General features: G+C 36.3%; 1 protein-coding gene across 1 annotated transcript; it reads right to left on the reverse strand.

Annotated features, from left to right (window-relative positions):
* Nucleotides 1-25,722: 25,722 nt before the first annotated feature.
* LOC142336978 (uncharacterized) lies at nucleotides 25,723-56,450 on the reverse strand. Its single transcript, XM_075385979.1, has 3 exons — nucleotides 56,213-56,450; nucleotides 29,276-29,506; nucleotides 25,723-26,204 (listed from the first exon to the last, which is right to left on the reverse strand). Exons 1-3 carry the CDS (start codon nucleotides 56,354-56,356, stop codon nucleotides 26,103-26,105), a joined length of 477 nt encoding a protein of 158 aa, XP_075242094.1. The 5' UTR covers nucleotides 56,357-56,450; the 3' UTR covers nucleotides 25,723-26,102.
* Between the last annotated feature and the right edge of the window lie 1,536 nt (nucleotides 56,451-57,986).

A 57,986-nucleotide genomic window follows, 5' to 3' on the forward strand; every position in this document is an offset into this window, starting at 1 on the left:
TTCTGGCGGCCTCCTCAGAATAACCCCACAAACTTACGTCAGGCGACCAATAATGCAGCCGTTTTCAACAACTTTCTACCGACCCGAACTCCAAGCACTGCTAACCCCGCCATCAGTCATCAAATCTTGCACTAGAACTCCACCGAAAAAAATTTATAGCAACCACGCAGCAACCTGTATTATCCTCGTTAACACCTTCACTACAACAACGAACATCGCGCCACCTTTTTTTACGCCCGTTAAACATACAGCATACGGGCATATCGCAACAATACCATTGTACTTGGGTGGTCCACCGCATCCCGCATCGCCGGCGCCAGCAGCCGAAAATGCAACTGCTGACGCCGTAACTAGCGAGAGGAATGACCAGCTACCCGAAGGGAAACTCTCAATACAATGGGGATCCCGTACAGTGGCACGAATGGTATGGTCAATTTAAAAGCGCAATTGACTCTCTGTCCCTAACTAATGATGTGAAATTGACATACCTTAAGACCCTCGCAACTGGTAAAGCTAAAACAGCTATAGCTGAATTCGCTTACTGCGGCGCAATGTACGAAGACGCCCCGAGGACCTTAGAACGTAAACTTGACCAACCACAGGCGGTCGTTAGTGCCCATTCGTACAAATTCAGCAGCTTTCCACAATGGAAGATGCACAACAGCGACGACATCTTTAACTATTCAGAGTGCATTTCAAGTTTTGTCGGGGTCTTTTAATCGCTCTCATACGATTCGGATTTGAAAATTGCTGCTCTTCTCAACACCGCCGTACAGAAGCTTCCACCCAATATGAATGAGTCATGGTAACTCTTCACGGTCAAAAAGCATTGGGTGACCTATTCTTCTGTATTTCAACGAATCCTTAAAGGAGAAGCCCGAAGCGCTCAGTTTAATGAAGAGTACCACAATTAAATCCAAGAATGAGGAAACCATCAACACAGTAACCAAGTCAAAAGTTGCATCAGAGGCATTTGCTGCAAATACGCAGCAGCTTTCAAAAACCGCAACAGAGCGCTCCGTCAGTATCTCTCTCAGGCTGCAAAGTTTGCAAGGGCAGCAACCGGCTGTGGGAGTGTGGTGTGTTTAAGGCAAAGTCTCCCACGCAGCGAGCCATGGTTGTGACTGAAGCAAAGCTCTGTTTCTCTTGTTTGAGCGATAACACATATTTGAGCAATGCGCAAGTCCCAGTAAATGTAGGAAAGAGGGCTGCAACAGCTCCCAAAACACATTACTTCACGGAGCTGATAGGATTTCCCCAGCCAAACCCTTAAGCAACAATATCAATAATTCGAAGTCGAATGCAAGTACTAGTAGGACAACTACTGGTCAAGAGCAGCCAAATTTTGTTTTCTGTCACTGATGTCAAAGGACTCCTGCAGGTGATGGAACTGAAACTTGTTAATTCTTCAGGTACTAGTACTACAGCGTTGGCCTTATGCGATACCGCTCGCACTAACCCTTGGGTGTCCAATAGGCTAGTAGCTGAACTCTATTCGATTTGCAAGGTACCGAAAAAAATACCATCAAGGATATGAACATCGAAAAACTCATCGACACAAAGGTGGTTCAATTGACCATGACACCTCCTAAAGATCAAGACTTCGACGCATTTACTGTACCTACCAATGTGAGCGAAACAATAAATATAGGTTCCGACATCAATGTCGTTAAGTCCATGCAAGACACTTACCCACATCTGGCAGCCCTAGATCCAGTAGGATATAGCTATGAAGACAATTAGATGATACTTCGACAGGATGTCTACCATGCCATCAGCCGACGAAAAGCGCTAACTGTTCGCTGTGCCCATAGGTTGGTTCTAAGTGGCCCACTCCGCTCAAGTTGTAAGTCTCGACGTGTTTCACAGCCAATACTGAACAAGATTATGAACTGTCTGGTCAAGTTAAGTCATGTTACGATATGGAATCGTAAAACGCTTACAATCAAGTTGACCCACGAACCACAGTGAATGCTCGCACACATAATAAACTTGAGACGACGAGTTTTCACAATGACCCAAGGTACGATGTTGGTATATTGTGGGCTGACGACCAAAAACTACTTTTCGTCACTGGTGCAACTTAAATCTCTGGAAGCGGTTCTCGAGAGACAACATTAAAAGAAAAATACACGAAAACCATCGAGGAATACCTTCAAAATTGTTACGTAATAACATTTTCTGACACTCACACGGTCGAGCAGCGTTCGCATAGAGAGTGGTATCTACCACATCATCCCGTAATCAACCCGAACGAACCAGGGAAAGTGCGTATGCGTAGGGTACTAAATGATGCAGCGAAATTGCACGGTACTTCTTTGAACAAATCTTTGCTGACTGGTCCCGAGTTATTCCAGAGCTTAATGCATGTAGTACTAAGGTTGCGTTAACATCAGTTTGCCGTGTCCACAGATATCGAGAGTATGTTCATCCAAGTTGGTGTCCCAGACAATGACCAGCCAAAACTGCGTTTTTTGTGGCGAGAGGACCCCAAAGGTTGAAGTGTATCAATACCCGAGCCATATTTTCGGAGCTATAAATTCGACCACTTGCTCTGAGTATGCATTGCAATGCCGGCCCGAGACAACATAGATCAGTACCAGGAAGCAACCAAAGCCGTCCTAGAAAACTTCTACATGGACGATTCCCTAGATTCGTTGCAGTCCCCTCAGAGGGCTCTCAAAAGATTGAAGGAATTGAGGCATCTTCTCTATCTAGGTGGGTTCAACTTTACAAAATTTGTAAGCAATGTAACAAAACTCGCTGATCAAATTGATAGGTATCGCATTTCATCGAACCAAAACTAATCGCGCCATCTAAGGAGGAATCTTCGCATGTGCTTGGCTTGGGTTAAAATGGGATCACAGCAATGATACCCTAGTAGTGAATCGAGTAACCTCCAATACATTAACTAAGTATTTAACACAACGCTTGGTACTGAGACTAGTGTCTAAGGTATTTGATCCCATTTGTGTAGTGGCACCATTTACCGTGGGTGCTCGATTGTTACTAAAGGATATCTGGGGTGTCCGCGGGCAGCCTTGGGATGAAGAGCTACTAGGAAACACAGTAGAAAAGTTTCTCGAATGCAGTGCAGAACTATCCAAGCTTGCAGAACTTACTATACTGATAAGACTCTTTTCGGAGAATTTTGAAAAACTAAAATTATGCATTATTGGCGATAGTAAAAAAGAGTTTTCAGCACCGTTGCATCTCTCCGAGCTCGAGTAACTACTTCGAGTAGGTGCCGAACGGAGCTTTCGTTTTCCTGGGTGGATCTTGTGTAGCGCCCATCAAGGTGATGATAGTCCCAAAGCTGCAATTACACACAGCGCTACTGGCCGCTCGACTGAAACAGGATATCTGTCGAGCTCTCACAGTGAAAGTCAACAAGGTTTTCATGAGGACTGACAGCACTACTCTTTCAATGGCTGAACTCTGCAACCAAGCACCTAAAATTTATTGCACACCGTGTTTTCGAGATCTTAGAACACACTAGCGTTAACAAAAGCAACCACGTTGCCTCATGTGATAACCCGGCAGACGCCAGTACTCGATGTATGTCCGCCGCAGTTTTGCAATCAAGTATCTGGGTGAGAGGCCCAAATTGCCTAAGAATCAAGCAATTCCCGATTGAACCAAGCTTTGAAGTAGTTAATAACATCAAACTCAGTATAGTAACCAAAGAAACTGCTGACAGTAACACATCATTGGCTGCATCCTCAAATAAGTCAACTAACAAACCGCCCTCGCATCTAATCCCCTTCGATAGGTTCAGTTCTTATCAAAATTTGCTACGAAAACAGCATACATGCTCCGGCTGTTACAATCTTATTCATGCTACCCTAATGACGATGGTATTATATTAAGTCCAACTAAGCTTGACGAAGCCGAGCGTCTTCTTCAAAATCTCGTTCAAAGAGAGTATTTTAATTCCGAAAAAAGATCTCCCGGAAAACAAATCCATTAAACGAAGTAGCCGTATTGCCCCGTTTTCCTCTTTGTCGGACCAAATGGTATAATCCGATCGGCTGGCCGCATCAAACGGTTGGGCGAATTTGGTTTTGATGTGAAACATCCTATCGTTCTTGACTCACGCCATAAATTTGTAAAACTGTTTCTGTGGCACATCCACGTCAAAAACCACCATCAAGGCGTTGACTATCTGCGGGCTAAAGTACAGGAACTTTATACCATCCTTAAGTTCTGATCCTCTCTGCGTACGATTAAATCCAACTGCTCACGTGCAGAATGTTTTGTGCTACCATTTTTAACCCATCATGGCTGACCTCCCAGTAGAAAGACTCGCATACCAATCGCTTGCGTTCGCGAACAGCAGGGTCCACTTTTTCGGCCCGTTTTACGTTACTGTTCGTAGGACTACCGAGAAGTGGTGGGATTTCATCTTCACATGCTTGACTCGTTCCGTTCATTTTGAAATTGTCCCGTCCCTTGACGCCAGTTCGTGCGTAATGGGAGTAGAGTGGTTTGTCTCCCGTCAGGGTACAGCTGCAATTACTTGGTCATACAATGGTACCAACTTCGTTGGCTTGGAAAAAGAACTACGCGAGAATATTGAAAAGTGGAATGCTATCAATATATCAATATTGCAGCGGAACTTGCCTATAAAAGCATTAAGTGGAGGATCAACCCGTCCAGCGCGCCACACCAAGGTGGCATCTGGGAGAGGCTAGATGGTAGTTTCAGGCGAATACTTTACAGCATCCTCGGTATTCGTTGCCTCACTGACGAAGTTTTGAAGAGTACTTTTTGTCTCGTGGAATACGCAATAAACGCACGCACGTTAACGCCCGTCAGCGCCGACCCGTCTGACCTAGGCGCAATAACACCTGGTCATTCTCTTCTCGGTAGCCAACAGCGTTCCGTCAATCGTTGGCGTCAACGAGTTTGATCATGGTAAACGGTACGCCCACGCACAGTCCTACGCTAACGCTATTTGGTCTTGTTGGTTCAAAGAGTACCTACCGGCGCTAAACCGACGTTCTAAGTGGCAAACGCCTGCCGAGCAGCATTTAAAGACTGGTGAATTGGTTTAGGTAGTTGAAACCAACCCTAGGGGTTAGAACCCTACTGCTCGGATCAGTGAACTCCGTTACGGTCCTACAGCGTCCACGCTCCGCCGTCTTGCGCACGTCCACCAAATTACACGTCCGCTCGCTTGTCAAATTGGTGCCCATTCTCTCAAAATCATCTTCTGGGCCTGAGTTTGTTATCGAGTAAATGAACTTAGGCGAGAGATTATTATCCAATCACAATCAGGTTTCTCTAAGCATTTAAAATAAGATTAAAACGCAATCTGATATACGTAGAATGATCGGAAAATGTTTGTTTAACATAATTTCAAGTATTCCTAGTCATAAAGTCTATCAAATAAGACAAGATTTGGCTCTATATTTTTCGGGATTTTGGAATGGTGACCGGCATTGAACTGATTCGTTATCAGACAAATTACAGGCCAAATGAGCATCAAAAATTGCCGTCTAAAAACCACTTGTTGGTTCGATCGTCGCAACTCTATTGCAAAACTCAATTTAATCTATAAGAAAGAGTGTTTTACATCTTTATAAACACTGATAAGATGCAAAAATTTAACGCTCAAAAAGACATAGAAAAATCAGTAACTGAAATTTAGCTAAGTGAAAAAAATACAAGGAAAGTTTATTCAATTTTCGGCGGTACTACTGTGAGTCACTAGTGCCCCCTGTGTGTCGACCTTTTTTATGTTCGCAACTCTTGTCTCCTAGATATCTCAAAATTGAAATTAATTATATTGGCCGGTTCATAACACAATTTTGTCAAATTGGGTTGTTTTTCGATGGGTGTTTCGCTAGATCCTAAAGCTATTGACTAAAATCAAGTGATTTATCAACAAAAGTCTGTCGTTCTTGCTACTTTGCAATAACTCAATTGTGAAAATAGCGGTGCGAATTCGATTTCAATTTTTGCTTTGTAGTTTGAGGGATTTCCACTCGGAAAAATGGAACAGAACTTTGACAGTGAAAATCTTTTTGCTAGACTTTGTTCAATTGAGGACATTACGTTGCAATATCGTTGAGAAGAACAGCAGATGATTTAAAGTGGCAAACAGTTTCATTTATTAGATTTAAACAACAAAATTTGCTAGGCAAAAATAAGTTCGTTTAGAAGAGAATCAATCAACTGAGTGTTGAATTGAAGGATTGAAGATTGAAATTAAGTTATCATTACAAATGAACAAAATTTAAACTTAATAATTTCACCACGAGAAAGGAACAACAGTATAAACAATCGTAAAATGTAAAATCAAGCACGAAAAGAGAATCAGATCAGACAATGACTCATATAAACAACTAATAAATAAATACTTATGAAAACTTTTAACAGCGAAAACATTTTGGCTTAAATGTTACCAAGTTTTGATGAATAATTTAGTAACAAATTCAAGGTCGAAAGCAATAAATTATAATGAAGAAATTAAGCTATAAGCTCAAATGATGACTGGGGAATATGGTAGCGAATAGTACACTATATTTCCCTCCGGCCAAAAAAAACAAACTGGCTATTTGTTCATTTGATTATTGCCAAAAACTTTTAACATAAGCACTGGTCATGCTAACAAATAATTTGTAACAAAACAGATAGAGGTGTTTTTACAGTTAATAACTGTCAAAATCTGAGGCGCTTTCTGCCTCTGTCACTGTCATTTCAATCTCGTAAAAATTTAGCAAAACATAGTTTTGATTGTGCAGGCTTGTATCGAGGAGCAAGGACCAATCTCTAGGGGCGTATCCGGTTCAGGTGGAGTTTGCACTGCAATATCCTGTTAAATTGCAATTACCACTTGTTTTTTGACCTTTTATTTTTGCTGATTAAATTGTCTGTGCTAACGTGTAGTGTTTTACAATCTTTTTCTCTGTCGTTTATCCGGTTAGGGTACTGTTCTTAGTGTGCAGGGTCTGTTCTTTTTGTGCCTTAGTGTGCAGGATCCCAATTTTTCCCCTTTTAATGCCAAATTTGGTGGGATCTGAAATGCGAACTAAGAACTCGGGCTGTTTAGTGCATGAAATGTCTTCATTACTGAGTACTCAGAGGAAAAATTTTCATACAGTCATCGAGATTCCTCCTGGATCGCCTATTGTTTCGTTTCTTCTTTGCTAGCTTGAGTGCAAGTGATGCTTCTGGCTTTGTTATTTCCGAGCCATTTTCTGAGTTTTACCCGATATTCGCACCGCAGATGATAGTTTTGTTTTTTGATCGCACCATGAGCGACCTTGTTCATGTCTGTTTCCAACTCCGCATCGCCACGCTTTGCTTCGTTCGGTTCCTCTTCAATGAAAAGCTGGTCTGTTTAGCGGTTTCAATATCTATATAGTTTTTATAAAATTGGTTGTTATGTTAAGCTTTCAAGACATGTATCCGTACTAACTGTGTTCAAAGTTGTGTTCAGAGTTGTGTCCTATAGGTTTACGACCGAAATGGATTTCAAATATTGAAATATTGATCGTCTCTTGCTTACAGGTACTTGATAGAAATTTTATCAAAATCATACATCCTTTTAGATTTAAGTTTCTTAGCGCTGCTTCTTCAATGCATTCCAGAGGACCAGCATCCCAGTTTGAGTGTTTGAGTCAGCCATTCATCTAGTACAACCACTCTTTGACCATGAACTGGCGCCTAGAATCAGTTACAGAAACACTGTTCATGGATCTCTTTGATATGAAGTTCGTTTTAATATGGGCCAACGCGTATGGATTTCAACGTCCGTCATGCCTCAACTACCTGATTGCGTGTTTTGATTGGCCTCGATTTAGATAATCTTGATCGAATTCTTGATTCGCAATCATCCACGCATACAGAGCCGTACTTTCACTTGAAAATCTCTCCAAAATTGTGTATATATATGGTGAGATCTGCTTGCGTCAGTCGTTATTGTACGTGCTGTTGCGGTTCCGAAATTCTTTTGGAAACTGTGCCCTTTGTTTTAAGGATTGCTAATAACGTCTTTCTGAATATCTTTGATAATGCAAGATTAACTGCATCATTGTAGATTGTTGCTGGTTGTAGGCTTAATCTGCGCAGTTCATGTCTCCCCAGTTCCCGGGGTAGATTCGGAGGTTTCTGGCGGTACAATTGATGGTCCCACGTGGCCGAGTAATCGAACTTTAAATGAGGTAGCTTGTTTTATATTATGGAAAATTTCTTCATCAGAACTAGACATTGCGGCATTGAAAAGGGCGCTTAAAAAATTGATTGAATTTCAAAGTAGTTGAAACAGACTGTCGTCATTCAAGATTTTTGCAGGGAGCGTGTTAGCATTTTATACTGTAGCAGTACAATTATTGCAGTTGGAAATTGCGGCATTCAATACAGTGCTATTCGTGTCATTTTTATTGTCAACAATTGCAACCAGATTTCACGCTGATGAGTTCTTAGTTTATTTTGAATATTTTTTTTAACTATAGTATCTGAATCTAATTTAAATTGCCCCTGCGGTTCAAAATAATAGTAATTTGGTGCTTTCCAAAGGTAGCGTTTTGCGCACTGCTTGACAGGTTCTTTTTTTTGAAACTATGAAATTCTCGCCAAAGGTAGAATTTTTTTGCTGCGTTTCCGCTTCGGTTCACCAGAAATATATACTAAACACATTTTTGAAGCTTGTCACTATCTAAAATCAATTAGCAATTATCTATCTATCTATCTAATGAATTCATTGATATACTATTTGATAGAACTATGTTATCGTTATCTCGTAATGGATAGAGGGGTTCTGTGACCTGTTATAGATACAAATAGAACCTGAAATGTTCGATTGACCAAGCTACGCCAAAAAGTTCTCATTCTTTTAAATTCAAGAGTTCTTCATTTTTTTTGAAAACCGCCAAGCGAAAGCTGCTGTCTGACATACTTTGTGTGTTAGCTGTTCTATTAATGCGCCTAACCCTTGTCTGGAGGCATCACATTTGACACGTGAATCAAATTAAGGGTTAAATGGTTTGTTTTTCTTGGCGTGAGATAATCTCTGTTTAGTTTCTTGAAAATTGACCTTGTAAATGTTTTTCCAATGAAACCTTGTACTTTTTTAGAATTGGACTAAGCGGGTGAAAATATTGTCACAAATTAGGAATGAAATTCCCTAAGTGGTTAACAGAAACAAGGAACGATCGCAGTTTTTCTAGTTTGCCGGTGATGTGAGGTGCTTTATTACGTCAGCTTTAGTAGTCAAAAGTTTATGGCCCACTTGTGTCAATTGATAACCCAGCAATTCAATTTCAGTCTTTGCAAAATGACGCTTTCCCAGATTGATACAAAAATTTTCATCATATTATTTTTAAAAGATTTTTTAAATAATTTGATGTGATTGTCACGTTGCCCGTCCTTACTATTAGAAAGTCATTTAGGAAACAATAATAGTTTTCTCATTCTCAACCAATGAGCGTAAAAACTATCGCATTTGAAATTCAGCTGTCATATCAGTTATGCAATAAAATCCACAGTTGAGGCGATACGTTCCTGTCCCGTAACTTCTTGCTATGTTGAAATGACAATGACAAGCCATATCAGGGTCCACAATTAGTTGGCTTGTATGCATGTCTTTAGTCAAAAGAAGCGAGATAAGGTCCCTTGTGCGTCTTGTTCGAGCTCAAATTTTGCGATAACTTTGCAAGATTGAACTGATATTCGGCATCTAATGGTATTTTTTGTGAAACCATTTGCTGGGAATTCCCAAAGCCAGACCTAATTCATTTGACTGATCTTCTACTGTTATGGCAAGTGAAAAATTGAAAATTCGATTAGAAATAAGATGCAATTTGTGTTCTATATATCCTTCTTTCAGTATTTTTCTAGTTCAATTTTAGCTTTTTCGTAATTGAATTGGATCTTAGTGCCTTTTACGGTGATAAAATTGTTAGCTCTTTTGGAATTTCGACATAACTGTGCGGCGTTCGATTCTTTAATTCTGTTAATTAACTGTGGATGTTCACTTGAAATTACTCCTTTGATCGAACTTTGATTTGCGACGCAATTAGGGCTATTTGTTTGGAATGGTTGTTGCTGGATACGAATGCCTATGCTATCGAACAGGCTTCCTCCAAAATAAATTTGGATGCGTCATCTACTAAAACAAACTGAACTCGTTTTAATGGTCAATCGCAGTAATTTACGGGTGTTTATAGTGTTCCGAGTGTATCAAATTAAGTAATTCTTATTCGTGTGATTTTTCTCATAAAATTTAGCTTGAGCCCAATTTTAAATTAAATCTCTGTCTGACGACAATTTTTTGATTGAACAAACCACTCCGGAGTCGATAAACAGAGATTATTACGTGTTTCCATCGATCAAATTCATGTTTTGAAATGAAATTGCGATTTTGGTCTAATTTTAAGGCATTGCCACATAGTTATCTTCCAATTAACTGTAATTGAACTCGAAATAAAAAATGCAATGAACAATTAAATCTGTTTTCAATTCACTTTCTGAGAGATTATTTACCCTTTGGGGTTTCAAATATTTTACATTTGATTCAACGTAATCCAACGGATACTTGAGAATTGATTTTCAAGACAGCAATAGTTGCGTTTCTTACCCATTGCTACATTCATCTGTTCGTCATTAGGTGACCAATTTTGACCACAGTTTCTGTACTGATTTTTTGCTCGGCTTTTGTCGCCAGTTCTAGTCTGCTGTTTTTGTTCGGCATTCACTCCACAAAATCCATTTTTAACTATATTGCATTGGTATTGAAAAAACTCTTGATCTTATTGGTTGTAAAGATGCAGAGGGTTTTTTTGCTTCAACTGCATCACGTAGTAGTTCCTTCTATATTTCATCATTGTCCAGGGTAATTGTAATGAAACTGTCTCTAAATACATTTTCCTCGCTATTTTCCAGATTACAGCAATCCGCGAGTTCTTTTGAGACACTGTAAACTTTGTCCAGGTTTGCTTTTCTCCTGTTCTCAAGAGAGGAAAACGTTTCGATCAAACGTTATGTTCCCAAGGAGTATGAAAAAGTATTCCAGCTGGTTCCAAAATTTTTTTGTCGTCAGATCAAAAATGTCGTTGATTGGAAATAGTTGATTGTAAGTTTTCCTACCTTTTTTACCAATGCTTAATTAGAGTAGTGATACAAGGTTTCAATCGCAAAGGGCAGACGGTTGATCTCCAAAAAAAGATTGCAATGTATACGGGTTTCTTTCTCTTTAAAACTTACTGAAATTTGAATTGATTATTTCCTGTCTGTCTTTTCAGATAGTTCAGTTGGGGCAAGTGGTGGTGAATCAGATTTTGATTTGAGTGAGCGCGTGACTTCTGTGGGTTTAACTTCTAGAAAAAGAATCCAGATCAAAAACTGTTTTGCAAGGAATGCAAGATTGGCTTCGCACAGCCATTTTTGCGAGTTTAATTGTGGTTCCGTGGTCGTTCGCTCCCAGAAAGGTTCAATGGACAATGGAGTTTTAGGGAAACCGCTATACAATGACTGCGATAGGTCGTAATTGCTACTTCGCAAAAACTCAATTGTGAAGTTTGTGATGCTAGTTCAAATTAATTTTGCGCATTTTATTGTCAAGGATTTCTAACTGTAGTATCGGGTAGATACTTCTCACTGAATATCTGTTAGCATGACTCAGTTTAATTGATGATTTCCACCCTGTGAAACCCACTAGATGTTCTTGCAGAGAAATTTGCTTGACAAATCGCTTTAGTTTCTCGATTAGAACTGAACAACTGAATTCGCTAGGGCAAAACTAGTTCAGAAGAGAATCAAATGAATGTTAAAATGAAACATTTACCCAGGTTTTGGTCCAGACCCAAATTGAGCTATGATCAGACCCAATCGAGCGCACACCCCTGTGTTCCCAGACCGAAATTACAGGGTCTGGAAAGCGGTTCGAGCGCACAATAGTCTGGACCATGGTCTGATTTCGGTCTGATCAGAGGTCAATTCGGTCTGGACGGTCTGATCATAGTCTCTTTAGTCTGGACCATGGTCTGGGTTCGGTCTGATCAGAGGTCAATTCGGTCTGGAAGGTCTGATCATAGTCTCTTTAGTCTGGACCATGGTCTGGGTTCGGTCTGATCAGAAGTCAATTCGGTCTGGAAGGTCTGATCATAGTCTCTTTAGTCTGGACCATGGTCTGGGTTCGGTCTGATCAGAGGTCAATTCGGTCTGGAAGGTCTGATCATAGTCTCTTTAGTCTGGACCATGGTCTGGGTTCGGTCTGATCAGAGGACGTTTCGAGCGCACTTGAGTCTGATCAGAGGTCGTTTCGAGCGCACTTGAGTCTGATCAGAGGCCGTTTCGAGCGCACTTGAGTCTGATCAGGGGGCGTTTCGAGCGCACTTGAGTCTGATCAGAGTCCGTTTCGAGCGCACTTGAGTCTGATCAGGGGGCGTTTCGAGCGCACTTGAGTCTGATCAGAGGTAGTTTCGAGCGCACTTGAGTCTGATCAGAGGACGTTTCGAGCGCATTTGAGACTGATCAGAGGCCGTTTCGAGCGCACTTGAGTCTGATCAGACGCCCTTTCGAGCGCACTTGAGTCTGATCAGAGGACGATTCGAGCGCACTTGATTTTGATCAACGAGCGAGCGCAAAACGAGCGAAAAAAACGAAGGAGCGTGAAAACGAACGAGCGAAAAGCGAGCGACTGCAAAATGAGCGTAACCAAACCGGACTGATTCTTTCTCTATCAGACTGTACTTGGACAGTGAAACTCCTCACTAGACCCTCAGTTCATTTGAACGAGTCCTTGACTAGGTTGAAAAGCGATTTATTTTGAAACATCAAAATAGCGAGTTTTGAGCGCGAAATTTGACAACGTATCGAGTACTTTTTTGTATACTTCAGTTACCACAGAAAACCTTGCACCTAATTTTCAAGAAAGTATTGGAAAAACAAAAAAATCTGATCATTGTCTTTTTATAATCTGGACAGTGGTCTGAATTTGGGTCTGATCATAGGCGCACTATAGTCTGGACAAAGATCTGGGTTTGGTCTGAAAAGCGGTCACTTTGGTCTGGAGAGTCTGATCATAGTCTGTTTATAGTCTGGACAATGGTCTGAATTTGGGTCTGATCATAAGCGCACTATAGTCTGGACAATGGTCTGGTTTCGGTCTGATCAGAGGACTTTTTGGTCTGGAAAGTCTGATCAGAGATCATTTTGGTCTGGAAAGTCTGATCAGGGGTAACTTCGGTCTGGAAAGTCTGATCAGAGGTCATTTCAGTCTGGATGGTCTGATCATAGCTCAATTTGGGTCTGGATCAAAACCTGGGTAGGAATGAAATTAAACTAAGATTCAATATGAAAGGAAGGTAAATGATCATATATTTTAAGATGAAATGAAAAACTGCATAACAATTTTCATATATATAAAAAGATTTTCAGTTGATGATTAAGGAATGTGGTATTGAGCAGTATACAACAATGACTCCTTCAGTCGTCGTTCTGGATAATATGATGACTCTGACGACTTTGATTGATGAACTTTTGAAAACATGTCACAGCAAACACTTAAAAAGTGCAATCAGTACAACCCACGTTGAGGTGCCATCCGGAAGTGACTTCTGATCAGACCGAGTCCAACACACAGCGTGTGTTCCAGACCAAAATTACAGGGTCTGCGATTTGGTTCGAGCGCAAAATAGTATGATCAGAGGTCACTTCGGTCTGGGGATGGCAAGGTCAGAGTTCACTTCAGGATGAGAATGGGCTGATCAGAGATTGATTCCAGTGCACATTAGTCTGATCAGAGAAGATTTTGAGCCCAATTGGGTCTGATCAGAGACCATTTCGAGCGCAATTTTTTCTTCGGTTATTTGGTTTTTTTTCTTTACCGAGAGATGTTGGCTCTACCAAGAGGCAACAAAAAGCAGCCACATCTAGAGACTGACACATCTAGAGTCTGACGGCTTCGATCAGAACCAAAGGGGATCAGCTGATAGCAAATGCCGGTCCCCTTAAAAGGAAGTTTTGGTTAACTGTATTACACGACATTTTATACGGAACACTGTCTAAATTCATCCATTGTGCTCGAAATATGCACTAAAGACATATTAAATAATTTTTTTTCTCAGCAGTTGAGTTTTTTTTTCTTTAGCAAACATTTTAGAGTGGTCTATTCCTTAGATTAATTTAATAATGCAAACATCATTTTTTAAATGAATTCATTATAACAAAATAAAGAAATTCTTTCATAGTGAAAACCATTCCCTGATCAGACTATTTCAGGCGCAATTGAGTCTGATCAGAGGTGACTTCGATCGCACAATAGTCTGATCAGGAGTGACTTTTGAGCGCACAATAGTCTGATCAGAAGTGATCTTGAGCGCACAATCGTCTGGACGATGGTTTGGGTTTGGTATGAGCCATGGTCGCACAATCGCTTGGACATTGATCTCATTTTGGCCTGATCAGAGGTCAATTCCGTCTGGAAACTGCTGATCAGAAACAGTTTCGAGCTCACTTGAAGCGCGCACGGTGTTTCGAGCGCACGGTGTTTTGAGGTCTGATCAGAGGATGCTTTGGTCTGGGATGGTCTGATCGGCGGTTACTTTTGTCTGGCACGGTCTGATCAGAGGTCACTTCGGGATATGTTCTCTTAGAAATGTGATCGCTAATGTTTATTATGTTTAGAGTAAATTTGGAATGAATAAGTATGCAATAGCAGCTACTCTTCCCACTGAAAAGCTACCAATGGCCTTGCAATTTAGCAAATTCCACATACGATAATATACTAGTCGTTTGCTTCGCTAGCAAAGTCATTGAACAATGAAAAATCAGAGACCTATGGATTGTGTCCAAAGCGTACTCTAACTTAGATTGACACTGCTACTTCTTTCTAAATGTTATACTCTCTTGAAATCAGATGCATTAAACAATCATTTTTCTAAAAATGCCACGCTATTGAGTGCAAATCAATGACTACCCGGGTCGAGACCGAATGGTTAACTTGTATGAAATTGGAAATTTTCTAGCAGAAGATTGCTAACTTCTGAGAATTTGCAAGTTTCATGCAAAAGATGGTTAAATTGTCAGAAATTGTAAGTCGAATGGTTAACTTGTAAGAAATTGCAAGTCGAACTGCTTGCTATCTAGTAGATTCTTTGCGAGTTCGTTCCATTCGAGCGCAACCCTTATTGAATATTTCAATTTTAAACTTCTCATTCGATAACTTGTATTTTATTGTATAAAAACGCGTGGGAGTTACTTGCTCAGTTTGGATAACATAAAATTGCGAAGAGTTGACAAAGCGGTTACTTATCAATTTTACCAGTTGAAGAAGTGCGTTTGCAACTCATTTAATGGATAGTAGATTTCAATTATTTCCTCCCGATAGCCTTCTTAAGATTGTTTCTAAAAAATTTGCACTTTTTGACTTTGAATGAATTTCTATCATTAAATGTCAGCAATTTTCTCGAAAACATTTTTCACCCTTCTTTTTTACCATTATTTTATTATAGGTTTTCACACTTTTTAAGATTCTAGATCTAGGTACCCAGCACTGTTGGTACCTTGATGATGATATTATTGCTCGAACAGAGCCCGAACTGAACAAGGCTTTAGACATATTGACAGTCTCGTGCAAAACGTACGACCTAGAACTCAGAAGAGACAAGTGTGAGGTCTGGTCAAAATGAGCTCTGAACACGACCGATAGCAGAATAAAAAGAAACAGTAGAGACGGACTTGAAATACTGGGTGCTGCTGTTGGATCCCCCAGATTCGTGGCTTGCTCGATACAGAAACGTGTTCAAAAGATCGGAAAGTTACTGGAGTACGTGGAGTACTTAAACGACCCACAGTGTGCTTTTGGCATCCTACGTAGTTGCCTCGGTGCACCAAAAAACGTTGTAATCACTGCGTTGCAGTGAAATTGAATCGCTTTGAGCAAATTGAAAAACTTTTGAACAAATTGAATCGCTTCGAAGGACAACTTTCCAGAATAAACTGGAAACAGTCGTGTCCAATGGGTCATGGCATCAAGCATGTTTGCCTATCAATAAGACTGGAATTGGAGTCCGACGAGCGTTTGATCAGATAAAAGCAGCCTATATTAGTTCGATATCGCAATCTGCTTCTTTAGCAGAGCTTATAACTGGCCAAAGTCCGACAGCAGATCAAACTTTTAACAAAATGGTTGATGAAATAAATTATTGGTCAACATCGCAGCTTACTCAAAACAAAATACAGGAAGACCTCGACAAAGTTGCTCTCAATAATTTATTTTTACAAAATCAAACATCCGAAAGAGAAAAAGCTCGTTTATTGTCATTCTCTCTGCCTCAATCAGGAGCATGGTTATCGGCATCTCCCATATCGGCTCTCGGCCACCATCTTTGCCAAATGGTTTTTGTGCGGCTGTGAAATACAGACTGAGGGCTCCCATATATGAAAGGAAAGGAAGAGAACGGGATCTTTCGATACACTGGGTGATCATACTGTTGCATGTCATGGGCGGGGCGATATGATTGCGCGACACGACCACCTAAGGGACAAATTTTTTTTCGCTTGCGTTGCTGCCAACCCGTCACCAGTTTGCGAGCAGAAATCCTGATACCAGAAACAAATTCTTGACCTGGAGATGTGTATTTACCTTGTTGGTCTGCTAGGCATCCCGCAGCTCTGGCTGTAACCCTTACCTCCCCAAAGCAACCTAGTAATATTTCAAATGCGGCGGGAAGTCTGGTTTTGCCCTGAGAGCTGCGGAAAACAGGATGTTGGAGCAAAATTCCCAACAATGTGCCAACATAAGTGTTCAATTAATTCCCATGGGTTTAGAATCTTTTGATGGACTCTCTGAATTGGTCAGAAAGGCATTGAAGCGAATAGCTCTGCTCACTGACTACAGAAGTTTATACTCAGCCAGTTTGTCAGTTGCTTTCTGCAGGCTTACTGAATCAGTTTCAGTCATACTAATGCGAGGAAACTCTCTAATGTTGATAGCAAGAAGCGGAGAACGGTAAGCCAGCTGCAAACAAAAGTTGTTTGGTTTCATTATCCCAGTTGCAAACCAAATGTTGTCGGTTCCACTATCCTAATTGAAAACCCGATTGTGTGGGTTTTACTATTCCAACTGAAAACACGATTGACTTAACAAATTTAATTAATTATGAGTTTTTATTCTTACCTGACCAAAGTGGGGAGAATACAATCATATTTTTCATATCTGGAAAATTAACATGAACTGTTGAAAATTGATTTATTAAACTGGTGATCTGTTGTTTATAAACCTAGTCAAGATAACCAAGTTAATTGTTAATTCAAAGATTTTTCAAATCCATATCTTGCGGTTGTCCTTAGCTTTTGATACAATATAGGCAGAATTTAAGAACTTATGTAAAAACGATTCTTTTATGTCAAATTTTGAAATTGCTGAAACCCTGTTAGTCGAACAGTTAACTTTAAAGAACGTTGTAAGTCGAATGGTTAACTTGTGAGAACTTGCAAGTGTCTGGAAGAAAAACTTGCAAGGCAATCTTACAAGTTAACCATCGGAAATCGACTCGGGTAGCGAATCTCTCCTAAGTAAAAAAAATTTTTCCTTCTGTGGGACAAACAAAACTCTCAGAGAAAACTTCGAAAAAGTCTTGCCATTGAGCTAGATCAAAGCTGAAAATTTCAACTCTGACTTGAGTGCTCTTCATGGTTTAAAGGTTAAAACCATCTTTTGTTAATTTCCGGATCTTTTATTCTTTCTTGAATTGGTAACGCAAAGCATTGAAGCTTGACAAAGGGTTCACCGAAGTGCTCTTCTATCAATTGATTGTTTCCAAAGCAACTGAAAATGATACCTGACACACCTGCTGTTTATTGCTGAGCAATAGTTTTCATCTCTTCACCTATTCTATAGTCTTGGATTGTGGCTTCTACATCAAGCTTAAACCAGCTAAGTGCAATTATACAATTATGCATCAACTAAAAGTTGCTCCTAAACACGCAGACTCTGTATCTTAACAACAAGAAGGGGATGACTTCATTGACAAAAATAAATTTCAAAAAAATCTCAAAATATGCACAAATTCAGCTGAATACATAGTATACTGAATATAAGTCCTGGGAACATTTTTATTTTTACCATATGTGAATAGTCCCAATTCCTCTCATGGTCTGATCATATTTTCGACTAATAAATCTAAGTTTCCTGAGCGCTTCAACATCTGTTCACGCGAGACCAATAAAAGCTGCCACAACTTATCAAAACCAAAATTTATTGAATGAATTTCTTATAAAATCCTACCTCATTTAACCATCATAAATTTTATCTAGTTCGATTCATTATAAACTTTGCTAAGTTGCTAAAATACTCCTGATTTTTCTTGGGATATCTTAAATTAAAGATTCGATGTCTACAGCGCACACTCTGATTTAGTTATTCTTTTGAATAGTCTGATATATGAAAAACATTTCAACATTTTTAAATATTAAAAGAATTCAAATATAAAAAAGGAGTCAGTTGCTTGAACTGAGTTTTCACCGTGTTACTCCTTGTTTTCTCGAAATTATTGGTTCCGCTTTTCCATTATGACGCTAGACCGTGTTAGACAAAATTGCCCCACCTGGCTTTTATGTCTTTTCACCAAGGGAAGTCTAGACATAGACTAAAATTTACCCGGGTCAAACGTCCTCCCTAAAATCTTAAATTCTTTGTAAGAGTGTAGGGTGGAAGGGTGTAATTTGTCTTTGGTTGTAAACTAAGGAAAAATTGGCGAGTAATTTGATCTGGGCGCAATAGGGTGTTAGAGTGCGAATGCAATGAGAGATTTTTGAGGAATTACACTCTGACCAAATTTGAGATGTAAGAGTGGACTGCAATGGGTTGCAAAGGGAGGACTTTTGAGATATTACCCCCTGACCACAGTTGCGATTTAAAACTGCGCTGCAATAGGCTGTGATGGGAAGACTTTCGAGGAAATACCCCCTGACCAAAGCTGCAACGCAAGAGTGGGTTGCAATTGGAGGATTTTTGAGGAATAATCACCAAGTCAAAATTACCTCCTTGATTCCCTTCAAAAAACGCAAAAGTAGGAGGGCAATTGTCTATGGGGTAAAATGGTGTAACATTAGGGTGGAAATGGGAGAGTTTTTTATTATACTCCCACCGCCCCCAGTCAGCCCGAAAAGAATCTAAGATTTAGAGAGTAATTTTAGGGGGTTACGTCGATGTAAGATTAGGGAAATTAGACGTTATTAGGATAAGGGGAATTTTTAAGTTTTAAACCCGACCCCACACACACACGCACACAAATTTTACCACCTGTTCGATAGTCTTGGATTGTGACTTCTACAACAAGTTGAAAACAAAACACCTGAAAAACACCTCGACAAACACATAGCGAATAATATGAAGATTGTTATGGCAGGAGGAAATTAAATCTCAGCTAAAGTAGTTCGTGCTTGCAGCTTTTAGGTTCCAATAAATTTCAAACAAAAATCTTAAGTAATGTTGCCGCAAGCTAGGTCCACTTTAATCAGCTAAATGCAATGATACTATTGTGCATCAACTAAATGTTGTACCTAAACACGCAGACTCCATATCTAAACAACAAAAAGGGGATAACGTCATTGACATTCAAAAACAAAATCTCAAAATATTGACAAAATCAGCTGAATACATGGTATACCAAATTCCTAGGAAGATTTTTATTTTTTATCATATGGGAAAAGTCCCAATTTTTCTCATGGTTTGATCACGTTTATTTTCGCCTAAGAAATCTAAGTTTCATTAGCGCTTCACCATCTGTTCAGGCGAGACAAATAAGAGCTGCCACAACTTATCAAAACCAAAATTTGTTGATTGAATCTCTTATAAAATCCTACCTGATTTAGTCATCATAATTTTATCTAGTTCGGTTCATTATGAACTTTGCTAAGTTGCTAAAATACTCTTGATTTTTCTTAGGATATCTTAAATTAAAGATTCGATGTCTACAGCGCACACTCTGATTTAGTTATTCTTTTGAATAGTCTGATATATGAAAAACATTTCAACATTTTTAAATATTAAAAGAATTCAAATATAAAAAAAGGAGTCAGTTGCTTGAACTGAGTTTTCACCGTGTTACTCCTTGATTTCTCGAGATTATTGGTTCCGCTTTTCCATTATGACGCTAGACCGTGTTAGACAAAATTGCCCCACCTGGCTTTTATGTCTTTTCACCAAGGGAAGTCTAGACCTAGACTAAAATTTACCCGGGTCAAACGTCCTCCCTAAAATCTTAAATTCTTTGTAAGAGTGTAGGGTGGAAGGGTGTAATTTGTCTTTGGTTGTAAACTAAGGAAAAATTGGCGAGTAATTTGATCTGGGCGCAATAGGGTGTTAGAGTGCGAATGCAATGAGAGATTTTTGAGGAATTACACTCTGACCAAATTTGAGATGTAAGAGTGGACTGCAATGGGTTGCAAAGGGAGGACTTTTGAGATATTACCCCCTGACCACAGTTGCGATTTAAAACTGCGCTGCAATAGGCTGTGATGGGAAGACATTCGAGGAAATACCCCCTGACCAAAGCTGCAACGCAAGAGTGGGTTGCAATTGGAGGATTTTTGAGGAATAATCACCAAGTCAAAATTACCTCCTTGATTCCCCTCAAAAAACGCAAAAGTAGGAGGGCAATTGTCTATGGGGTAAAATGATGTAACATTAAGGTGGAAATGGGAGAGTTTTTTATTATACTCCCACCGCCCCCAGTTAGCCCGAAAAGAATCTAAGATTTAGAGAGTAATTTTAGGGGGTTACGTCGATGTAAGATTAGGGAAATTAGGCGTTATTAGGATAAGGGGAATTTTTAAGTTTTAAACCCGACCCCACACACACACACGCACACAAATTTTACCACCTGTTCGATAGTCTTGGATTGTGACTTCTACAACAAGTTGAAAACAAAACACCTGAAAAACACCTCGACAAACACATAGCGAATAATATGAGGATTGTTATGGCAGGAGGAAATTAAATCTCAGCTAAAGTAGTTCGTGCTTGTAGTTTTTAGGTTCCAATAAATTTCAAAGAAGAATCTTAAGTAATGTTGCCGCAAGCTAGGTCCACTTTAATCAGCTAAATGCAATGATACTATTGTGCATCAACTAATGTTGTACCTAAACACGCAGACTCCATATCTAAACAACAAAAAGGGGATAACGTCATTGACATTCAAAAACACAAAATATTGACAAAATCAGCTGAATACATGGTATACCAAATTCCTAGGAAGATTTTTATTTTTTATCATATGGGAAAAGTCCCAATTTTTCTCATGGTTTGATCACGTTTATTTTCGCCTAAGAAATCTAAGTTTCATTAGCGCTTCACCATCTGTTCAGGCGAGACAAATAAGAGCTGCCACAACTTATCAAAACCAAAATTTGTTGATTGAATCTCTTATAAAATCCTACCTGATTTAGTCATCATAATTTTATCTAGTTCGGTTCATTATGAACTTTGCTAAGTTGCTAAAATACTCTTGATTTTTCTTAGGATATCTTAAGTTAAAGATTCCGTTTCTACAGCGCACACTGTGATTTAGCTATTCTTTTGAATAATCTGATAAATAAAAAATTTCAGCATTTCGAAAGATTTTTAAAAAAGTCAAATATAAAAAAGGGAGTCAGTTGCTTGAACTGAGACTTTCACCGTATTACTCATTGTTTTCTTGAGATTAATGGTTCCACTTTTCCATTATGACGCTAGACCGTGTTAGACAAATTTGCCCCACCTGGCTTTTATGTCTTTTCACCAAGGGAAGTCTAGACCTAGACTAAAATTTACCCGGGTCAAACGTCCTCCCTAAAATCTTAATTTTTTTGTAAGAGTGTAGGGTGGAAAGGGTGTAATTTGTCTTTGGTTGTAAACTAATGTAAAATTGGGGAGTAATTCGATCTGGGCGCAATAGTATGTTAGAGTGGGACTGCAAAGAAATGTTTTCGAGGAATTACACTCGGATCAAATTTGAGAGAGTGGACTGCAATGGGTTGCAAAGGGAGGACTTTTGAGATATTACCCCCTGACAAACAGTTGCGATTTAAAACTGAGCTATAATAGGCTGTGATGGGAAGACTTTTGAGGAAACACCCCATGACCAAAGTTGCAACGCAAGAGTGGGCTGCAATGGGAGGACTTTTGAGGAATAACCTCTGAGTCAAAATTGCCTCCCTGATTTCTCCCAAAAAAATGTAAAAGTGGGAGTTTAATTGTCTATGAGGGTAAAACGATGTCACATTAGGGGGGAAATGGATGGAGTTTTTATATTATACCCCCACCGCTCCCCGTTACCCCCAAATGATTTGAGATTGAGAGAGTAACTTTAGGGGGTTACGTTGATGTAAGGTTAGGGAAATAAGGGGTTATTAGGATGGGGGATTTTTTAATTTTTGCCTCCCATACACACAAACGAATTGCGCTACACAGGGAGTTGTGAGTAAAGGGGTTATTTTGGGGGAGAATAAAACTGTGGGATTGGGTTGGGGGTGCAAGGGGGTGGAAAGATCAAAAAGATTAATAGGATATTTTAAACTTCCATGTTAACCAGTGAGACGTTTCCCTGGAAACCCTGGAGGGAAAGCTTAAAAACCTAGTTCCCCGAGACTCCCGCTAAATTTGCCAATTTCTTGCCAGGAACTAACGGGAATTGCCAAGAAACTATTCCGATTGCTAAATAATTGATCGTTCCCATTACAGCCCCCCGATGAAATCCAAACCTACATTATGTTATATTCACAATGATTGGGGGCTATAGGTTGTCTGACCACTAAACTGGGGGGGCTATAATGGGAAAGCGCCCTATTTTCAGCTAATTTCAATATTGTCAACTTCTCATTGAGAAATTAAGAAGAACTTTGGGAAAACAAGTATCTAAAAAACGACCTCCCATTGCAGCCCCTCTTACGTTTTTATTGACCCGGCTAATAATTGACCCGGGCGGAAAAAATTGACCCGGGTAATGAAAATTTAACCCAAATAGCGAAATTTACCGTAATAGTAAAGATTTCTGACATTTCTAGTGAAAAGCTGATAGAGACAGACAAAAATAACACTTAGTGCTAAATGAACGCTTGTTTGAGAATGACGATTTTTCTCGGCGCATCCTAGTTGCAGTGGTCATCGGAATCTTAAATGGACAATTTATGAAGTCCAAAAACCGCCTATCACAATCTTGTTAATTTCTCGTGAACGCTTTCGCTAAAAATGCTTCTACTTAAAATTTCTCGAAAAGATAGCCGTCTATTCTTCGAACTATATAATTGAACCAGTATGAAGACAAATATGCATCTATCGCGATCTCGAAACCATCACCAGAAAAAAACAAATTTGAGAAATTTATATGTCACACTAAAAGGGTTAAAAATGATTGACCACCTGATGTTCATCGCAGACACTGGTCGGACGATAAAATTATTAATAAAGTTTCTAATTACCAAATTTTTAAAATTTAACCATCGGCTATTTGCAAAAAATTAGCGAATCAGAACAAAGCGTGCATCAATTGACCACATTTTGAAAAGAAAATGGCTAATCGGATAAAAAATGCAGCAATAATTTGTAATTGACTTCGGTGGAGTCATTGAACCATGTTTTGCATTAATTTGCTTAACTGTCTGTTCAACAAAAATTAGAACTGTCAATAACCGAATGCCCGTATTTCCACTGATATTGAAGAGGCAACAATATGGCTGGATAATGTTGCAAATTTTTATTTAAAAATGTTATATTCTATCCACAGGTGACTGGGTAAAACGGAACATTTCCAGAACAATTTTCTAGTCAAGTCTACTAGCACTCCCCACTTCCTTCAGTGATGATATTCATGCTAACTTTTGAATTTTCTATCTTCTGCAAAACATGCATTCCCCAAAACATCCATTCCCCAAAACTTCCATTCACACACACACGCACACAAATTGCGCCACCTATTCGAAAGTCTTGAATTGTGACTTCTACAAAAAGTTGAAAACAAAACCCCTGAAAAACACTTCAACAAACACATAGCGAATAATATAAAGATTTTTAAGGCAGTTGAAAATTAAATCTCAGCTAAAGTAGTTCGTGCCTGTAGCCTATAGGTTCCAATAAGTTCCAAACAAAATCTCAAGTAATGTTGCCGCAAGCTGGTCATCTTAAACCAGCTAAATGCAATTAAACAATTATGCATCAACTATAAGTTGCACCTAAACACGCAGACGCTGTATCTAAGTAACAAAAAGGGGGATAAAATCATTGACAAGAGGCTGTGTTGGGAAGGAGGGTTTTCGAGGAAACACCCCCTGACCAAAGTTGCGAAGAAAGATTGGGCTGCAGTGGGAGGACTTTTGAGGAATAATTACCGAGTCAAAATTACCTCCGTGATTCCCCCCAAAAAGATGTAAAAGTAGGAGCGCAATTGTCTATGGGGGTAAAACGATGCAACATATTTTTATTATACTCCCACCGCCCCCAGTTAGCCCGAAAAAGATCTAAGATTTAGGGAGTAACTTTAGGGGTTACGTCTATGTAAGGTTAGGGAAATTAGGAGTTATTAAGATGGGGGGATTTTTAAATTTTGACCACCATATACACACACAAATTGTGCTACAAAAAGAGTTGTGATTAAGGGGGTAATTTTTGGGGGAGAATAAAACTGTGGGATTGGGGTGGGGGTGCAAGGGGGTGGAAAGATCTAAAAGAAGGAGCTTAATAGGATATTTTACACTTCCATGTTAACCAGTGCGACATTTCCCGGTAAATCCTAGTGGGGAAAACCTGAAAAACACTATTCCCAGAAACTCCCGCTAAATTTGCCAATTTCGTGCCAGGAACTAACGGGAATTGCCAGGACACTATTCCGATTGCTAAATTTCGGTTTTTTCCCATTATTGCCTCCCATGAAATCACAACTCTACCTTATGGTATATTTACAATGATTGGGGGGCTATAGGTTGTCTGACCACTAAGCTAATGGGGGGCTATAATGGGAAAGAGCCCAATTTTCAGCCAATTTCAAGATTGTCAACATCTCATTAAGAAATTAAGAGGAACTTTGGGAAAACAAGTATCTTAAAAACCACCTCCCATTGCAGCCCGTCTTAAGTTTTTATGGGCGGAAAATTTCACCCGGGTAATAAAAATTTAACCCAAATAGCGGAATTTATCGTAATAGTAAAGATTTCGGACATTTCTAGTGAAAGATTGATAGATACAGACAAAAATTACACTTAGCATTGCATTAATCTAACTGAAAGCTTGTTTGAGAAAGATGATTTTGCTTGGCGCATCATAGTTAAAGTGGTCATCGGGTTTTTAAATGGACAATTTATGAAGTCCTAAAACCGCCTATCACAAGCTTGTTAACTTCACTTTAACGCTTTGGCTAAAAATTCTTCCAATTCTGAAGTACGTTTAGAAAGTTATTTTGTTTTTGTAAAAAACGCCCAAAATAGCGAAACACCATTTTTACAATTCAATTATCAATTTCACGCTTCAACAAAAATAGCCGTATCTTATGATGGTATCGTCAAACAAAATATATTACTTATGGTCAAACAAAATGTCTTATTTTATATTAACAACTAAAAATTTCTCCAACAGATAACCGTCTATTCTTTGAAATATTTGGTTGAACTAGTGTGAAGACAAATATGCATCTATCGTGATCTCGAAACCATTAACAGAAAAAACGAGGTTGAGAAATTTATATGGGTTAAAAATGATTGACCACCTGATATTCATCGCAGACACTGGTCAGAGTAAAATTATTTAAAAAGTTTTTATTTATCAAATATTTGATATTTAACCATAGGCTATTTGCAAAAATTCAGCGAATCAGAACAAAGCGTGCATCAATTGACCACATTTTGAAAAGAAAATGGCCAATCGGATTGAAAATGCAGCAATAATTTGTTATTGACTTCGGTGGAGTCATTGAACCATGTTTTGCATTTATTTGCTTAATAACCGTCTGTTCAACAAAATTTAGAACTGTCAATCACCGAATGCCCATTTTCCTTTGATATTGAAGAGGTAACAATATGGCTGGATAGGGTTGGAAATTTTTATTTATAAATGTTATATTTTATCCACAGGTGACTGGGTAAGAGGGAACAATTCCAGAACAATTTTCCAGTCAAGTCTGCTAGCACTCCCCACATTCTTCAATTATGATATTCATGCTTACATTTGAATCTTCTATCTTCTGCAAAACATCCATTCCTTCCACCACTCGACCAAACGCCACCTAAATGAAAATGGACCATAATCTAACCAATAATGATGTTCTGATTTTAGATACCAACAAGGCTCGGTAATGTGCGATCGCACATAAGGTTCCGACCCCGCTCATCCACAATTTTGGCATAATTGTCTACCAAATGAGGAGCAGATAGAAAAACACAAAAATTTAAGTATTTTTTTTAAATTGGTATATGAAAGAAAAGATAGCCTCCAAAGCAAATAACTCAGTGGATTAAAATATGAGGCGTTAGATTAATGAGATATGCTAAAATCAAGAAAGCGAGACGAACAACAACAACAACAAACAATAACAAACAAGCAATTAAAAACATTGTCCGTTTTAAAAAACAAAACTTAATAACAAAGTCAAAATAGCCTCAGATAAAACTGAAACTAAACAAAATAACTTGTAATTCACCAGAAAAGATATGGAACCAATCCATAATAAGGCTTGGTAACAATTAGACAATAGAGAACAAAAACAGTGAAGTTAAGCTTAATTTTTAAGAAAACAATTGATTTGAAAGTAATGAAAATGAGTAAAAATCAACTAAAATATCCCATAGGTTTACGATTGCCATTGCTTCTATAGATGGGCTTTGGTACTTGTTGGTATTCAAGTTTTTATGCGGTTACAAAACGAACAACAAATAGAAAATAAAAAAAAATTAAACAAAAAATTTGCCAGAAAACGCTTTTGAAGCCGAAAAGCCATAATTTGACCCTCAAAATATGTTTTATTGCACTTTATCCGAAGCCGATAAAATAGTATGTGATTCTCATTAATGAGACAAGGTAACAATTGGACAAAAAAGAAAAAGGGCAAATTAATTAATAGTTTGTTATTTTCTCGAAAAAAAATATATCCAAAGTCATGGAAGCCATTAATTACATGGTGAAACAAATAAAAAGGCTCCTTTATTAGTTCAAAGGAAGCCCCTAAGGCCTGCAATTATCCAGAATATGTAAACGGCTACAATAAAAACGTAAATTATGACAAAAATAAAAAATTATTTTTTTTCTTGTGAAAAACCCGTATCGAAGCCAGTAAAGTTATAACAAATACTCTAAAAAAAATTGCATTTTTTGTGACACTAATCCCCCTAAAGCCCTTCCCTGACACCAATAGCGTCATTTTTGACTTGTAATTAACGAGACTAGGCAAGAAATAGACAATAAAAGGAACAAAAATGGCAAGTTAAAAAAAGTGTATATTTTTATTTTGGAGAACAGTTGTTTTCAAAGTCATGAAATTCATCAGCTATCGACTAATATCAGAACAGTGGCTCATCTATGTTTCCATGAAAAAACAGTGAAACTTGTCATTATACAAAAAACTTCATACGACTAAAAAATAAAAACGACAGTTAAACACAAAATTAAAACATTCAATTAATTTTTTCCGAGAAAGTAGTGCCGAAGCCGTTAAAACCATAATCTAAGTGTTTAAAGAAATTAATATTATCAATTATGCCTTATTTTGAAAGCCAATATTACGTGATAATTTGACAAAACAAGCAACTTTGAAAAATGTGCAAAAACTCAAAAAGTAAAAAAAAAATGTGAAATCTGGTAGTATCAAAGCCAGAAAACCATAACTTAAGACGTAAAACCGCAAAAGAGATTAAATTTTAAATCAATAGAAAAAAAGAAGCATTCTTTCTTTGCTGACACTAAGCTACAAGCTGACCAAATTATTTATAAAAAAACAGAGGCAAAGTTCAATAAGCCATTATTTATTTAAAAATGAAATATTTTTAAAATTCAAAACGACCATAAGCTTTCAAGTAAAAAACTAGATGCATTAATTTGGAGCTGCATAGGAAGCCAATTTAAGCTATCAGTTATGAGCTTTGATTTGAAAAGTTCTGTTCTTTAATTAATTCAAAAAAGATCGACTAAATTAATAAAAAAAGACCGACTGATTACAATCTGAATTATTTTTGGATTGTAACAGTCCGAAAATGGTCCAAAACTAGCCCTGCTAATGCTTTTCGTCCTTTAGAAACACTTTTTTTGAACCTTATAGATATAGATAATTTGTTAGTTAAGAAATAAAAAAAATGCTGCGTTTTTGATAATCAACGATTAAAAAGAGCAAAAAACGGCAAAGTTTTAATTACAGAGCACTTTCAACGGAAACTGAAGTGAAAATAGTCCTTTTTGAGTCTACAAAGATTGTGTTAGTGGTGTTTGGGTATGTACTTCCAGCAAATTTAATCAAAGTGGACTAAAGATGCTTATTTTCGAGTTTTTGACAAAAAAATAATTGAAAACAAACAGAAATAGTCGGAATTTTTTTTGTCCTTAAAAATTAAATCAACCGCACTTTTTTTGAAAAAAAAACAAATTTTAGCAAAATTGACGAAAATTTAGTTAAAAATTTATGAAAATGTGAACAAAAACAACGGAATTCACTCTACTTTTCTCAGAAGTTTAAACCTCGATAACTCTCGGAAAATAAAAAAATCTTTTTACTTCCATATTCTACGCTGGACGAGATTTTTAATGATACCACTCAAAACTCTCTACGATCAATATATCGATCGGCCAAAATTGTCTGAACAAAAAAAACCCGTTTGAGTATATAGTCCCCCCTCAAGAGGGGTTGGAACAACTAATAGCATTTGTAAATTTATATTTGACTGGTAAAATTAATCCCCCATTGCCTACTTTTTTTTTCAAAAGTCAATTAGATTATTTCTATTTAAGATTAAAAATATGGACAACAGTAGACTGCAAAACAGTTTTTAATTATCTTTACTTTTAGGGGGAAAAATTGTAGTTTTAAGAATTTATTGGGCCCAAAAACGACGAACAAAATTGGCCAAACTTTCAAGCTTCCGTTAACTGCGAATGCAAGATAGGTACCAAATATGTCATCGAGGTTTCTGAAATATGTTGAATTGTTAGTTTCCACGACATGTTTACTATGATTTCACACAACAATAATAATGTCGAGGAACGTCGTTGAAAAACAATTGAAGCTTGTGCTTTGGTAAAGCGTTGTACTCGATAAAATTGATCAAAATAATTTTTTTTAATATATAACAGATCGACAATTTAAGCTACAACCTGCTGATTATCTAGCCAAGGTGAGGCTACGAAGCATATAATGAACTGTGACCCATTAGTGTTGGGACCACAATTGACCATTGACAGGGTTCCACGTCCACTATGTTTGATACTGAAATTCTCATCGTCGAAGAGGCCCCCTTCGTAGATGCTCTTTCCGCCCCATCCATCACCAGTAGTGACGTCACCACCCTGGGCCATGTAGCCAGTTATCCGGTGAAATCTTGTGCCCTGAAAATTTGATGCTTGGGAAAACTACAGTAACAAAACAAGCATAGTCAGCACAGATTCAGCATAGCATGGCCGGGCCGGGCCAAACTGAAACAAACATTCATAACTAAAATTGTAAGATTTTCAGCGAATGAAGAGAACGCGTCAAAAGATTATTCACGGCATTTTATCAAAAATAATACAAAAATTCACCAATATATTGCCCAAATTCTTAAAAGGTTTCAGCACTAAACCTTCATCGCACAGTATAGCGCTATTTTTATTCAAATACAAACCTTGCGTCGCTAAGTATAAGTATGGCCAACAATGGGACAAGGGTGTTGTGTATTGTGCGTTCGCACATAATTTTTTACCCCTCGAAAAAATTAAATTTGAAAAAGATGATAATTGTCTACGAAGGAGGCGTATGCTGGTTTTGCATTGAATATAGTTACGAAAAGGCTAATCACGATAGGCGGAAATTTGCATTGCAATCTTTATTGTTCCGAAACCACTTTAATGGGTGGAACTATATACTCAAATTGGATTTTTGCTCAGTCAATTTTGGCCGACCGATATATTCATCAAATACAGGTTAACAAGTTAAACTATACCGCTTTGATATCTATTTTCTCCTATGACTTTCGTTATATTTGTTTACAGAAAACATCAACGGACTTTTGAACTATGCATGATATGTATCATACTTCCATCGGCCAGTAGCTTAGTCTCAGTAAAACAGCTCAATATTTTAAAATCAAAATTGCACAATCGATATTGTATTCATTTTTAACAAATGGTTTGGAACTATGAGTTTTCAAAAACCACGTTGTGATGATTACAAGTTTGCCCATTTTTGAGGTTACCCCAGTCGAGACCAGAGGGTTATCTTGCAGGATTCTGACAGAATCTTGCAAAAACTGCCTATCAAAGACCTGGGAGAAAAAAAAAGGTTATCTTGCAAAATCCGCCAGAAAAAGTTCGTTCCGGTCGAGCTGTCCTCTTATTGGCTCTTATTCATGCAACACATTTCATTTTGACCAAAAATTTACTTAAGAATGAGTTGCGTTTTTTTAAGAGAAACAATACATTTGAAAAGATTTCAAATCTGGAAATATGAATTATTTGAAAAAAAAATTAAAGTTTGTTTTTGAGAACTGTTAACACAAAATAAATTACTATTGAAAATCTTTTTCCTTCAACTTTATCAAGATTTACAAAACTACACGTCTAGATTACCTTTTCTTATGAAAAAGTTATGTGATAATATTCTTTGCATCTTAAACAGCTTCCTTTCATTTAATTCAACTCCTTACGCTTAAGTTTTCCTGCCAATTGCCAAAAATGTGATTACTCCCGGCTTGCCATTTTTTTGAGCTTCGAAGGACTTTTTTGCTGTCCGAATTACTCGCATTAATCAATTCATCTTGTAGGATCTTTTGCAAACAAGTGGATGTATTAGAGGATTCTGACAGAGAAATGATTATCTTGTAAGATTCTGGCAGAAGAATTGCTATCTTGCAAGATTCTGGCAGAAAAAAGGTTATCTTGCAAGATTCTGGCAGAAAAATGGTTATCTTGCAAGATTCTGGCAGAATCAATGGTTATCTTGCAAGTTTCTAGCATAATGAATGGTTATCTTGCAAGATTCTGACAGAAATCTCGCAAGATTATGCATAATCTTGCAAGATTCTGGCAGAATCTTACAAGATAACCATTCGAAATCGACTGGGGGTATTGTTTGCTTGACAAATTATCACATTAATGGCTGGCCAAATATGGTATCAAAAATGGGCAATGGAACATATACATATTCAATGTTTCTGATAAATATGTTATGGTTTTGGCGACTACGACACCGTTCTCTCGCAAAGTTTATTAGACTTCTTAGCTTTTACCTGTGTTTGCCGTCCTTTTGGTAATCGTTCAAAATTTTCTAGATAATGGGAGATCTTAATTTTGTGTTCTGGATGTATAATTCTTCTACTCGATGAAACTATACATTAACTTTATGTTATAGCTAAGGAATTTTTAACTTTCATATCAACTATTTTTTTATTTAAAAAGTATTTTTTTCAGCCTTCCCTTTTGTTGTTCTTTATTTTTGACAATATCTAACGTAGCCTCATCTTTTACTGGCTTCATCGTCTTTTTGTTGAATCAAACGAAAAACTTGTTGATTGTCATATCTTTTGACTGATGTCTTTAGGGCTTAGACAAGGTTTTCGTAAGAAATTTTTGAGAAATTTTATGAGTTTTCTATTTTAGTCCTTTTTCATGTTCTTTTTGTCATTTTCAAATAGACTTTTACAAAGAAGACTCCTTGATAACCAAACCAGACCATAGTGAAGAGATCATGCACTTTCTACTTGCCATAGTTTTCAAACTCTCATAGTTTTAATGGCTTCATTACTGCAGTTTAGAACAAATCGTTGCTATATTTGACCTCCTCCCGCAATTTTTGTGTTTTGTAGTCAAAACACAGTTTAGTAAAAAAAACATGATTTAGTAGAAAAAAGCAAAAAAAAACACTAAAAACACAACACGATGATTTTTAGGAGTGGCAAATTAATCCTCTTTTTTGTTTTTTGTTGAAAGCATCTGGTTTTTTAAGACTATTGAAATTAATTGTTAAACAAATTCAAGGAAAATTTGAGTTTGTCACCATCTATCCTCTTTTTGTCAGTAGGTAGTTCAATCTCAATAAAGAATCATAGACAGATCAAGAATACTTTCCACCTATAAAAAATCCAATCTTTACTACTGTTTTGTTTTCCTCCAACGGATTTTCGGCTTCAATTTTACGCATTAAAAATTTCAAATCTGGATATCTGCAAATTTTTGTGGTCGTTCTTTGTTTTTTGACAAGTCGCATTGGCATTGAAAGATTGCCAAACTGACCCTATATAAAGTTCTCAGTTATACAATTGTCGTTTTAACGGCTGCGGCAACTTCTTCTTTCGCAATGATTTAAGATTCTAGTGAAATTTTTGGATGTTTTTCTCCTTTTTTGTAGTAGTTTTGCATAATCTGGATAATACCTGGTCTGAACTGCTATTTTTAGGAAGCATATAATAACAGGTTTTATTAGCTTCCTCACTTATACAGAAAGAGGTTTAATTTATTATCTTTTTAATGATTTGTTTTGATACCACATGTCTTAAATCACCCAAAAACAATGATTTTCAAAAATGAAATTTAATTTTGAACTTTGCTTCTTCTGACGTCTTTTTTTCGAATTGTGGTGGAGTCTCATAAAATACACTTCCCGTACTTTTTTTTAGAAATCTACAGGTTACATTATTTAATTTGGGTGTTGCTAGATGCAAAATTGATTATTGATTATGTTATGTTGTTTTCTTTTTAATATGGACATTCAGTTTTGCGTGTATATAATGTTTGCTTTCATTTGACGTTTACGCTTGTCTTGCCTCTCAAATTCGTTAAAGAAAGATTTCACCGGCCTTCTATTGCGGTATTACTTTATTCATTTAATGGTTTGTTGAACCATCTGTAATTTGTGAACCTTTTCTCTTCTTCTTTTTTTAGAAGAAGAGAAATCTGTACTTTTTTTTTAGAAATCTACAGGTTACATTATTTAATTTGAGTGTTAGTAGATGCAAAATTTATTATTGATTATGTTATGTTTTCTTTTCAATATGGACATTCAGTTTTGCGTGTATATAATGTTTGCTTTCATTTGACGTTTACGCTTGTCTTGCCTCTCAAATTCGTTAAAGAAAGATTTCACCGGCCTTCTAATGCGGTATTACTTTATTCATTTAATGGTTTGTTGAACAACCTGTAATTTGTGAACCTTTTCTCTTCTTCGTTTGGTAGGCCATTCGTCGAAAAGACGGACGAGCCTCCATTTTTAAAATGACACTAAAAAGTAAATTTGTTAAACATTTTAAAATAATTGTATCTTTTTTAATCAAAATTGTTCTCCAAAAACTGCCTTCAGCCCTCAAGTCCGAAACTTTGACAAAAATCATTTGTTTTTTATTCATTCTTCTTGCTCTAAGTAGAAACCCGTGATAGTGGAACAAACAAATAAGGTCACTATAACAAGGAGAAAATATAGAGAAATTTTTTTTTCAACTAGTGTTTTTTCTAGGTTTTCTAAACAGCGCCTGCTAACTCGATATACGTTTTCATTTACGAGTGAAAACGATTAGCCGTTGAACGAAAAAATTGAAACAGTAAAAACGAAGATAGAAAGCCACATTTCTTAGACAAGTTTGGAAATACTTTCTGAAGAAAAGTTTTCAGAGTTTTTAAATTGTTCTATTTTCATTTTCTTTTTGTCTTTTTCCAATATACCCTTTACTAGGGCCCATTGATAACTATATGAGACCCAAATTAAGCGATACTGTGCTTTCAATTTACCATAGTTTATAATGTGGTTTTGTAAAATTAATTGCTACATGTTGATTTCTTTCCGTGATTATTGTTGTCTGTATTCTTATGATTTTGTAAAACAAGCCCGAAAAACACGAAAAACACGCTTAAATGGGTTTCTAAGGAGTTCCAATTTATTCTGTCTTTGTTGATAGTCGAAAACATATGGTTTTCTAGTGCTTTTGAAGTTAACTGTATAAAAAAATCAGTAAATTTTTGAGTTTGTCACTATTTATCCTCTTCTGCTCAACAGTTAGCTTAGTTTCATTGAAAACAGACAGCTCAGTTTTTCTGACTAGTGAGCTAAAATCCAATATTTACAACTGTTTTGTTTTCCTCTAACTGTTTTTTGTTTCTGACTTTACGGAAAAAATGCAATTTTTGATATCTGCAAACTTTTCGGATTGTTCACTGTTATTCTTTGCCACAAAATCAAAGTAATGGGGAAGTCGCATTGGCGTTTAAAGATTGCCAAACTGACCCTAAAGAAGTTCTCCATGAAAATATTATAAGTTTAACGACTGCGGTACGTTTTTCTTGCTTGATTTTTTAATGAAATATTTGCGTGTGTTTAGTTAGTTGTTTTAATGTAGTAGTCGTTAGTAGTCGCATGAAATAATCTGGATATTCACAGGTCTGAATTGCTTTCTTGAGAAGGATTAATTAACGGGTTTCAATTGCTTGCTCACCTATACATCAAGAGGTATAAATGAATCTTTTTAATATTTTTTTTTCGATTTCTAATGGTTTTAATCATTTAGAAACCAAAAGTTTTCAAGAATGGAAACTTTTTTTGACTTCCTACAAAAATGTCAAAGTGACCGATCATTGTATAAGAGCCTTAGGGGAAGCTTACGCTTCTGCAAATCGTTCTGCTAAAAAATGAACAAAACAATTTTTCAAAATGTATGGCAAACTGACTAATAATTCGCATAATTTGCCTAATTTGATCCCCCCTCCAATTTACCCCCCCCCCCCTTTTTGCATAATTTGACCCCCATTTCATCACAATTTTTAAATTTTCCGTACGTTTTTTGCTTCATCTTCTTTAGCTAGCTAATCAGAAGTTTGACGGTCAGAAGTTATAACGTCAGTTCTTGTATATTATAAATATTCTTGTTATACATATATACAAAGTCCCAACCTCAGGGGATATGCCATATTGATAATGCAAAACTGCTCTATGGTGACCAATTTTAACACACGGCTAATATTGGTTAAATTTTGGAATTGATTATACTTCTGCAGCCCATTTTTCTGGGAATTAATAAAAAAAGATCTGCAGTTAAAATGTAATAATCTAGTGAAAAGTAGCAAAAATTTCACTATTGCAATACTATTACTCTTAAAATTACTCTTAAAATTTAGCTGATTTTCAAGTTTTTGAAGTTTCTTTGAATCTCCTCTCGTAGTAAATGGCTAACAGGAACTTATTTTTGTACCAGGGCAAGGCAAGTACGCGGAGGTTGGGGGCAGAGCGCTGAATCAGACTAAAGACATTCTGTTTTTTCCGAATAGCCAGTACTCTGTTCATTTCCCAATTTTTGCACTGTCTAGTCTCCATTTTTGACTGCAAAATTTACTGCATGAAAAATAATAGGTTCAGCTTAACTCCCACAAACAAGGTTTACGCAATATGCGATTCCAAATTCCTCGTGAGTACTTCTAACATTTAATTTTAGTAGCAAGTTGTAAACACTAAGCTAAATGGGCTGTTGGCAATTGTCCACAAACTAGCTTATGTATAAAAGAGTGCGTACACCACTATAGTAATTACCAGTTATAAGCTATAGGAGTATGACTTTATTCTGCTCCGACTTAATTTTGGGGTATCAGTAACTTTCAGACTATACAGGAAAGAATTACCGTGGGACGAACTCTATGACCTCAATATAACCATAATGAAGAAAAACTGCAAATAAAAAAAGCTTTCTGGAGATAAAAGTTTCCGGAGATGCAATGTTTCAGAACTGAATCAATTTCTTCCTCTTGAAATATGCTGGTTCATCGCCGAAATGCTCTGAGTCTCAAGTACCGGTAGTTTTGGAAACAGAAGGATCTGAATCGTCACGCGTTGAGTTAAATTAAAGAAAAACCCAAAAACCAAGATATTCATTTAATTTGGATTCAGATCGTTCTCTTATTTGCGTTCATCTAATTGGGTGCACTCTTCAACAGTTGTTCCTGATTTCAACAAAAATTCAATCGAAAGAAAATCGTAACGTTTGATTTCTGGACTCTTGCTTTCATCAATTTTGTCAATTTCGTCGTTTCATCTTGCGGAAAATAGAAGCTTCAAAAAGTCTGTAAGTTACTATGGAGAGATTTATTGATTTTAGATGAATTTTTGAATTTTTTGCTACCTTAGAGCAATGAAATCTTACACGTGTCCGGCGGGAATCATAAAAAAGATTTTTGAAATATGTGGATTCCTCGTCATTTGGAGACTATTGAAGCTAAGCATAACATTCGACAGGCGGATTTACGGATCAATTTTTTGTTAATCTTATTAAAATAACAATTTGGTTCACATATTAAATTATCTGGAGAAAATTGACGATAGTTTAAACATGCTAACAAACATCGATACTTCAAAAAATTTGACACCTAATTAGAAATTTCATTCGTCTTGATCTTGCTGGTTTATTAATCACCAGTCCTTCAAACACAATGATTAAAGAGACTATTTTGTAAAAAAAAATGGGGCTAGGAATTTTAAGAAAGCCCTTCTTTTTGTTGTTGAATTATTATTGAATAACTTTTGCTGAGATATTTTAAAAAGGAACTAATAAAACGCTTTTGTAGGGCCTAATCGATTGTTGATGAAATTTTTCTTGCTTTTTTTCCTCGAAGGATAATTGTAGCCAAAAATTTCAAAAAGCTTTCTGGAGATAAAAGTTTCTGGAGATGCTATGTTTCAGAACTGAATCAATTTCTTCCTCTTGAAATATGCTGGTTCATCGCCGAAATGCTCTGAGTCTCAAGTACCGGTAGTTTTGGAAACAGAAGGATCTGAATCGTCAGGCGTTGAGTAAAATTAAAGAAAAACCCAAAAATCAAGATATTTATTTAATTTGGATTCAGATCGTTCTCTTATTTAAGTTCATCTAATTGGGTGCACTCTTCAACAGTTGTTCCTGATTGCAACAGAAATTCAATCAAAAAAAATCGTAACGTTTGATTTCTGGACTCTTGCTTTCATCAATTTTGTCAATTTCGTCGTTTCATTTTGCGGAAAATAGACGCTCCAAAAAGTCTGTAAGTTACTATGGAGAGATTTATTGATTTTAGATGAATTTTTGAATTTTTTGCTATCTTAGAGCAATGAAATCTTACACGTGTCCGGCGGGAATCATAAAAAAGATTTTTGAAATATGTGGATTCCTCGTCATTTGGAGACTTTTGAAGCTAAGCATAACATTCGACAGGCGGATTTACGGATCAATTTTGTGTTAACCTTTTTGAAATAACAATTTGGTTCACATATTAAATTATCTGGAGAAAATTGACGATAGTTTAAACATGCTAACAAACATCGATACTTCAAAAAATTTGACACCTAATTAGAAATTCCATTCGTCTTGATCTTGCTGGTTTATTAATCACCAGTCCTTCAAACACAATGATTAAAGAGACTATTTTGTAAAAAAAAAAATTGGGGCTAGGAATTTTAAGAAAGCCCTTCTTTTTGTTGTTGAATTATTATTGAATAACTTTTGCTGAGATATTTTAAAAAGGAACTAATAAAACGCTTTTGTAGGGCCTAATCGATTGTTGATGAAATTTTTCTTGCTTTTTTTCCTCGAAGGATAATTGTAGCCAAAAATTTCAAAAAGCTTTCTGGAGATAAAAGTTTCTGGAGATGCTATGTTTCAGAACTGAATCAATTTCTTCCTCTTGAAATATGCTGGTTCATCGCCGAAATGCTCTGAGTCTCAAGTACCGGTAGTTTTGGAAACAGAAGGATCTGAATCGTCACGCGTTGAGTTAAATTAAAGAAAAACCCAAAAACCAAGATATTCATTTAATTTGGATTCAGATCGTTCTCTTATTTGCGTTCATCTAATTGGGTGCACTCTTCAACAGTTGTTCCTGATTTCAACAAAAATTCAATCGAAAAAAAATCGTAACGTTTGATTTCTGGACTCTTGCTTTCATCAATTTTGTCAATTTCGTCGTTTCATCTTGCGGAAAATAGACGCTCCAAAAAGTCTGTAAGTTACTATGGAGAGATTTATTGATTTTAGATGAATTTTTGAATTTTTTGCTATCTTAGAGCAATGAAATCTTACACGTGTCCGGCGGGAATCATAAAAAAGATTTTTGAAATATGTGGATTCCTCGTCATTTGGAGACTTTTGAAGCTGAGCATAACATTCGACAGGCGGATTTACGGATCAATTTTGTGTTAATCGTATTAAAATAACAATTTGGTTCACATATTAAATTATCTGGAGAAAATTGACGATAGTTTAAACATGCTAACAAACATCGATACTTCAAAAAAATTGACACCTAATTAGAAATTTCATTCGTCTTGATCTTGCTGGTTTATTAATCACCAGTCCTTCAAACACAATGATTAAAGAGACTATTTTGTAAAAAAAATGGGGCTAGGAATTTTAAGAAAGCCCTTCTTTTTGTTGTTGAATTATTATTGAATAACTTTTGCTGAGATATTTTAAAAAGGAACTAATAAAACGCTTTTGTAGGGCCTAATCGATTGTTGATGAAATTTTTCTTGCTTTTTTTCCTCGAAGGATAATTGTAGCCAAAAATTTCAAAAAGCTTTCTGGAGATAAAAGTTTCTGGAGATGCTATGTTTCAGAACTGAATCAATTTCTTCCTCTTGAAATATGCTGGTTCATCGCCGAAATGCTCTGAGTCTCAAGTACCGGTAGTTTTGGAAACAGAAGGATCTGAATCGTCAGGCGTTAAGTTAAAATAAAGAAAAACCCAAAAATCAAGATATTTATTTAATTTGGATTCAGATCGTTCTCTTATTTGCGTTCATCTAATTGGGTGCACTCTCCAACAGTTGTTCCTGATTGCAACAAAAATTCAATCGAAAAAAATCGTAACGTTTGATTTCTGGACTCTTGCTTTCATCAATTTTGTCAATTTCGTCGTTTCATCTTGCGGAAAATAGACGCTCCAAAAAGTCTGTAAGTTACTATGGAGAGATTTATTGATTTTAGATGAATTTTTGAATTTTTTGCTATCTTAGAGCAATGAAATCTTACACGTGTCCGGCGGGAATCATAAAAAAGATTTTTGAAAAATGTGGATTCCTCGTCATTTGGAGACTTTTGAAGCTAAGCATAACATTCGACAGGCGGATTTACGGATCAATTTTGTGTTAACCTTATTAAAATAACAATTTGGTTCACATATTAAATTATCTGGAGAAAATTGACGATAGTTTAAACATGCTAACAAACATCGATACTTCAAAACATTTGACACCTAATTAGAAATTTCATTCGTCTTGATCTTGCTGGTTTATTAATCACCAGTCCTTCAAACACAATGATTAAAGAGACTATTTTGTAAAAAAAAAATTGGGGCTAGGAATTTTAAGAAAGCCCTTCTTTTTGTTGTTGAATTATTATTGAATAACTTTTGCTGAGATATTTTAAAAAGGAACTAATAAAACGCTTTTGTAGGGCCTAATCGATTGTTGATGAAATTTTTCTTGCTTTTTTTCCTCGAAGGATAATTGTAGCCAAAAATTTCAAAAAGCTTTCTGGAGATAAAAGTTTCTGGAGATGCTATGTTTCAGAACTGAATCAATTTCTTCCTCTTGAAATATGCTGGTTCATCGCCGAAATGCTCTGAGTCTCAAGTACCGGTAGTTTTGGAAACAGAAGGATCTGAATCGTCAGGCGTTAAGTTAAAATAAAGAAAAACCCAAAAATCAAGATATTTATTTAATTTGGATTCAGATCGTTCTCTTATTTGCGTTCATCTAATTGGGTGCACTCTTCAACAGTTGTTCCTGATTGCAACAAAAATTCAATCGAAAAAAAATCGTAACGTTTGATTTCTGGACTCTTGCTTTCATCAATTTTGTCAATTTCGTCGTTGCATCTTGCGGAAAATAGACGCTCCAAAAAGTCTGTAAGTTACTATGGAGACATTTATTGATTTTAGTTGAATTTTTGAATTTTTTGCTATTTTAGAGCAATGACATCTTACACGTGTCCGGCGGGAATCATAAAAAAGATTTTTGAAATATGTGGATTCCTCGTCATTTGGAGACTTTTGAAGCTGAGCATAACTTTCGACAGGCGGATTTACGGAACAATTTTGTGTTAATCGTATTAAAATAACAATTTGGTTCACATATTAAATTATCTGGAGAAAATTGACGATAGTTTAAACATGCTAACAAACATCGATACTTAAAAAAATTTGACACCTAATTAGAAATTTCATTCGTCTTGATCTTGCTGGTTTATTAATCACCAGTCCTTCAAACACAATGATTAAAGAGACTATTTTGTAAAAAAAAAATTGGGGCTAGGAATTTTAAGAAAGCCCTTCTTTTTGTTGTTGAATTATTATTGAATAACTTTTGCTGAGATATTTTAAAAAAGAACTAATAAAACGCTTTTGTAGGGCCTAATCGATTGTTGATGAAATTTTTCTTGTTTTTTTTCCTCGAAGGATAATTGTAGCCAAACTTTCAAAAAGCTTTCTGGAGATAAAAGTTTCTGGAGATGCTATGTTTCAGAACTGAATCAATTTCTTCCTCTTGAAATATGCTGGTTCATCGCCGAAATGCTCTGAGTCTCAAGTACCGGTAGTTTTGGAAACAGAAGGATCTGAATCGTCAGGCGTTGAGTTAAATTAAAGAAAAACTCAAAAATCAAGATATTCATTTAATTTGGATTCAGATCGTTCTCTTATTTGCGTTCATCTAATTGGGTGCACTCTCCAACAGTTGTTCCTAATTGCAACAAAAATTCAATCGAAAAAAATCGTAACGTTTGATTTCTGGACTCTTGCTTTCATCAATTTTGTCAATTTCGTCGTTTCATCTTGCGGAAAATAGACGCTCCAAAAAGTCTGTAAGTTACTATGGAGAGATTTATTGATTTTAGATGAATTTTTGAATTTTTTGCTATCTTAGAGCAATGACATCTTACACGTGTCCGGCGGGAATCATAAAAAAGATTTCTGAAATATGTGGATTCCTCGTCATTTGGAGACTTTTGAAGCTAAGCATAACATTCGACAGGCGGATTTACGGATCAACTTTTGTTAATCTTATTAAAATAACAATTTGGTTCACATATTAAATTATCTGGAGAAAATTGACGATAGTTTAAACATGCTAACAAACATCGATACTTCAAAAAATTTGACACCTAATTAGAAATTTCATTCGTCTTGATCTTGCTGGTTTATTAATCACCAGTCCTTCAAACACAATGATTAAAGAGACTATTTTGTAAAAAAAAATTGGGTCTAGGAATTTTAAGAAAGCCCTTCTTTTTGTTGTTGAATTATTATTGAATAACTTTTGCTGAGATATTTTAAAAAGGAACTAATAAAACGCTTTTGTAGGGCCTAATCGATTGTTGATGAAATTTTTCTTGTTTTTTTTCCTCGAAGGATAATTGTAGCCAAACTTTCAAAAAGCTTTCTGGAGATAAAAGTTTCTGGAGATGCTATGTTTCAGAACTGAATCAATTTCTTCCTCTTGAAATATGCTGGTTCATCGCCGAAATGCTCTGAGTCTCAAGTACCGGTAATTTTGGAAACAGAAGGATCTGAATCGTCAGGCGTTGAGTTAAATTAAAGAAAAACCCAAAAATCAAGATATTCATTTAATTTGGATTCAGATCGTTCTCTTATTTGCGTTCATCTAATTGGGTGCACTCTCCAACAGTTGTTCCTGATTGCAACAAAAATTCAATCAAAAAAAAATCGTAACGTTTGATTTCTGGACTCTTGCTTTCATCAATTTTGTCAATTTCGTCGTTTCATCTTGCGGAAAATAGACGCTCCAAAAAGTCTGTAAGTTACTATGGAGAGATTTATTGATTTTAGATGAATTTTTGAATTTTTTGCTATCTTAGAGCAATGACATCTTACACGTGTCCGGCGGGAATCATAAAAAAGATTTCTGAAATATGTGGATTCCTCGTCATTTGGAGACTTTTGAAGCTAAGCATAACATTCGACAGGCGGATTTACGGATCAACTTTTGTTAATCTTATTAAAATAACAATTTGGTTCACATATTAAATTATCTGGAGAAAATTGACGATAGTTTAAACATGCTAACAAACATCGATACTTCAAAAAATTTGACACCTAATTAGAAATTTCATTCGTCTTGATCTTGCTGGTTTATTAATCACCAGTCCTTCAAACACAATGATTAAAGAGACCATTTTGTAAAAAAAATTGGGTCTAGGAATTTTAAGAAAGCCCTTCTTTTTGTTGTTGAATTATTATTGAATAACTTTTGCTGAGATATTTTAAAAAGGAACTAATAAAACGCTTTTGTAGGGCCTAATCGATTGTTGATGAAATTTTTCTTGTTTTTTTTCCTCGAAGGATAATTGTAGCCAAACTTTCAAAAAGCTTTCTGGAGATAAAAGTTTCTGGAGATGCTATGTTTCAGAACTGAATCAATTTCTTCCTCTTGAAATATGCTGGTTCATCGCCGAAATGCTCTGAGTCTCAAGTACCGGTAATTTTGGAAACAGAAGGATCTGAATCGTCAGGCGTTGAGTTAAATTAAAGAAAAACCCAAAAATCAAAATATTCATTTAATTTGGATTCAGATCGTTCTCTTATTTGCGTTCATCTAATTGGGTGCACTCTCCAACAGTTGTTCCTGATTGCAACAAAAATTCAATCAAAAAAAAATCGTAACGTTTGATTTCTGGACTCTTGCTTTCATCAATTTTGTCAATTTCGTCGTTTCATCTTGCGGAAAATAGACGCTCCAAAAAGTCTGTAAGTTACTATGGAGAGATTTATTGATTTTAGATGAATTTTTGAATTTTTTGCTATCTTAGAGCAATGACATCTTACACGTGTCCGGCGGGAATCATAAAAAAGATTTCTGAAATATGTGGATTCCTCGTCATTTGGAGACTTTTGAAGCTAAGCATAACATTCGACAGGCGGATTTACGGATCAACTTTTGTTAATCTTATTAAAATAACAATTTGGTTCACATATTAAATTATCTGGAGAAAATTGACGATAGTTTAAACATGCTAACAAACATCGATACTTCAAAAAAATTGACACCTAATTAGAAATTTCATTCGTCTTGATCTTGCTGGTTTATTAATCACCAGTCCTTCAAACACAATGATTAAAGAGACTATTTTGTAAAAAAAAATTGGGTCTAGGAATTTTAAGAAAGCCCTTCTTTTTGTTGTTGAATTATTATTGAATAACTTTTGCTGAGATATTTTAAAAAGGAACTAATAAAACGCTTTTGTAGGGCTTAATCGATTGTTGATGAAATTTTTCTTGTTTTTTTTCCTCGAAGGATAATTGTAGCCAAACTTTCAAAAAGCTTTCTGGAGATAAAAGTTTCTGGAGATGCTATGTTTCAGAACTGAATCAATTTCTTCCTCTTGAAATATGCTGGTTCATCGCCGAAATGCTCTGAGTCTCAAGTACTGGTAGTTTTGGAAACAGAAGGATCTGAATCGTCAGGCGTTGAGTTAAATTAAAGAAAACCCAAAAACCAAGATATTCATTTAATTTGGATTCAGATCGTTCTCTTATTTGCGTTCATCTAATTGGGTGCACTCTTCAACAGTTGTTCCTGATTGCAACAAAAATTCAATCGAAAAAAAATCGTAACGTTTGATTTCTGGACTCTTGCTTTCATCAATTTTGTCAATTTCGTCGTTTCATCTTGCGGAAAACAGACGCTTCAAAAAGTCTGTAAGTTACTATGGAGAGATTTATTGATTTTAGATGAATTTTTGAAATTTTTGCTATCTTAGAGCAATGACATCTTACACGTGTCCGGCGGGAATAAAAAAAAAGATTTTTGAAACATGTGGATTCCTCGTCATTCGGAGACTTTTGAAGCTAAGCATAACATTCGACAGGCGGATTTACGGATCAATTTTTTGTTAATCTTATTAAGATAACAATTTTGTTCACATATTAAATTATCTGGAGAAAATTGACGATAGTTTAAACATGCTAACAAACATCGATACTTCAAAAAATTTGACACCTAATTAGAAATTTCATTCGTCTTGATCTTGCTGGTTTATTAATCACCAGTCCTTCAAACACAATGATTAAAGAGACTATTTTGTAAAAAAAAAATTGGGGCTAGGAATTTTAGGAAAGCCCTTCTTTTTGTTGTTGAATTATTATTGAATAACTTTTGCTGAGATATTTTAAAAAGGAACTAATAAAACGCTTTTGTAGAGCATAATCGATGGTTGATGAAATTTTTCTTGTTTTTTTCCTCGAAGGATAATTGTAGCCAAAAATTTCAAAAAGTTTCCCTTTTCTTGCCTTTTCGCGACCAAGAGAACTGCAATCGCTGTCACAACCTTTGCTTTCTTAATCATGCTTTGCACTAACAATCTATGAATAATAGAAGCACACGTTATTCATAACCAAACGTCATAATCTTCTCAGAAAATTTTCTAAATGCAAAAACAATCTAACAAATTTGAATTGCACAGGTTTTGTTGTTTTCTTGTAACACGTTTTAACACAGTTCTCCACAACTTTTCAATTTCAAGAACAGATTAATGGTAGAACCCAGTTGGCATTAAACAGAACTAGGGACTCTTAGCTGGTCTTAGTGCTGTTTCAGTTGCTTGTGCTAAAGTTGCTTCAAAAGACTACATCAAAGTGAAGACCCTCAGCCCCTAAGTTCTAGAATTCTCAATTTTTTTAGCAATTTTTTGAGGTTTCTGTTAAAGGGTTCTGCACTAGACGTTGGTAAGTGTTCAACAAAACTTGTCCCAGCTATTTTTTCTTTTCAGTTTTTTTTTCTTGCTGCATGCGTAGTGATAATGCCAATTAAAGAAAAATTTGCATGAAAGCCGAAAGCTTTTTAACTTTTGGGCTTGTACATAGGCTAATGGGTTGAACTCGGCGGTGAATAAAATTTTTGAAAACGTCAATAAAAACTGAACACATTGCCGGTTTTCTTGTGATTTTCAGTTCAATTGATTAAAAAGTTTTTTTTAGCTCTGATCTTTGTTTTGGCATAAAATTATTGGTTCTTAAAAAAAGGAAGCGAGAAACTTAATCAAATCTTCAGTACTTTGCTAATGTTAACTCTTTCGACAATTGTTGTTTTGCCTACCAATTGCTCTAGCAGTTATATTCAAAGAGTCCAGCATATTAAAAAAACACACTCCAAAAGCAAATTAATCAGTAGAAAACAACCGGACGCAGAAAAGCATATAAAATCAAATTCTATTCCTACATTTAACCAAAACCAATCTGTTCACGATTTTTTAGAACGCATACTTAGTTAGCAACTGCTATCAATGCCTAATCAGCATTGTCACAAATTTACAATTTACAGAATCTTTAAATTTGCATTAGAACGGTTATGAGTAGTTTGTGATCAATTCATTTTCGGTATGAAATTTCTGACCATTATTATTAATTAGCAGGTTTCCAATTAAATTAAGTTTACCCAAAAAGTGACGTTGGCAAAATGAATACAATCTGTCAACAATACTATCAACAGCCAAGCCAATAGGTAAGTTTGACGTTTGACAAGAAGAACCAGTTGTCAAGAAGTACGAATACAGATTAAAAATATCAAAGATGGTTTATAACTTTGATAGTTCTGTCTACGAAAACAGATTAAAGTGCGTATCTAAGCGCAAATCCAGAGATGGCTCAAATTATTGCGAGGTGATTTTCTCATTTCGTGTTAGTTTTCGAGTAAAAAAACACTTGGTCGTTTCAACATAAAATTAACCTGATATTCCGAGCAAGGCGAATGGTTAAAGCAGCAAACCTGAGAGCCTCCTGATTGGGAATATTCAGACAGCAATCAATGCAACAGTAATTTACAGTATAACAGATTTGACAAATCAGGGCAAGGCAAGTACGCGGAGGTTGGGGACAGAGCGCTGAACCAGACTAAAGACATTCTGTTTTTTTTTCTGAATAGCCAGTACTCTGTTCATTTCCCAATTTTTGCACTCTCTAGTCTTCATTTTTGACTGCAAAATTTACTGAATGAAAAATAATAGGTTCAGCTTAACTCCCACCAACAAGGTTTACGCAATATGCGATTCCAAATTCCTCGTGAGTACTTCTAACATTTAATTTTAGTAGCAAGTTGTAAACACTGAGCTAAATGGGCTGTTGGCAATTGTCCACAAACTAGCTTATGTATAAAAGAGTGCGTACACCACTATAGTAATTACCAGTTATAAGCTATAGGAAAATGACTTTATTCTGCTCCGACTTAATTTTGGGGTATCAGTAACTTTCAGACTAACCAGGAAAGAATTACCGTGGGGCGAACTCTATGACCTCAATATAACCATAATGAAGAAAAACTGCAAATAAAGAAAACTTTCTGGAGATAAAAGTTTCTGGAGATGCAATGTTTCAGAACTGAATCAATTTCTTCCTCTTGAAATATGCTGGTTCATCGCTGAAATGCTCCGAGTCTCAAATACCGGTAGTTTTGGAAACAGAAGGATCTTAATCGTCAGGCGTTGAGTTAAATTAAAGAAAAACCCAAAAACCAAGATATTAATTTAATTTGGATTCAGATCGTCCTCTTATTTGCGCTCATCTAATTGGGTGCACTCTTCAACAGTTGTTCCTGATTGCAACAAAAATTCAATCGAAAAAAAATCGTAACGTTTGATTTCTGGAATCGTGCTTTCATAAATTTTTTCGAATTCGGCGTTTCATCTTGCGGAAAATAGACGCTTCAAAAAGTCTGTAAGTTACTATGGAGAGATTTATTGATTTTAGATGAATTTTTGAATTTTTTGCTTTCTTAGAGCAATGACATCTTACACGTGTCCGGCGGTAATCATAAAAAAGATTTTTGAAACATGTGGACCTCGTCATTCGGAGACTTTTGAAGCTAAGCATAACATTCGACAGGCGGATTTACGGATCAATTTTTTGTTAATCTTATTAGAATAACAATTTGGTTCACATATTAAATTATCTGGAGAAAATTGACGATAGTTTAAACATGCTAACAAACATCGATACTTCAAAAAATTTGACACCTAATTAGAAATTTCATTCGTCTTGATCTTGCTGGTTTATTCATCACCAGTCCTTCAAACACAATGATTAAAGAGACTTTTGTAAAAAAAATTGGGGCTAGGAATTTCAAGAAAGCCCTTCTTTTTGTTGTTGAATTATTTTTGAATAACTTTTGCTGAGATATTTTAAAAAAGAACTAATAAAACGCTTTTGTAGGGCCTAATCGATTGTTGATGAAATTTTTCTTGTTTTTTTTTCCTCGAAGGATAATTGTAGCCAAAAATTTCAAAAAGTTTCCCTTTTCTTGCCTTTTCGCGACCAAGAGAACTGCAATCGCTTTCACAAGCTTTGCTTTCTTAATCATGCTTCGCACTAACATTCTATGAATAATAGAAGCACACGTTATTCATAACCAAATGTCATCATCTTCTCAGAAATTTTTTTTAATGCAAAAACAATCTAACAAACTTGAAGTGCACAGGTTTTGTTGTTTTCTCGTAACACGTTTTAACACAGTTCTCCACGATTCTTCAATTTCAAAAACAGATAAATGGTAGAACCCAGTTGGCAGTAAACGGAACTAGGGACTCTTAGCTGGTCTTAGTGCTGTTTCAGTTGCTTGTTCTGCTAAAGTTGCTTCAAAAGACTACATCAAAGTGAAGAAGCCCTTTTGAAGACCCTCAGCCCCTAAGTTCTAGAATTCTCAATTTTTTTAGCAATTTTTTGAGGTTTCTGTTAAAGGGGTCTGCACCAGACGTTGGTAAGTGTTCAACCAAAACTTGTTCCAGCTATTTTTTCCTTTCAGTTTTTTTCTTGCTGCATGCGTAGTGATAATGCCAATTAAAGCAAAATTTGCATGAAAGCCGAATGCTTTTTAACTTTTGGGCTTGCACATGGGCTAATGGTTTGAACTCGGCGGTGAATAAAATTTTTGAAAACATCAATAAAAACTGAACACATTGCCGGTTTTCTTGTGATTTTCAGTTCAATTGATTAAAAAGTTTTTTTGAGCTCTGATCTCTCTTTTGGCATAAAATTATTGGTTCTTAAAAAAAAAGGAAGCGAGAAACTTAATCAAATCTTCAGTACTTTGCTAATGTTAACTCTTTCGACAATTGTTGTTTTGCCTACCAATTGCTCTAGCAGTTATATTCAAAGAGCCGAGCATATTAAAAAAAACACACTCCAAAAGCAAATTAATCAGTAGAAAACAACCAGACGCAGAAAAGCATCTAAAATCAAATTCCATTCCTACATTTAATCAAAACCAATTTGTTCACGATTTTTTAGAATGCATACTTAGTTAGCAACTGCTTTCAATGCCTAATCAGTATTGTCACAAATTTACAATTTACAGAATCTTTAAAATTGCATTAGAACGGTTATGAGTGGTTTGTGATCAATTCATTTTCGGTATGAAATTGATGACAATTATTATTAATTAGCAGGTTTCCAATTAAATTAAGTTTACCCAAAAAAGTGACGGTAAAATGAATACAGTCTGTCAACAATACTATCAACAGCCAATCCAATAAGTAAGTTTGACGTTTGACAAGAAGAACCAGTTGTCAAGAAGTACGAAAACAGATTGAAAATACCAAAGATCGTTTGTAACTTTGACAGTTTTGTCTCAGAAAACAGATTAAAGTGCGTATCTAAGCGCAATTCCAGAGATGGCTCAAATTATTGCGAGGTGATTTTCTCATTTCGTGTTAGTTTTCGAGTAATAAAAAACACTTGGTCGTTTCAACATAAAATTAACCTGATATTCCGAGCAAGGCGAATTGTTAAAGTAGCAGACCTGAGAGCCTCCTGATTGGAAATATTCAGGCAGCAATCAATGCAACAGTAATGTACAGTATAACCGATTTGACAATTCAGAAAAACTGCTGGGAAAACGCAATATCTGGAAAGATTTGAAATCGATGCAAAGGATCACTTGCTGTAAATCTTTCCATGCCACATTTGGAAGAGCAACCGTTACTTTTGGTGCAACGACGTGGTCCTCTGATAGCCAAGTGATGTCCAACTTGCAAATTAGTTAACAGCAAAGCGCAGTGAGGCAAATCTAAAAGTGCAATTCAATTAAGAAAACGGACCCTGCATAAAAAAGAACTTGCAAAGCAAATGCAAAAAGCAAGCTGGCCATTCGAACATAATCAACAGAGGTCAGATTCAACAACAGTAAGATCATAAAACAACAAATACCAAGAAAAAATTTAAAAAATTAAGACTATTTGATGTCTTGGTTTCCTAAAAAAATAAAAAATCAGGTCGACCTAACAGAAAAAGTTCCTCTATCGACAGTATTGTTCCATTCCTAAGGAAAAACGGCCGAAACAACTGCGACGTTGGAACATCTTAGCACCCTTCCCACTTAACTCTGTTGAAGAACAACTAAAGCATGCGAGGGAGTACGGACAAATTTTACATCTTCATTGGATTGCATATATAAGCAGAGCAAAGCACCACGAGTATACACATGCAACGAAACCCGTTTATTGAGAAACGCGAAATTGATATTCAGTTGCTAAAAAGTTACAAAACGGAGTAACAGTAAACTGTCATGATACCAAGATACAGCAGATGTTGCAAAAACATCATCGGCGGATCAAAGGCACAATGAATGAAGGAAAAGTTTGAAAAATGAAATGAAACCAATAATAAAAACTGAACGAAAGTTAAAACGAAGGGTACTAGAAAGATCATTGCAAAACGCAGAAACTCGAAGCCGAGCGTCAGCTAATAGAAAATAGCCTAAATAAGATATCAAATTAAAAAACAATTACAGGACGACCGTATTCGATCTCAAGCAACCAAATAGCCAGCAAAGTCAGCTTTTATCTGAGCAGGAAAAAAAAAGATCTCTCCAACTGGTCCGGTAAATAAACAACCCTGTCACGCCAGTTAAATCATAAGCTATATTTGAGGCAAGCCTTGAACTGCACAGACATTGTCATTTCCAAGTATATCGAACTTGAGGTAAATGGTCTGCAAGTGTTGATGATCGCAAATCCTCCCCAGAAATTGTACAGGAAAACACTATGGAAATTAGGCAGCAGTAAACTACCGATGTTGAACAACGTCAACAGAAAACGTCCCGAATGACCAGAGTGATCCAGTATGCTCATTGCATATATCGGCAATACAGTGAATAAACAACCACTACTAAACGCAGAGAAAACAAGCATTCAGAAACCTCTCCAGACAGACAGGCAAAGTCATTAACATGTGGAGTGCCGTATTCTGGACAGTTTCTGTTGTGCTTATTGAATCTCTATGAAGTGCTACTTGGCAGGACTTCAATTCAATATCAATGGACAGTATGAGAGTCTCCACAATCCAAGTCAAGCTATGCTCAAAAAATCATAGTGTCTGATGCTTTCTCAGATACTTTTTTGGATTTTGTGAACGTGCTCCAGCAGTGCAGACTATTTGGTGATCTGCAACCCTATTCAACACTGTAATTGGCATTAGATAAGTTACCGCAAGTTGTTGATGAAAAGCTGCGGTTCTATGTTCGTCTGGTTTTGATCTGTTTATGTTTGAAAAATGGCTTTAAAAAGGTCATCCTTAGGCAAACAGGAATACCGACTAATAGAGGCAAAGGTGATCTAATGATATCGGACTCTGCACAGACATTGTCATTTATTCTGGACAGTTTCTGTTGTGCTTATTGAATCTCTATGAAGTGCTACTTGGCAGGACTTCAATTCAATATCAATGGAAGCACAACAGAACCCGCTTAAAAGTGAAGAAAAAGAAGCAAACAAATTGTCACTGTAAACAGCGTTTGCTCAAAATTTTATACCTCAGCACTGATAAAGCTACCCTTATGTAAGACGTCAGTGAAGAGGAAACGTAATCAAAGTTTGTAACGTTAAAGAGTAAAGATGACGCATCAAGCGCAACTGATTGCAACATTCAGAAACACAATTGTACAGAGCAAAAATGCAGTCAATGTGAGCTCAGGGATAATCAAGCAGAGTAACAAAGTAGTGAAATTTCTATCTCTATTTCCTGTCTAAAAAACAGCGTGGTGGCAACAGTCTCAACATATAAGCTTCCCTCGAACAACGTTACCCACAATTCACCAAAGCGTTCAAGCGAACTTGTGAGTTCAAGGCATCGATGTCACGTTTAACATAATTGTTAAATTAGAACGAAAGATCTGAATACTGATAAACTTCCTCTCAAAATCAGTGGACTTAATTCGGTGATACCTTGGATTGAAGAGTTTGCACACACGTCAATCTCATTGGCAAACAAAAAACATAACCGCTAAAAGTTGAAGCCAAGCTTAAAAAATTGAGTGTTCTCCTCAATAAAAACTTCCTGATGCAAAATGGCAACATCCTTTGCCATGTCTCTCACGAGTTGTGACGCGCATTGAACGTTTCGGGTTCTAACAGAATTAGAACGAGTAGTCAATGCACACACGACCGCATGACCGCACGGCAAACAAAGCAAAAATTTAACGCATTTTTTCAGTCAGATTAAACCTGAAGATGGGCAGGATTATCCAAACTTAAGGGCACGTAAAACCATTGACTTCAAACGCAACGTCATCAGTCATTCAACAAAAAAGGGCGAGCAAAAAGGTTGGTAAAGAGTTCGAAGAGGTTTAGACGCGAGCAATGCAAAGTTGGAACGTTGTGGAGTAAAAAAAAGAAAAATATACTAAAAAGAATACAGCTCAGCCCTTGGGTCATTTTTACTCGTCGGAGTGAAGAGTTGAAAAGAGCTTAAATCTGAAGAATTCGTATCAATAATTGATAGACAACGACGTTGAAAGAGGATTTACGAGGATAATGAATGACTCCGATATGAAATACACTTTTGAGAAGGAAATTTATTCATCACAACGTCCATTGCTACACCCGAACAAGCCCGGCAAAAGGACAGCAACGCTGCATCGCAGTACCAGAAAATAGTTCAGGAGACAGTTTACAAGCAAAACCTATTGTACTACATGATCAGAAGTTTATTAGAAAATTGAGAGGCACCAATAGTTGAGATTCCGCAAATGCAAGTTTTTCAAGCAGTTTAGATAAAGACTGAGGATTCTTTGGCATCCAAGAACTGATAAGACTGCTCCAATGAATGGGTATCAGCGTCACGTATATTGAGCGAACAGTTCTTTAGTTTTTCATGCTATGCTGCATGCGGCGCACAATAATAAGGCAACCGATTGAAGCAAAGAATTGAGAACGACAACGGAAACAAATGGAAACAAAAGACAATTAATTCAAGTCTTTGGAAAGGCGAAAACAATCCATCGAAGCTTCAATCGGCTACAATCATATCTCTCACAAAGAGAAACTGAAATGCAGTATCGGCTATGCAACAGTCATAGCGTTGGCAAATGAATCTCAGTAGACTTGAAGTCGATCGGCGACACAATCAAGTTCGACTATTGCAGCTACATTGGACTCCTACTGGCGATAATCTTCAGGTGTGTCGAAGAACCAACAAAAAAGATGAAATTGAAACAGCCCATTGGAGGAACCAACCTGTCATTAGTATCTTCGTATTAAACCAGATTGGATTGCTTGCATGAAATGCTACGTGGATTGAAGATATGTGTGAATACGCAGCCGATTTAGCATTTTTATTTGGAAAATATCGAGCGGCACCGATAAAACATGTTTCAATAAACGGTATGGAAATTTAAGCAGATTTCATGACAATGAGGTTGAAGGACGAGATTGTCAAGGAAATCAAATCCAGATACATAGTTGCTGTTGAACTACTGTACTGAAACTGTTACTGTTGATGTTTCTCGAAACTGAAAGGAAATTTAAAAACCAGCAAAGTTTTACAGTTCTCAACCCAACTTGTTGATGAAATACTTATTTGCGCCGAAGGCCGAATACGAAACAGTCAACTGGATCTCATTGTAAAACGTCCATTATCGTACATTAGAAACATCACAAATTTGACTTATTCTTGCAAATTGAGCTCACAAAAAATCTATAGTAAGGCTCCGATCATCATAAAAATTTGCTGCAGGGATGACAAGCAACATAGAAACACACAATTTTCTACGTTTAAGGAAGGCCATGTTCAAAACCTGCAAAAAAGTCAGAGGAGAAAAGCGGTATCAGTAACTAAAGATTTGCACAATAAAACTACAAGACGCTTCAATTGTTTTTACACATTTGGCTCCTCACTGAAGCTTGCGAGACGGAATTGAAAACACTGTTTTTGTCCGTCTTCAATGTCTTACTGGGAGAGAAGTTGATGTTGATGTAGTACCGATGTCGGACACCCTTATTAATTTAAAGCCAGTCATTACCTTTAATGCGCAGAGACGCATCTCAAATACGATGATTAGTGATATAAGAGGAAATTTAAATCACCAGCGGCACCACGCTTCTGAAGACCGCGGTAGCAAACATTTAGAGGCTATAGCCAAAAGCGGAAATGTGTATGCAGTTTTGGTGAACCGATCAGTTAGCGCCGATGTCTGTCAGCAATGATGTGTATTGTTGAACAGACATCGAACGCAAGACCATCGGCAGTTTCTGACGTTAATGACAGAAGCATTGGCTTCATAACACTTCCTACAATGCAACCAGAATACTCGCTTACTGTATCAAACACAGAGATAAATTTGTTGATAATCGAAAGCCGTTCTGGCAAACAACAGTTTTCACAGGAAGCGTTTGCTACAATGAATCGACGAGTAATACGCGAAAATGACGTTCTGTGGTATGCAAAAATCGAAAACATGGCGATCTCGTTCGCTTGGTTAAAAATAGCGACAAACCGAATGTTATAATCTGAGTAAGGTTACGTAGATGATCTGATCTAAGGGTCTGACAAAGTGATTCCATCAGGGGGAAAGCGCGTTCCTCTACCACCACGTGGAATTGATATTTCAGATAAAAACTGGCCAGCAATGTTGGATCCGAGCCCATTAAACGAATAAACGCATTCAAGGACAAAGTAATTTTTAGAGAATAGGTCAACAGGAAGATTTAAATGCTACTTCCAATGGGAGGCCCATCGATTCTTTAACCAGTTGTCTACATACATAGTTCGCAACTAATTTTGTACGTGATTAACACATAAAAAAATAGCAGTATAAATAGAGCTTCAAACATTCGGTTGCTTACATTTGGAATTATTTTAGTAATTCCAGTGGAGCAAATTATTGAGTCAGCAAAAATTAACGAGTCGCGATAGCGGGACTAATTGATTATCAATTATTGCCACGGTAACCAAAAGTGATGGGGAAAAACCGCGTGAACAAATTGGGTGTTCCAAAACATTTTATGCAATAATCGGGTTATGTGCCTCGACATAAATGTAAAGCACTGTTTCTCTTAGTTGATAGTTTTCTTCTTCTTGCTCTCTTCCTCTTTTGATAGGAAAAAACTATAAATCACAGAGCTGCTATCTAAAATGTTTACAACTTCAAAAGTATTTTCTCAAATTTTAACAGATTTAACATAATACTTCATTCTATTCTAAGGTCTTCATATTTAGAAAACTCTCCGGTGCTTTTCGCACTGCCCCCAACAATTATTTCACTTTAAACGATTTTGCAAATTTTTCTACATTTCTACATTTTTCTACATTTCTGATTTGTCTCAAAAAGATTTGTTCATCAATGCGCTCTTGAACAAGAGTTCCTCACTGAAGCAATCGGAAATGAACAGAGTCAAAATCCTAAAACAGAATCGAAACAAAATTTCTTAAGACCCAAAAAGCCAAGTTTTTGAAGACCGTTGCTTTAACTTTTGCAAATTAATCTTAGTCACAGGTTCGGTTGATTCATCTTAGAAACAGTAGGAACTATCAACAAAACTGATCGACATTTAAAAGGCATGTTTAGTGAGGCCGAAACAAAGACGTGGTGGGCCCAAAATACGAAGTACTAAAAGCCCGCCATAATAAATTTTGGTTAAATTTGTCAAAATTAGCAGGTAAAATTTTATTAGGAGCAATGGCAGTGCCTGCATCATCTCATGAGTAAAAAAAGGAGCACTGAACTATGGACTACAAAAAAAGCGCGTAAATTTGTTATTTCAGAAAATAAAAACTTTTTTGAGTGCTTGTTTTTATCTCAATCGGGGTCAAGGGAGTAAAAGGCGGCCATTTTCCGGCAATATATCAGGTAGGCTTTTGATATTTTTGGAATAATTGATATCATGACAGTGTTAATGTCACAATCCCCCTCCGCAAAAAGGACAAAAGAGGAGATTTACTAGCTTTCTGCTACGCGGCTGAAAAATGAAGTTTTAGTAAACAACAATATCAAACTGTTTTGTAAAAAAAAACCTTTCAGTTTTTTCTGTAAATTTAAAAATTGAATCAATCTGACTGTTTACAACAAACACACATCTTTTTAGTGCCAGCTGTCTTTCATTGTTCAGGTTGAGAAAATGAGAACGCGTTCAAAGTTCGTAAAATTATCGTGGTGAAAAATTTTGGGATTCTAATGTCTGTTTTTTTGCCAAAATCCTGATTAACCAACCATGCTTTCTTTTCAACCGAATTGAATTTACAAGAAATATATTCAGCAACAAATTCTATTATTTAGTGTTAACTGCTCCAAACTATTTTAACTCTAACAATTAACTTGAAAAAAACAGCTACTAAAGGTGCAAGGTTGATTTTGCGAGAAATTTAGACTACATTTTTTTTTCACAAAATGTGGTTAATTGTTCCGTCTAAGTGTATCTACTTGTTTGTTTCAGATACTTTTTTTATCAATTATTGATCATTTTTAATTAATTTTAATTTGAATTTTTTTCTTTTAATTTGTAAATAGAGGTTTTGTGATTTAATTGGCAGCAAAAGGACAATTTGAGATTTCCAAAAGGACAATTTTCTGAAAATATGCCACTAAAATCAATCCGGAAACAAGCCGACGGTCAGTTCAATATACAGATATACAAACTACCCATCAACAATGACACATGGACCCGGAACAACTCATTGTCTGAAATGACTAAACTGTTTGCATTTTAAATGACACGCGTTGTTGCATACTTTCTTTTCATCAAATTATGTGCTAATAAATAGCTTTAAAACTATCCGCACAAAACCATCAGCACGTTACTGAGAGTTCTGCAGAGGCTTCATCGTCAGCATGCCTACCTTGTATCCAAATCCTTTTTCGCCAGTACACAAAGCGCGGAAGTTCTCAACTGTCTTGGGAACAATCTCCCTATAAAGTTCCATCTTTATCCTCCCTGCGTCAGACCCGCCAATAGAAATATCAAAGTATACATGACACACCATTTCCACTTATAAGTTGAATCGATAGGTAAAACTGAACTCGCTCAAATCGATAAAAGAAAAGTAATTCAGTTTAGCAAGATCCGTTTTATAAGTAAAATTCCCTGCCTATCGGCTTGCTTGACCGCCATCTAATTACGTGATAGTGGTACCAACCTAGGCGAATAAGCGTCTAGTAGAAAGATTTAAAATTGAGAGAAAACGGATTATTTTGGCTTTCGTGATCAATCAAGTTTTAATTTCTTAACAATCACCGCAAATTTTAATAATAAAATTTATTTAATAATTCATTTTAATCAAACAGGTTAAAGAGAATCTGCTCATAAGTATTCTCATGGAACAAACACTTCCCTTTTCTATCATTCTGCTAGACGCACATTTGGCTGGAATATTAATTTGGCTCCCGGCTCCTTCAAAAAGCAACTTTACATCATTTTGCACACTTTTGATGAGAGTTTATCCGAATAGTCCAACATCCATTTAGCAACAAAACGTTGCCAATTGCAAAGGCACCCCCCCCCCCCCTGACTCATGTATCTGCACAAAATTTGACATCGTCCTTTTGATCTATTGACAGGGTTGCCTCAGCAAGTTCAGTTTGACATGGATCAAAGATATGTTTGATGTCTGATCGTCTTTCTAACTAATTTACTGAATCTGAAATTCTTCAAGCAGCTCTACGAAATATCATCTCTACTTGGCCTTTTAACAGCCCTAGTCAAACTCAGACGGTTATCTTGTAAGATCGTGCAAGACTGTGACAAAGGGCGGTTATATTGAAAGATCTAGAGAATGAGGGTTAACACCTTGAAAGAACACGCTTAGTTTTGTACGGCTCCGGTGATAAATGTACGAAATAACATTCATAAGAGTATCTTGAAAGATAACCATCTTATGGACACGACGGTTATCTCTTAAAAAACTTGAAAGAGTCTTTCCGTAACAATGTTGATATCTCTGCCTCAAGAATCTTTTCTCCTTCACTTAACAAGCGGTACTATGATTATATAGTTAGACTAATTCGATCCCAATGATGATGATAATTATGACGCGATAAAGCTCAGTGCCAAAGGAGCTGAATATTTTTCACATACAGATCCATTTTATTGAAGATTTCAAGAATCGATAACCACGCCAAATTTCAGGCAATCAAGAGATCAAATGCCTCTTCAATGATAATGATTGATCAATATCAGGAATTATTACCAAGACCAGTGCCGCACACAGAATGTCGAGATCAAAAATGACGTCCACGGACCGCTTTCAACTTAATAACCCATAAGTCGTTTCACGATTAATCAAAATTTATTTAACCACTTGCTCAGAAATTTGAAAAAGTTTGTTCGCAAATTATGAATTAGAAAAGCAATTCACTCCTCTTCAATTCTACAAAACTTGATTCTAGATATGGCGCTTATAATTATCTTTATTTTTGCTGTATTCATACTTCTTGCTTAGAAAACAGGAGATCTTTACGCGAGAGAAAGAAGAGCTGATGAAAGTGCCAAAAACAGAAAAAGATGGCGAGTCTTAATTTCAACTCGTATAAATCATCAAGAGTTAACCACAATCAAATTGCGTGTCGATTAAATCTTAAAAATGGCAAAACAACGTTCGAAATGATTTCACATTT

This window comes from Convolutriloba macropyga, chromosome 3 (genome assembly GCF_964194025.1).
Source record: "Convolutriloba macropyga chromosome 3, txConMacr16.3, whole genome shotgun sequence".
Classification (NCBI taxonomy): domain Eukaryota; kingdom Metazoa; phylum Xenacoelomorpha; order Acoela; family Convolutidae; genus Convolutriloba; species Convolutriloba macropyga.

Excerpts from the sequence above, each read along its gene's own strand:
- LOC142336978 (XM_075385979.1), bottom strand. The coding sequence starts at position 56,356 with ATGGTGTGTCATGTATACTTTGATATTTCTATTGGCGGGTCTGACGCA. Across the intron at positions 29,507-56,212 it reads AAAAAGGATTTGGATACAAG|GGCACAAGATTTCACCGGAT; the intron begins GTAGGCATGCTG and ends TCAAATTTTCAG. Across the intron at positions 26,205-29,275 it reads CTTGGCTAGATAATCAGCAG|GTGGCGTTTGGTCGAGTGGT; the intron begins GTTGTAGCTTAA and ends ATTTTCATTTAG.